At 47.5% G+C, this 71,801-nt stretch overlaps 2 protein-coding genes and 2 long non-coding RNA genes across 8 annotated transcripts; 2 read left to right on the top strand and 2 right to left on the bottom strand.

The window, feature by feature from the left end:
* Positions 1-6,824: 6,824 nt before the first annotated feature.
* On the bottom strand, positions 6,825-15,969 carry LOC140419405 (uncharacterized). Of its 4 annotated transcripts, XM_072503282.1 has the most exons (4): positions 15,847-15,958; positions 15,672-15,729; positions 15,268-15,325; positions 6,825-10,404 (listed from the first exon to the last, which is right to left on the bottom strand). In XM_072503282.1, the coding sequence occupies exon 4, from the start codon at positions 10,061-10,063 to the stop codon at positions 9,329-9,331; it is 735 nt and encodes a 244-aa protein (XP_072359383.1). In that variant the 5' UTR covers positions 10,064-10,404; positions 15,268-15,325; positions 15,672-15,729; positions 15,847-15,958; the 3' UTR covers positions 6,825-9,328. The 4 variants fall into 4 exon arrangements, with proteins under 4 accessions (XP_072359383.1, XP_072359384.1, XP_072359385.1 ...); XM_072503283.1 differs by lacking the exon at positions 15,672-15,729 and having other exon boundaries at positions 15,847-15,962; XM_072503284.1 differs by lacking the exon at positions 15,268-15,325.
* Positions 15,970-23,195: 7,226 nt separating this feature from the next.
* On the bottom strand, positions 23,196-29,430 carry LOC140419404 (uncharacterized). 2 transcript variants are annotated; one of them, XR_011945762.1, is made up of 2 exons: positions 29,234-29,430; positions 23,196-25,208 (listed from the first exon to the last, which is right to left on the bottom strand). It is a non-coding gene; the product is annotated as an uncharacterized lncRNA (long non-coding RNA). The 2 variants fall into 2 exon arrangements; XR_011945761.1 differs by having other exon boundaries at positions 29,293-29,430.
* Positions 29,431-40,251: 10,821 nt separating this feature from the next.
* On the top strand, positions 40,252-49,102 carry LOC140419403 (uncharacterized). Its single transcript, XR_011945760.1, has 3 exons — positions 40,252-40,448; positions 42,347-42,517; positions 43,455-49,102. It is a non-coding gene; the product is annotated as an uncharacterized lncRNA (long non-coding RNA).
* A 17,184-nt stretch (positions 49,103-66,286) lies between these two features.
* Positions 66,287-70,535, top strand: LOC140419400 (uncharacterized). Its single transcript, XM_072503279.1, has 2 exons — positions 66,287-66,377; positions 68,117-70,535. Exon 2 carries the CDS (start codon positions 68,233-68,235, stop codon positions 69,100-69,102), a length of 870 nt encoding a protein of 289 aa, XP_072359380.1. The 5' UTR covers positions 66,287-66,377; positions 68,117-68,232; the 3' UTR covers positions 69,103-70,535.
* Positions 70,536-71,801: the final 1,266 nt, after the last annotated feature.

Genomic DNA, 71,801 nt, shown 5'->3' with positions numbered 1-71,801 from the left:
TCAATTTAAAACTTTCACTTCTGTTGTGCCTTTCATAACCACAACATGTCCCAAAGAGCTTCAGAAGTGTTGTCACTGTTATAGGAAATGCAGCAGTCAATTTGCACAAAGTAAGATCCCTCAAACAGCAATGTGGCAATGAGCAGATGATCTGATTTTGGTGATGCTGATTGAGGGATAAATATTTGTCAGGACACCTGGGATAACTCCCCAACTCTTCTTCACAATAGTGACCACGGGAACTTTTACAGGACCTGAGAGGGGCAGAGAGGGCTTCAGTTGAACATTTTGAAAGAAGGAAACTCCGACAGTGCAGCGCTCCCTCAGTGCTGACCCTCTGACAGTGCAGCACTCCCTCAGTGCTGACCCTCTGACAGTGCAGCACTCCCTCAGTGCTGACCCTCTGACAGTGCAGCACTCCCTCAGTGCTGACCCTCTGACAGTGCAGCACTCCCTCAGTGCTGACCCTCTGACAGTGCAGCACTCCCTCAGTGCTGACCCTCTGACAGTGCAGCACTCCCTCAGTGCTGATCCTCTGACAGTGCAGCACTCTCTCAGTGCTGACCCTCTGACAGTGCAGCATTCCCTCAGTGCTGACCCTCTGACAGTGCAGCACTCCCTCAGTGCTGACCCTCTGACAGTGCAGCATTCCCTCAGTGCTGACCCTCTGACAGTGCAGCATTCCCTCAGTGCTGATCCTCTGACAGTGCAGCACTCCCTCAGTGCTGACCCTCTGACAGTGCAGCACTCCCTCAGTGCCGGGACGAGGAATATTGGATGCGATTTTGGCCTCAGGTCCCTGGACTGAGACTTGATTAAATTGATTTGATTGGGACTTTAATGGGGATGGTTGGGAGGGGTTGGTTTGAGAGGGGTTGCAGTTTGTGACTGTTGTATGTTTGGGATTGAGGTGGCTGTGGTTGGCGGGGGGCGGGCGGTGGGGGTGGGTGGTTAGGGCAACGGAATGGGGAATGGATGGTCCCCTGGGGGAGTTTAAGTGTTGTCTGGGTTTTGGTTGCTCATCCGCAGCCGGTATGGGCTGGGAGGCGTAGTTTGTTTTTGTTCTTTGAGCATACACCGTGGGTGGGGGGTTACCTTTGCAAGCTGAAAAGTTTCAGCGAGTGAACAGAATGAGGTGGGGAGAGGGGACCTGCTTGAACAAGGTTCAGTGAGCCAAGCTTATTTGTTTGGCGGGGGGGGGGGGGGGGTGGAGAAACGCAAGGCTGAAGCGGGTATTGAGCCTTTGGCCCATCAATAGTTCCGCCGGTGCTGTGCTGGTCATGGTACACAGCGTGGTCAGATAGCAGAGCAAAAATCTTGCTAGTCGCATCTCTATGGATCCTGTGGTCTGTTTCTTCATCATTCTCTTGAAGGTCTGCGCCGCTCGCTCAGCCAGCGCATTTGAGAAAGGGGGTGGGGGGGGGGGGGGGGGAGGGTCCATGCGGATGTTCTGCACCCGGCTGCCTTCATAAAACACTCAAACTTGTCGCTAGTGAACAGGGTGACATTGTATGTGGCTCGCACGTCTGGGATTCCGTGTGTGCTGAAAGAGAGCAATGACTCTCAACCATGGCCTTTGACATGGTGGATGACATCCGATGAACTTCCAGCCACTTGGAGTGGATGTCCACAATGAGTAAAAACATTGACCCTTGGATGGGTCTGGCAAAATTGGCATGTTGGCACAGCCAAGGTCAGCCTGGCCATTCCCATGGATGTATCAGGGCGGCTGGTGGGAGCTTCTGCTGCTCCTGAGTGTGGCGCATTGTTGGGCCTGTGGATCATTCACACCATCCAGACCTGGCCACCACACCTAGCTTCTGGCCAGCATCTTCATCTTCAACATTCCCGGGTGTCCATTGTGTGGTCCTGGAGAATTGCGTGTTTGTCCTGGCTTGGGACCATGACTAAAACTCCCCACAGGAGGATACCGACTTCCACATTGAGCTCCTGCATCTCGGCATCAAAGATCCTCGGGCAGCTTCCCTCGCTGATATCTGTGCAATACAGCGTGGCGTACTTTCGCCAATATTGGGTCTTTATGCATCCAGTCACATATCTGGGTGGTGGTGACTGGTAGGGTGTCCATGAGGTTGAGCGTTGAAACAACTTGGTCTGCCCTGGGTGGGGATGGAGGACATGTCAACAGTGGGAGCATATTCAGCACACCACATTCACAATCTGCGAACCTGGGTGATGCTTGAAGGTGTACTCCGACGCTGCTAGCAACAGAGCCCATCGCTGGTTCCGGGCAGATGCCATTGGCGGGATTGCCTTGTCCTCTTTAAAAAGCCTTAGCAATGGATTGTGGTCCATCACAATGGTGAATCGACGCCCATACACATATTGATGCAATTTCTTCACCGCAAATACGACCAAACCTTCTTTTTCGACCATTCCCGGCCATTAGCCATATGGTGGGACAACACAGCTCCGATTCTGCATGGCGAGGTGTCGCATTTCATCAAAAGGGGCTTGGAGCTGTTGTTATGAGTCAATAACCCCGACGACGTTAGTTGCTGTTTCACCCTGGCAAGGCTGCCTCCTGAGGCGCTCTGCGTGCCCATTCTTGATGCTTCTTCAGCAATGCGTATAGTGGGACAAGGATGGTTACTAGCCAGAAATACATTTCCTATAGTAGTTTATGAGAAGCAAGACCACAACTCTGTCGCGTTTGCCAGAGTGGAGCTTGCTTTATCGCTCGCACTTACTCCTCAATCAGGTGTAGTCCATCCCGATCCATGCGATGCCCCAAGTAACTTCCTTGGCGTAGAACATGCACTTTCCCTTCTTGAGGCAGCAGCCTGTCTCGGAAAACTAACAGAGGACTTCCTCTAGGTTGCTAAGGTGCTCCCTTTCCATGGTTCTGGTGACCAGGATGTGATCAAGGTGGACCACCACGCGTGGGAGCCCTCTCAGGACGTTCTCCATAAATAATGCTCTGAAATATTGCGCAAGCCGACAATACTCCACAGGGCAATCTTGTGTGCTCATCGAGGCCCCTGTGTATTAATGTTTTTCTGGAAAGCTTTTTTTCAGGGTTATGGGGAGGGGGCTGGGGGGAGGGGTCTGACTGGGACTAAAGACTTGTAAGTGCCGCTTCCTTGGGGAAGTGCTGGGGGCTGTCTTGGGTGGGTCCTGGCCACGGGTCGGCCAGAGGTGCGAACATTGTCTTTTATCTTTAGGAATTGGTCACAGTCAGTGAGTGGGGGCTCTCGAGTTGTTTTTTTTCTCTTCAAGGGAAGGAGAATGTAAGTGGTATTTTGTTTGTATGGATGTTTTTGTGTTTTATAAAATGAAAAATGTAATTAAAATATTTTCGGAAAAAAACCTTTCCTTTCAGACCTTAAAACTGTGGACTCCTCGGTTCATGTGTGGGCTTCACTGCCTTTTGCTGAGGGATTTAAACACGAGGAACATCCCCGGCTCCTCCAGTCTTATAAGAACAAGGTAAATTACAGCACAGGAACAGGCCCTTCGGCCCTCCAAGCCATGCTGCCCGTCTGAACTAAAAACCCCTATGCTTCCGGGGACCTCTATTCCCACCCTAATCATGTATTTTTCAAGACTATGGTGGACTGCTTCCACTACCTCCCCCAGCAGCGAGTTCCAGGCTCCCATACCCTCTGTTTAAAAAGCTTGTCTTGTACATCTCCTTTAAACCTAGCGCCTTAAACCTATGCCCCCTCGTAATTAACTCTTGCACCCGAGGAAAAAGCTTCCATCCACTCTGTCCATGCCCCTTATAACCTTGTAGACTTCTATCAGGTCGCCCCCTCATTCCAATGAGAACAAACCAAGTTTCTCCAACCTATCCTGATAGCTAACGCCGTCCATACCAGGCAACATCCTGGTAAATCCTTTCTGTACTGTCTCCAAAGCCTGCTTTGATTTGATTTGATTCATTGTCACATGTACCAAAGTACAGTGAAATGTATTTTTCTGCAGCCAAGGGAACGTACAGTACATATATAGTAGACAATAAAAGAATAATCAACAAAGTATGTTGACAAATAGTACATCAACAGTGATTGTTTACAGTGTGGAACAAGGGCCAAACAGAGCAAATACATGAGCAAGAGCAGTATAGGATGCCGTGAATAGTGTTCTTACAGGGAACAGATCAGTACGAGAAAAATCATTGAGGAGTCTAGTAGTTGTGGGGAAGTTGTTCCTATATCTGGCTGTGCGGGTCTTCAGACTTCTGTATCTTTTGCCTGATGGCAGGGTCTGGAAGCCAAAGCCTGGGTGGGAGGGGTCTCTGATAATGCTGTCTGCCTTCCTGAGGCAGCGGGATGTGTAGACAGAATCAATGTGCGGGTGGCAAGCTTATGTGATGTGTTGGGCTGAGTTCACCACCGTGCAGTTTCTTGCTATCTTGGGCCGAGTAGTTGCCATACCAAGCTGTGATGCAGCTGGATAGGATGCTCTCTGTGGCACATCTGGAGAAGTTTGTGAGAGTCAATGCAGACATGCCAAATTTCTTTCGTTCTGTAGGAAGTAGAGACGTTGTTGGGCTTTCTTGACTGTTGCGTCAACGTTAGTGGACCAGGACAGACTATTGGTGATGGTGACCCCCAGGAACTTAAAGCTCTGGTAATGTGGCAACCAGAATTGAACAAGATATTCCAAGTGAAGCCTACGGTTATATAAAGGTGCAACATGACTTGCCAATTTTTAAATTCATGGCCACGGCTGTTGAAGGCAAGCACGCCCTATGTCTTCTTGACTACCTTCTCCTGCATTGCCACTTTCAGTGACCTGAGCACCTGTACACTCAGATTCCTCTGCTTATCAATACTCTTAAGGGTTCTGCCATTTACTGTATATTTCCCATCTGCATTAAACCTTCCAAAATGCATTACCTCACATTTGTCTGGAATAAACTCCATCTGCCATTTCTCCGCCCAAGTCTCCAACTGATCTATATCCTACTGTATCCACCGACAGTCCGCATCGCTTTCTGCAATTATACCAACCTTTGTGTCGTCCGCAAACGTCCCAATCAAATGTTATTTTCTTCCAAATCATTTGTACATATTACAAACAGCAACGGTCCCAGCACTGATCCCTGAGGAACACAAGTCACAGTCCTCCATTCAGAAACACACCCTCCACTGCTGCCCTGTCTTCTATGACAGAGCCATTTCTGGATCCATCTGATTCTGTATAACTTCACCTCCTGAACCAGTCTGCCATGAGAGACCTCGTCAAAGGCCTTACTGAAGTCCATGAAGACAACACCCACCGACCTACCCTCATCAATCATCTTCGTCACTTTCTTGAATAATTCGATCACGTTAGTGAGACACAACCGCCCCTTCACAAAACCATGTTGCCTCTCACTAATACGTCCACTTATTTCCAAGTGGGAGTAAATTGTGTCTCGATGAATCCTCTCGAAATATTTCCCTCCCACTGATGTAAGGCTCACCAGCCTGTAATTCCATGGATTATCCTTGCTACCCTTCTTAAACAAAGGAACAACATTGGCTATTCTCCAATCCCCTGTAGCCAGTGAGGATACAAAGATTTATCTCAAGGCCACAGAAATTTCCTCCCTTGCCTCTCATAGTATTCTGGGGTATATCCCATCAGGCCCTGGGGACTTGTCTACCTTCATGTTTTTCAAGATCCCTAGTACCTCCTCCTTTTTGATCTCAACATGACCCAAACTATTTACACATCCTTCCCCAGACTCATTATCCACCAAATCCTTCTCTTTGGTGAATACAAGCAAAGTACTGATTTAATACCTTGTCCATTTCCTCTGGCTCCACGCATAGATTCCCTCCCCTGATCACGAGTGGGCCAACCCCCACCCTGAATACCCACTTGCTCTTTATATACGTATAAAAAGCCTTGAGATTTTCCGTAATCCTGCTGGCCAATGACTTTTCATGACCCCTTTTAGCCCTCCAGACTCCTTGCTTAAGTTTCTTTCTACTTTCCTTGTATTCCACACTTGTTTTGTGTGTTCCCAATGGTAGAGTGAGGAATATGCCGGCCTATGATGTTACAGATTGTGATTGAATATCAGGCTGCTGCTGGCCCACAGCACCTCATGGACACCCTGCTTTTAGCGAAATGTGTTCTGAATCTACCCCATTTAGTACAGTCACACAGGACAATGGAGGGTATCCTCAGTGTGAAGATGGGACTTTGTCTCATAAGATCACAAGAATATTATTCTTTCTATTCTTCCTGTCAAAGTGAACAAGTGAAATACATCCCATGGCCCGAGACCAGGACAAAGTTACACTTTAATGGTTTAATTACAGAACTGCTGCAAATCCCATAAAGGTTGGGTGAGCTAAGGTCTGGAACCGTTAACTCCCCAGTCATTGATAATTACCAGGGTTAATTTTAGAAGGTCTAATACAGATGGGAAATATACAGTAAATGGCAGAACCCTTAAGAGTTATACTTCGGTTCGAGGCCCTGTTGTGTGAAGAAAACTGTGAGGTTTCAATCCTTCAACCCTGTGTCTGAAATGAGTTTAACCTTTAACTTGAGAAGCAGTCACTTTCTGTCACAGTATAGAACCACCTTTGGTTTGTGAACTTAAAGAATTTAAGTTCCCCAGTCAGTTTTCATAGTTCTAGTTATTTTAACTCCTATTACTTACAAACATGTATTCGTTGAATGTCATGCTGTATTTTACAGTGTATTTTGCTCTCTCAACATTTACACACTGATCACCTTTATGTACTGATTTTATACACACTTGGTATAAATTTTATATCTGAAATGACTTTGTAATTTCTGTATTAGGTTAAGGCCGTGTGTCAGTTTGTACCCTTTTCATTAACTGAGTTCCAAGCTTTTGAAGCCACGACAAAAACATAACACAAATAGTTTATTTTTCAAAACATATTGATAGGTGCCTGTCCCAGTGTGAACTCTACAGAATTTCTATACATCGATTGGACATTTGGGACAATGAGCCCTGTGATTAATGTATTTCAGATACATTGTATTGTAGGTATTTGGTGCAGTAAGGGTTAAAATCCTGGGTTAGTGTTGTAATGATATGTAAGGAGTGTAAAGGGTTAACAAGATGATGTTCATGTATCTCAACACTAGATGGCAGCAGAGTAGTCATATATAAGCCGGTATCTCCAGTTCTGGGAGAAGGTTAGTGAAAGGTTGAGATGTGTTAGTTGTATTAGAAAGATATTATAGATTTCTGTAGCATAGAATTAATACTGTTGGTTGATTAGCTGTTACTTAGTAAAGTGTGCAAATCATTTGAATAGTGTAAAATAAACTAGTTTTGTTTCAAATACATAGCTTGATGTTCTTTGTCAACACTACGACTTTTAGCCATCTTGGAGAACTACACAAGGAACATCACAGTAGAGTGGGGGCTGTGCCGGGCCATGAGGTTGCAGATTGTGGTTGAATACAACTCTGCTGCTGCTGATGGCCCACAACGCCTCCTGGATGCCCAGTCTTGAGTTTCTAGATCTGTTCAAAGTCCATCCCATTCAGCACAGTGGTAGTGCCACACAACACGATGGAGAGTATCCTCAATGTGAAGACGGGACTTTGTCTCCACAAGGACTGTGCGGTGGTCACTTCTACCGATACTGTCACGGACAGATGCATCTGCAGCAGGCAGATTGGTGAGGACGAGGTCAAGTATGCTTTTCCCACTTGTTGGTTCCCTCGCCACCTGCCGCAGCCTAGCGGCTATGACGCGTGGGGCCCGGCCAGCTTGGTCTGTGGTGGTACTACCGAGCCACTCTTGGTGATGGACATTGAAGTCCCCCACCCAGAGCATATTCTGCGCTCTTGCCACCCTCAGTGCTTCCTCCAAGTGGTGTTCAACATAGAGGAGTACTGATACATCAGCTGATGGTGGCCGGTACGTGGTAATCAGCAGGAGGTTTTCTTGCCCATGTTCAACCTTACGCCATGCGACTTCTGCCAGGTCGCCCAACCATGCTGAGACCCTGGGCGGTATCGCCGACCTCCATCCAAGCAGGACTCGCCTCTGAGCAACGAACAAGGAAATGGCCAACACGTCAGCCCTCCTCCCTCAAGGAGTTCTGGGCAGTCTGACACCCCAAAGATCGGCTCCAGTGGACACGGCTCCAGCTCAACCACAACGATCTCCAACATGGTCTCAAAGAATGAGACCCAGAACCCAACTAGCTTGGGGCAGGACCAGAACACGTGTGAGTGATTAACTGGCCCCCCTGAACAAAGCTCACACCTGTCCTACACCCCAGGGAAGAACCCCCTCATGTGTGTCTTAGTTTGTTACTCTCTAACTATTTTAAAACGTATCAGGCTCCGGGCGGCACAGAGGTTAGCACTTTTTTCTCAGGTCGCCGAGGACCCGGATTCAATCCCGGCCCCTGTCCGTGTGGAGTTTGTACATTCTCCCCGTGTCTGCGTGGGTTTCACCCCCACAACCTAAAGATGTGCAGGGTAGGTGGATTGGCCACACTAAATTGCCAATAATTGGGGAAAAAATTGGGCACTTTAAATTTAAAGCAGCACAGTGGTTAGCACTGTTGCTTCACAGCCCCAGGGACCTGGGTTCGATTCCCGGCTTGGGACACTGTCTGTGTGGAGTCTGCACGTTCTCCCCGTGTCTGCGTGGGTTTCCTCTGGGTGCTCCGGTTTCCTCAAAGACATGCTGTTAGGTGAATTGGACATTCTGAATTCTCCCACAGTGCACCCGAACAGATGCCGGGGTGTACCCATAAGACATAGGAGCAGAATTAGGCCACTCGGTCCATTGAGTCTGCTCTGTCATTCAATCATGGCTGATATTTTCTCATCCCCATTCTTCTGCCTTTTCTCCAGAACCCCTGAACCCCTTATTAATCAAGAACCTATCTATCTCTGTCTTAAACACACTCAGTGAATTGGCCTCCATGGCCTTCTGTGGATAGAGTTCCAGTGGATTTCCAGTGGAAACAGTGACCCGGAGTCAGGATAGAACCCGGGTCCTTGGCACCATGATCCAGGTAAATTAAACAAAAAAAAAGGTAACCACCAGGGCCCATCTTCATGGCACCATGGCATTCTTTGGGAGGTTCCAAACAGAAATAGGAACTAAATACCTTCAAAATTCCAAACACCCTTTCACTCTGTGATCCTTGTGAAATTTGGAGCCAGGTATTAGCAACAAGGCTCAAAGAGCATCAGCCCACTGGAGGCAAAGTTGTGAGACCGGCCAGTCCAGCAGAAAGAAACCCTCCGACCATCCCCACTGACCACCTGTCAGAATGAACAAAATGCAGTCCTGGATGTAGGGCAGAAACAATAACAGCAGAATCCAACCCCTGTAATCAATGTGAAATTGTTGGTGTCAAAGTAGGTGCAATGAAACATGCAATCCTGTCTCACATTGAGAAGTGGACGGCCTCTCCGCAGTGTGAACTCGCTGGTGTCTCCGCAGGTTGGATACTTGACTAAATCCTTTCCCACACTGAGAGCAGATGAATGGTCTCTCTCCAGTGTGAACCCGGTGGTGTGACTGCAGGTTGGTTGCTTGAGTAAACCCCTTCCCACACTGAGAGCAGGTGAATGGCTTCTCCCCAGTGTGAACTCGCCGATGTTTCCGCAGGTGGGATAACTGACTGAATCCCTCCCCACACCGAGAGCAGATGAACGACATCTCCCCAGTGTGAAGTCGCTGGTGTTTCCGTAGGTTGGATAGTTCAGTAAATCCTTTCCCACACTGAGAGCAGGTGAACGGCCTCTCTCCGGTGTGAACTCGCTGGTGTGACTGCAGGTTGGATCCTTGAGTAAATCCTTTCCCACACTGAGAGCAGGTGAATGGCCTCTCCCCAGTGTGAACTCGCTGGTGTTTCCGCAGGTTGGATACTTGAATAAATCCTTTCCCACACTGAGAGCAGGTGAATGGCTTCTCCCCAGTGTGAATTCGCTGGTGTGACTGCAGGTTGGATACTTGACTAAATCCTTTCCCACACTGAGAGCAGGTGAATGGCCTCACCCCAGTGTGAATGCGTCGATGAATCTCCAGCTTAGATGGGAATCTGAATCCCTTCCCACAGTCCCCACATTTCCACTGTTTCTCCATGTTTTGGGTCTTCTCGTGACTCTCCAGGTTGGACAATCAGTTCAGAACACGGGTATGGTCTCTCCCTCTGTGAATGTTATGTTTTTCAGGCTGTGTAACTGGTTAAAGCTCTTTCCACAGTCAGTTCACTGGAACACTCTCACTCGGGTGTGTGTTGTGTGGGTCTCAGTGCTTTCCAGTCACACAGATGTTAGAAATCTTTAGAAGCTGACAGTTTGAGCAACCATTTCTCCTTCTAGATTCAAAAGCCAATGATATTCAGGTTAAAGCGAGTCGAGTGACTGTCAGATCGAGACGTAACATTTGAGATTTCTGTCTGTAATTCCTCCTCGTCTAATGTCCTGTAAAAACAATTTACAAAATTCATCAGTCAGTACAGGATAGAAACTCAGAACAGACAATTCTAGTTTCTATGTCCCATTGTTTCCTCTCTCTTATTCTCAGAAAGCTGTAAATCTCCATCCCACACACTCCCTCCATTCTCACTCTGCTGAATTTAATATTCACCCTCTCCATTCTCCTGAAGGTGCTGATTCAGGCTGATTGACAGACCCAAGCTCACAGCTTCCTGTCCAGGAGATCACAACAGTGAAAAGCTGCAGTCGGCCATTCGGCCCATCGAGCCTGCTGAACCATTCAATGGGATCATCGGTCGATCTACCTGAGCGCCGTTTTCCCACACTATCCCTCATATCCCTTGACATCTTCAATATCTACAGGAGGGACATAGAGAACCTAGTGGAGTGGCATAACAACAACAATCTCTCCCTTAATGTCAGAAAAACTAAGGAGCTGGGTATTGACTTCAGGAAGCAATCGTACACACCCCTGTCAGCATCGATGGTGCCGAGGTGGACATGGTTAACAGCTTCAAATTCCTAAGTGTGCACATCACCAACAATCTGTCCTGGTCCACCCACGTCGACCATACGACCAAGAAAGCACAACAGTGTCTATACTTTCTCAGGAACTAAGGAAATTCAGCATGTCCACATTTACTCTTACCAACTTTTACAGATGCACCATAGAAAGCATCCCATCTGGCTATATCACAGCCTGGTACGGCAACTGCTTGGTCCAAGAGTGTAAGAACCTATAGAGCGTCATGAACACAGCCCAGTCCATCACACAAACCTGCCTCCCATCCACTGACTCCATCTACACCTCCCTCTGCCTTGGGAAAGCGGGCAGCATAATCAAAGACCCCTCCCATCCGGGGTATTCTCTCTTCCAACTTCTCCCATCAGAGAAAAGTCTGAGAACACGCACTAACAGGTTCAACAACAGTTTCTTCCCCGCTGTTACCAGACTCCTGAATGATCCTCTTATGGACTGAACTGATCTCTTCACACATCTTCTCTACTGAGTAGTAATGCATTCTGTATGCTCACCCCTTACCTGTGTATTTATGTAGGTCCTATGGGTTTTCTTTCATGTATGGAACGATCTTTATGGACTGTACGCAGAACAATGCTTTTCACTGTACCTCGGCACACGTGACAATAAATAAAACCAATCAATCAATAATCTCTCATCGTAACCTAACCCCCGTAGTCCAGGTATCGTGGCGTATCGTTTTAGTAAACCTATATTGCACTCCCTCCAAGGCCACAATATCCTCCCGAAGGTGTGGTGCCCAGAATGGCTCACAGTTCTCCAAGTTGGGTCTTACCAGGGTTTTGTATAACTGCAGCATAACCTCTGTGACTTTATACTCCAATCCTCCAGATATAATTGCTAGCATTCCTTTTTGATTATTTTCTGCACTTGTTTGTGGCATTTTAAGGATCTGTGCACCTTCGACATCCACTGTACTCAATCTCTTTCCATTTAGAAAGTCCTCTGTTTTATTCTTTTTTGGTTCAAAACGGATAACCTCACACTTGATTACATTGAATTCCATCTGCCGCAAATTTGCCCATTCACCTCGTCTGTCAATATCTCCGTGCAATTTAATACCAACATCTAGGCTGTCTACAATGCCACCTAACATTGTATCAATAGCAGCAGTGAAGAGGCCCATCAAATCTGCACCGACACACGAAAAACACCTGACCTGCCGACCTAACCCCATTTGCCAGCACGTGGCCCATTGCCTTGAATGCTACGACATGCCAAATGTTCATCCAGGTACTTTTTAATGGATGTGAGGCAACCCGCCTCTACCACCCTCCCAGGCAGTGCATTCCAGACGGCCACCATCCTCTGGGTAAAAAGGTTTTTCCTCAAAACCCCCCTGAACATCTTGCCCCTCACCATGAACTTGTGTCCCCTTGTGACTGACCCTTCAACTGAGGGTCCTTGTCCACCCTGACCATGGCCCTCATAACCTTGTGCACCTCGATCAGGTCGCCTCTCAGTCTTCTCTGCTCCAATGAAAACAACCCAAGCCTATCCAACCTCGCTTCGGAACTGAAACATTCTATTCCAGGCAACATCCTGGTGAATCTCCTCTTCACCCCCTCCAGTGCAATCACATCCTTCCTATAATGTGGCGACCAGAACTGCACACAGTGCTCCAGCTAATAATAATGATAATCTTTATTAGTGTAACAAATAGGATTACATTAACACTGCAATGAAGTTACTCTGAAAATCTCCTTGTTGCCAGTCTGGCGCCTATTCGGGTACACAGAGGGAGAATTCAGAATGTCCGATTCACCTAACAAGAAGTCGTTCCCCATTTAGAAAATAGTCTGTCTCTATTCTTCCTTCCAAAGTGCATAACCTCACACTTTACCATATTCTATTACATCTGCCACTTCTTTGCCCACTCTCCTAACCTGTCCAAGTCCTTCTGCAGCCTCCCCGCTTCCTCAACACTACCTGTCCCTCTACACATCTTTCTATCATCTGCAAGCTTAGCAACAGTGCTCTCTGTTCCTTCTTCCAGATCGTTAATGTATTGAATAGTTGTGGCCCCTGTGGAACACCAATAATCACCGGCTGCCGTCCTGAAATAGACCCCTTTGTCCCCACTCTCCGCCTTCTGCCAGTCAGCTAATCCTCTAACCATTCCAGTACCTTGCCCCGAACACCATGGGCTCTTATCTTTATTTAGCAGCCTGTTGTACGGCACCTTGTCGAAAGTTCTGGAAACCAAATGTATCACATCCACTGGCTCTCCATTGTCTAACTTTCTTTTTACCTCTTCAAAGAATTCTAACAGATTTGTCAGGCATGACCTCCCCTTGATGAAGCCATGCTGACTCAGTCCTATTTTACCATGCACGTCCAAGAACTCCGTAATCTGATCTTTAATAATGGACTCTAAAATCTTATCAACAACCAAAGTCAGACTAACCGGCCTATAATTTCCCATCTTCTACCTCTTGCCTTTCTTAAACTGGGGTATTACATTAGTCATTTCCCTGTCGTCTGTGAACCCCTTCACTTCAGTGATCCCTGAAGGATCACCACCAATGTCTCCACAACCTCTGCAGTTATCTCCTTCGGTACCCTGGGGTGTAGTCCATCCGGTCTGGGTGATTTATCCACCTTCAGACCTTTCAGCGTCCGCATCACCTTCTCCTTAGTGATGGCCACTACACTCACCTCTGCCCCCGACTTTCTTTGCCCCACTCCCAGTTTTCCCTTTCCCTCTCCTCTGTGGGACCGCCCTCCTTGCCCCTGGATTTGGAGCATCTTGTGAAGGCACTGCTGGTAGTACTGCTCCAGTGCCTTTGAGGTGCCTGCTCTAAGTTTTCCAAGTTTCTGAAGCCTTTAGAGGGTAGAAAGAGTGAGGGATAGCCCACAGCTCATGGAAAGCAATGGCATGCACGGTTTCACCAGCGCTGCCAATACAATTGATGACCTAAGCAGTCAATGGCCCACCCCACTGAGAGCAAAGTGTGGAGGGGAACTCATCAAGGACAGAGAGTCAGTCAGTGCTCACTGGAGGGAACATTCTGAAGATTCCCTCGACCGAGACTCTGTCTTTGGCTTTAACGTCCTTAAATCCATTCCCCAATATCGTGTCCGGCTCAGTCCCTGTGGTACCCCGATCTGGAGCGGAGTGAAAAAGCCATTCAACAGCTGAAAAACAACACGGCCTCTGGAGCAGAATTAATCCCTGCTGAAATTCTGAAGCATGGCGGGGTTACACTCCTGGCATAGCTACACAGTCTCATATTCCTCACCTGGGCAGATGGATGCATGCCGGAGATCTCAGAGACACTGTGACTATATTCAAGAAGAGAGACAAGTCTGATTGTGGTAACTGCACAGGCGACTCCCTGCTGTCTGCCACAGAGAAGATCACTGCCAGGATCCTCCTCAATGGTCTCCTCTTCGTGGCCAAAGAGCTCCTTCCAGAGTCACAGTTAGGTTTTCTCCCTTCATGAGGCACCAAAGACATGATCTACACTACTTGACAAACCCAAGCAAAATACAAGGAACAGCACCAATCGCAGTTCTTGGTGTTTTCTGACCTCACAAAAATGCTTTACACCGTCAAAGTGATGTTTTATTCAGTAAGTTTTTCAAAATTGGCTGTCCTCAGAAATTGGCCACCATCCTCCGCCTGCACAATGATGACACACAAGTCATGATCCTCATCAATGGAAACACCCCAGACACTATCTCAATGAAGACTGGGATCAGACAAGGCTGTGCCACTGCACCAACCCTCTGCCCCTTCACGGTAGCACAGTTGCTTCACAGCACCAGGGACCTGGGTTCGATTCCCACTTGGGTCATGGTGCGGAGTCCACACGTTCTCCCCGTGTCTGCATGGGTCTCCCACAAGTCCCAAAAGACGTGAGCTGAATTGTAAGTTGAACTGGACATTCTGAATTTTCCCTCAGTTTACCCGGACAGGCGCCAGAGTGTGGCAACTAGGGGATTTTCACAGTAACTTCATTGCAGTGTTAATATAAGCCAAATGTGACAATAATAAAGATTGTTATTATTATTATGGTGTTCATAAACTCCAACCTTGTTATAAGAAATTAAATTCTGAATAAAAATCAAGTGATATCAATTTGTGTTAATCATAGTTAATCACGATGTGGAGATGCCGGTGTTGGACTGGGGTGAGCACAGTTCGAAGTCTTTTCACACCAGGTTAAAGTCCAACAGGTTTGTTTCAATGTCACTAGCTTTCGGAGCGCTGCTCCTTCCTCAGGTGAATGGTTAATGGTACATAGTTAATCACTGCAGTGTTAATGAAATCCTACTCATGACACAAATAAAAATTATCTCACCTCCGGTAAATTACCAGCAGGTGTGGAGATAATCGACAGGACAGGAAACCGACACCACCTTCAAAACAAAACCAGAATCAGTTCAACCTCAGACATTAAGCTCCAGTTTGCAAATGTCAGATCTGTTTGTTAACTACATTCATCTCCCTTGATTCTATAACCATTAATACTCTCGAATCTATGAATCTCAGTTTTTAGTTTCTATTGACAGAATCTGAACAGAATTCCAGATTTCACTATATTTTGTGAAGTGATTTCTGACATTGCTCCTGAACAGCCCAGTCTCAGTTAAACAAATAAATATCACTGATTTGGACATTTAAATGGTGACAATTATTTTACTCTTAACTGGTTATGTAACAAAATTTCAAAAACATAATAATTTGAGTAAAACTCTGCGGAACCTGGAAATGTGAAGTGAAAACAGAACGTTGTGGAAATCCTCAGCAGGTTTGGCAGCTTCTGTGAAGAGAAAGAGAGTTAACATTTCCAATCGAATCTGATTCTTCAGAACTGAGTGTTTGCAGCATTGTGATTTCATTTGCCAAACATACTGAATGTGAACTTTGTGGTTCTTACAGATATCTGGCTGTAAATCTGATTTCAGACCTTCCTCTGAACACTTTCCAACCTCAGCTTCAGCTCAGTGTCCTTCACTAAAGACCCGGATAGAGAATCCCCGCCAAAAGATGGCGGCGGCCGCCGGGTGACCCGGGAGTTGTCACCGGGCAGGAAGTCCCGCCCACTCCCTCTTCCCTAACCAAGATGGCCGCCCAAGCGCTCCGCTCCAAGGACAAAAGACTCGACTTCCATTCCCAAGATGGAGGCGGTTGCCCCGGGCTGTCATCGGGGTGAAGCCCCGCCCACTCACTCTTCCCTAACCAAGATGGCTGTCCCAGCGCTCCACGCCAGGAACAAAAAACCCGACTTCCATTCCCAAGGTGGTGGTGGTCGCCGGTTGCCCGGGCCTGTCACAGGGGAGGAAGTCCCGCCCACTACTTCTTCCCATACTAAGATGGCCGTCCCAGCGCTCCGTTCCAACAACAAAAGACCCAACTTCCTTTCCCAAGATGGTGGCCGTTTGCAGGGAAAATCCAGACCCAGATTACCTTCTTCTTATTGGTCGGGACCCGCCGTCAATCACTCCCCAGCCATTGTGAGCTGGAGCATGCGCAGTGCAAGTTGAAGCTGGACTCAGGCGGGTGAGTGGAGGCCCCAATCCCCCAATAAGACCCATTGGTTTTACTGTCAATCTGCAGACAGGAGCTGGAGAACTGAACCCAGGCAGAGGAGAGGGAGGGAGAAAACTGGGAGTGGAGGAAAGAAATGGTGCAGATGGTGAGATGGGTTTGCATTTCAGCCCAGGGAGGAGGGAGAGTGTGTGGGACAGGGATTTACAGCTTTGGGGGAACAAGAGAGGGAAAAATGTTCCAGAGGAACTAGAATTGCCTGTTCAGAATTTCTATCCTGGACTGACAGTGATGACTTTTGTAAACTCCTTTTACAGGATATTAGAAGCGGAAGATTGGCTGACAGAAAACTCAAACCAAACATCAAGATCTGACAGAGTCACTCAATTCTTTAGAACCTGAATATCACAGTCTTTGAATGTGGAAGGAGTAATGTTTGTCTGTTCAGTTTGTGGGAAAAGATTTCAAACATCCATGTGATTGGAAAAGCACAGAGACCCACACAGACAGTGAGTGTTCCAGTGAACAGACTGGAAAGAGTTTTAACCAATTACATAGACAGAAAAACCATCACACCATTCACAGTGGGGAGAAACCGTCCATGTGTTCTGTGTGTGGACGAGAGTTCAACTTGTCATTCAACCTGGAGAGACACAAGGGCACCGGCAGCATGGAGAAACCGTGGAAATGTGGGGACTGTTGGAAGGGATTCAGTTACCCTTCTGAACTGGAAATGCATCGACGCAGTCACACTGGGGAGAGGCCATTCACCTGCTCCACCTGTGGGAAGGGATTCACTCAGTCATCCAGCCTGCTGACACACCAGTATGTTCACACTGATCAGACACCTTTCAAATGTTCTGACTGTGAGAAGAAATTTAAAAGTAAAAAGTATCTGTTGAGACACCAACTCATTCACAGTGAGGAGAAGCCATTCACCTGCTCCTTGTGTGGAAAGGGATTCCCTGCTACATCTAACCTGCAGAAACATCAGCGAGTTCACACCGACAAAAGACCTTTTAAATGTCCAGACTGTGGGAAGTGCTTTAAAACATCCGGGGAAGTGACCTGTCATCAACGTGTTCACACTGACGAGAGACCGTTCAGGTGCTCTCACTGCAGGACTGGCTTCAGGCGATCATCTGAGCTTACTGTACATCAGCGAATTCACACTGGGGAGAGACCGTTTACCTGCCCCAAGTGTGGGAAGGGATTCATTCAGTCTTATCACCTACTGAAACACCAACAAATTCACTCTGATATAAAACCTTTTAAATGTTTTGCCTGTGAGCAGAGCTTTCGAAGCAGCAATGGCCTAGTGATGCATCAGCGAATTCACACTGGGGAGAGACCGTTCACCTGCTCTGTGTGTGGGAAGGGATTCACTCAGTCATACAACCTGCTGAAACACCAACAAATTCACTCTGATATAAAACCTTTTAAATGTTTTGCCAGTGAGCAGAGCTTTAGAAGCAGCAATGAGCTGATGATACACCAGTGAGTTCACACTGGAGAGAGATCGTTCACCTGCCCCGAGTGCGGGAATGGATTCACTGACTTACAACTTATGCTGAGACACCAGCGACTTCATGAGTGTCTCCAGGGATTGGATTTGGCTGTTTTTGCTGCTGTCAATCAGATCCAGGACTGAATGTGTGGGTTAACCCTGAGGTGTGTAAGAAACATGCCCCAGTCACTCTCTTCCATGGTTCAGAGCTCTGAGATACAGACAGAAGACTCCTTTACAACTGTGTTTAGAGTCAACAAGATTAATTCCCGTACCAGCCTCCCCGAAGAGGCGCCAGAATGTGGCGACTAGGGGCTTTTCACAGTAACTTCATTGAAGCCTACTTGTGACAATAAGCGATTTTCATTTCATTTCGTGATGAATGCTGGAAACTGCTAGATTTTAGTCCAGGAGTCAAGAGTTTACCCCAAAAGGGAATCCAAGTCATTGGTGATTTTAAAGCAATTGGACTTCCGGTTGCGGCGATGCCTTGCTAGCCGCACGTTTCGGCGGCTCCAGCTCCGACGGACCTTCGGGCTCTTTTAAGAGCCCCAACGGGAAATTTTTGGGCGACGCAACCCGGTGTGGGGTGAGTGAGTAGGGAGTCCCCCCCCCAACGAAGGAGGAAAATATCGGCGGCGGCGGCTGCAGCGCGAGGAATCCTCGACGATAGGGACAGAAAGGGAGAAGACACAAGATGGCAGCGGAGAAAGCCCAGGCGACATGGGGGCCCGAGCAAGACGAATTCTTGAGACGGTGTGTGGAGCTACTAAAGAGGCAGGTGCTGACCCCGATGCTACAGGCAATTGAGGGGCTCAAGGAGGCACAAAGGACCCAGGAGACAGAGCTCCGTGTGGTGGAGCAGAAGGTGACGGATAATGAGGACGAGATCCTGGGCCTGGCGGTCAAAACACAGACGCACGAGGCACTCCATAAAAAGTGTATTGAAAGGATCGAGGCCCTAGAAAACAGAGCGCGAAGGAAGAACCTTCGGATACTGGGTCTCCCTGAGGGAATGGAAGGAGCGGACTGTGGAGCTTATGTAAGTACGATGCTAAGCTCATTGATGGGTGCTGAGGCCCCTGCGGGCACCTTGGAGGTGGAGTGGGCACATCGGATCCCGGCGAGAAGACCAAAAGCGGGAGAACCACCCAGGGCGACAATCGTGCAATTTCACCGCCTTAAAGATAGAGAAGAGGTCCTGAGATGGGCTAAAAAGGTGCGGAGTAGCAGATGGGAGAATGCAGTGATACGGGTGTACCAGGATTGGAGTGCGGAGGTGGCGAGAAGGAGGGCGAGTTTTAACCGAGCCAAGGAGGTGTTACACAAAAAGAAGGTGAAGTTCGGGATGCTGCAGCCGGCACGACTATGGGTCACGTACCAGGAGAGACACCATTATTTCGATACGGTGGAAGAAGCATGGACCTTTATTAAAGAGGAGAAATTGGATCGGAACTGAGGGACTGATACTGCAGGGAATGTTATTGTTATTGTTATGGTTGATGTAAATCGAGAAGTAAATTGGGATGGGGGGAGACATAGGAAATGTGGGCGCCGGTGAGGGGGGAAAGAAGGGACATAGGCGGAGAATGAGGAATGGGAGGGGGAGAGGAAAGGGAGCTGCGCCACAAGGGGCGGGTCAGATAAAGGGATGTTCCCGCGCCAGAAAGATTACGGCTGGAAGACAGGTGCAAGGCAGATGGGAGTTCCCCACACGGGGGGGTCAAGGAGTGAGCAGGAGTAGCCGGGGTCAGTTGAAGTCAGCTGACTTGCGGAAGTAATATGGGGGGAGCAATCCCGTTAGAAAGGGATCTAGCATGGGGGGGGGGGGGACACAACTGGGTTGCTGCTGCGGAAATCAAAAAGGAAATGGCTAAAGAGTGGGTGGACGGGGATGGTATGCGACGCCTGGGGCGCGAGTGGGAGCGCGGAGGCGGGACACGGGACTGGCCTAGAGAAGGTGATGGCTAGTCGACACGGGAGGGGGGCAGGTAGCCCCCTAGTGAGGCTGGTCACGTGGAACGTGAGAGGCCTGAACGGACCGATTAAAAGGGCCCGAGCGCTCGCGCATTTGAAAGGACTAAGGGCAGACGTGGCTATGCTCCAAGAGACGCACCTGAAGGTGGCGGACCAAGTTAGGTTAAGGAAAGGATGGGTGGGACAGGTGTTCCACTCAGGACTAGATGCAAAGAATAGAGGGGTGGCCATATTGGTGGGGAAACGGGTAGCATTTGAAGCAAAGAACATCATAGCAGATAGCGGAGGTAGATATGTAATGGTGAGTGTCAGGCTGGAGGGAATGGAGGTCGTGTTGGTTAATGTATATGCCCCGAATTGGGACGATGCGGGATTTATGAGACGGATGCTGGGTCGTATACCGGACCTGGAGGTAGGAAACTTGATATTGGGAGAGGACTTCAATACCGTGCTGGACCCAGGGCTAGATAGATCCAGCTCAAAGACCGGAAGAAGGCCGGCAGCGGCCAAGGTGCTCAAGGGGTTTATGGACCAAATGGGGGGAGTGGATCCATGGCGATTTCTTAGACCGAGGGCCAGGGAGTTCTCCCTCTTCTCCCATGTCCATAAAGTGTACTCCCGGATAGATTTTTTTGTTTTGGGAAGGTCGTTGATCTCAAGGGTGGATGAAGCTGAGTATTCAGCCATAGCGGTTTCGGACCATGCCCCACACTGGGTGGACCTGGAACTAGGAGAGGAAAGGGAGCAGCGAGCACTCTGGCGATTAGATGTGGGATTGATGGCGGACGAGGGAGTGTGTGGAAGAGTGCGGGGGTGTATTGAGAGATACCTGGAGGTCAATGACGACGGGGAGGTCCGTGTGGGAGTGGTATGGGAAGCACTAAAAGCGGTGGTCAGAGGAGAGCTGATCTCCATTGGGGCCCACAAAGGGAAAACAGAGGCCAAGGAAAGGGAAAGATTACCAGGGGAGATTTTAAGGGTGGATAGGGAATTTGCAGAGACCCCGGAGGAGGGACTGTACAGGGAGAGGGGACGACTCTAGACGGAGTTTGACCTCCTGACCACCAGAAAGGCGGAGGTGGACCAGACAGGGTTTGTAAAAGGGAGACAACTGAATGTTAACGTGCGACGACTATTAGGGGTGATAATGATGCCCCCAGTGGAGGGGGAGGCAGAGATAGTGGTGGCAATGGATGCAGAGAAGGCATTTGATAGGGTGGAGTGGGAGTATTTATGGGAGGTGTTAAGGAGGTTTGGGTTCGAGAACGGGTTTATTAGCTGGGTCAAACTTCTCTATGGGGCCCCAACGGCAAGTGTAGTCACGGGTCGGCAAAGATCGGAGTATTTCCGATTATATAGGGGAACAAGACAGGGATGCCCGCTGTCTCCACTGCTGTTCGCGTTGGCAATTGAACCTCTGGCCATGGCGTTGAGAGACTCCAGGAAATGGAGAGGGGTGATTAGAGGGGGAGAAGAACACCGAGTCTCGCTATACGCGGATGACCTACTGTTGTATGTGTCGGACCCAGCGGGGGGGATGATAGAGGTTATGCGGATGTTGAGGAAGTTCGGAGATTTCTCGGGATATAGGCTTAACATGGGGAAGAGTGAACTATTTGTGATACACCCAGGGGACCAGAGTAGAGAGATAGAAGGCCTGCCTCTAAGGAAAGTGGAAAGAAACATCCGATACCTGGGGATTCAGATCGCTAGGAGCTGGGGAACCTTGCACAGACTTAATCTGACACGATTGGTAGAACAAATGGAGGAGGACTTCAAGAGGTGGGACATGCAGCCTCTGTCGTTGGCGGGCAGAGTGCAGGCAATTAAGATGATGGTCCTCCCGAGGTTCTTATTTGTATTTCAATGTCTCCCTATACTAATCACTAAGACCTTTTTCAAAAAAATAGACAGGAGCATCACGAGCTTCGTGTGGGCAGGGAATGTCCCGAGGGTAAGGAGGGGGGTTCCTACAACGTAGCAGGGACAGAGGAGGATTGGCGCTACCGAAATTGGGCGACTACTATTGGGCCGCCAATGTGGCGATGATTCGTAAATGGATGATGGAGGGAGAGGGAGCGGCGTGGAAAAGACTGGAGAGAAAGTCCTGTAAAGGGACGAGCTTAGAGGCGCTGGTGACGGCGCCGCTACCGTTCTCACCAAAAAGGTTTACCACGAACTCGGTGGTGGCGGCAACATTGAATATCTGGGGACAATGGAGGCGACAGAGAGGTGTGCGGGGAGCACTGGTGGGGTCCCCAATCAGGAACAACCATAGGTTTGCCCCAGGAAGAATGGATGGAGGAGTTCTGAGCTGGCACCAGTTGGGAATTAGGAGGGTGGGAGATTTATTTATAGATGGGACGTTTGGGAGCATTGGAGGAAAAGTATAAGTTGCCCCGGGGAAACTTCCTTAGATATATGCAGGTGAGGGCGTTCACTAGACAACAGGTGAGGGAATTTCCGCTGCTCCCGGTACAGGGGATTCAGGACAGAGTGCTTTCGGGGGTGTGGGTCGGAGATGGCAAGGTGTCAGAGATATACCGAGAGATGAGGGAAGAGGGGGAGGAGTTGGTGGGCGAACTAAAAGGAAAGTGGGAAGAAGAGCTAGGGGAGGAGATAGAGGAGGGTATGTGGGCTGATGCCCTAAGCAGGGTAAATTCCTCTTCCTCATGCGCCAGGCTTAGCCTGATTCAATTTAATGTGCTACATAGAGCACACATAACGGGAGCAAGACTGAGCAGATTCTTTGGAGTGGAGGACAAGTGTGGGAGGTGCGGCGGAAGCCCGGCAAACCACGCACATTTGTTTTGGTCGTGCCCGGCACTGGAGGGGTATTGGAAGGGAGTGACGGGAGTGATTTCTAAGGTGGTGAAGGCCCGGGTCAAACCAGGCTGGGGGCTAGCTCTATTTGGAGTTGCGGAAGAGCCGGGAGTGCAGGAGGCGAAAGAGGCCGACGTTGTGGCCTTTGCGTCCCTAGTAGCCCGGTGTAGGATTCTACTCGTGTGGAAGGAGGCAAAACCCCCCGGACTGGAGGCCTGGGTAAACGATATGGCGGGGTTCATAAAATTGGAGCGGATAAAGTTTGCCCTGAGAGGATCGGCTCAAGGGTTCACCAGGCGGTGGCAGCCATTCCTCGACTACCTAGGGGAACGTTAGAGGGAAGACAGATGACCAGCAGCAGCAACCCAGGGGGGAGGGGGTGGGGTGGGGGGTGGAAGTTTTAGTTTATGTTAAATGATTAGATTACCATGTTGATTAGCCATTTGTTTATTGTTAAACTTTCTTTACTGTTATGTTTGTTCTGTAAGGGGAAAAAATGTTTGATCGAAGAAATTTCAATAAAACATATTTTTTTTTAAAAAAGGAGTCTGACATAGGTGCCTTTGTTATCTAGGTGTTCCAGGGTAGAGTGCAGGGCCATGGAGATGGCGTCTGCTGTGGACCTGTTGTAGCGGTAGGCGAACTGTCGTGGATCAAGACAATCCGGGAGGCTGGAGTTGATTCGTGCCATGACTAACCTTTCGAAGCACTTCATCATGATGGATGTCAGAGCCACTGGACAATAGTCATTTCGGCACGCTGCTTTGCTTTGTTGTGGTACAGGGATGATGCTCGTCTTCTTGAAGCAGATAGGGACCTCAGATTATTGTAAAGAGAGGTTGAAGTGCTCATCCAGGTACCCCATCCGGGCCAGTGGCTTTCCGTGGGTTGACCTTCGAGACGGCTGCTCTGAGTGTGAACTCCCTGCTGTCTCCGCAGGTGAGGTAATTGAGTAAATCCTTTCCCACACTAAGAGCACATGGATGGCCTCTCCCCAGTGTGAACTCGCTGATGTTTCCGCAGGTTGGATGAATCAATAAATCCCTTCCCACATTGGGAGCATGTGAATGGCCTCTCCCCAGTGTGAACTCGCTGGTGTCTCTGCATGGTGGATAATTGAGTAAATCCCTTCCCACACTGAGAGCAGGTGAATGGCCTCTCCCCAGTGTGAACCCGGTGGTGTGACTGCAGGTTGGATGAATCACTGAATCCCTTCCCACACTGAGAGCAGGTGAATGGCCTCTCCCCAGTGTGAACCCGGTGGTGTGACTGCAGGTTGGGTAATTGAGTAAATCCCTTCCCACACAGAGCAGGTGAATGGCCTCTCCCCAGTGTGAACCCGGTGGTGTGACTGCAGGTTGGATGAATCACTGAATCCCTTCCCACACTGAGAGCAGGTGAATGGCCTCTCCCCAGTGTGAACTCGCTGATGTGTCTGTAGTTTGGATACTCGAGTAAATCCTTTCCCACACTGAGAGCAGGTGAATGGCGTCTCCCCAGTGTGAACTCGCTGGTGTGTCCGCAGGTTGGATGAATCACTGAATCCTTTCCCACACTGAGAGCAGGTGAATGGCCTCTCCCCAGTGTGAACTCGCTGATGTGTCTGTAGTTTGGATACTCGAGTAAATCCTTTCCCACACTGAGAGCAGGTGAATGGCGTCTCCCCAGTGTGAACTCGCTGGTGTGTCCGCAGGTTGGATGAATCACTGAATCCTTTCCCACACTGAGAGCAGATGAATGGCCTCTCCCCAGTGTGAACTCGCTGGTGTCTCCGCAGGGTGGATAACTGAGTGAATCCCTTCCCACACTGAGAGCAGGAGAACGGCCTCACCCCAGTGTGAACTCGCTGGTGTCTCCGCAGGGTGGATAACTGAGTGAATCCCTTCCCACACTGAGAGCAGGTGAATGGCCTCTCTCCAGTGTGACTACGTCGATGAGTTTCCACCTTTGACGGGGCTTTGAATCCCTTCCCACAGTCCCCACATTTCCACGGTTTCTCCATGTTTTGGGTCTCTTCGTGTCTCTCTAGGCGGGACAATCAGTTGAAGCCTCGTCCAGAGACACAACACGTGTACGGTCTCTCCCCACTCTGAATATTGTTATGTTTTTCAGGCTGTGTAACTGGTTGAAGCTCTTTCCACAGTCAGTTCACTGGAACACTCTCACTCGGGTGTGTGTTGTGTGGGTCTCGGTGCTTTTCCAGTCACACTGATGTTTCCACAGTCAGTTCACTGGAACACTCTCACTCGGGTGTGTGTTGTGTGGGTCTCGGGGCTTTTCCAGTCACACTGATGTTTGATATCTTTAGCTGACAGTTCGGGCAAACATTTCTCCTTCTAGGTTCAAAGGCTGATGATATTCAGGATCCAGGGAATCGAGTGACTCTGTCAGAGTGAGACGTAACGCCTGAGATATCGGTCTGTAATTCCTCCTCGTCTAATATCCTGTAAAAACAATTTACAAAATTCATCACTGTCAGTACAGGATAGAAACTCAGAACAGACAATTCTAGTTTCTATGTCACATCTTTTCCTCTCTCTTATTCCCCAAAAGCTGTAAATCTCCATCCCACACACTCTCCCTCTATTCTCACTCTGCTGTATCTAATATTCACCCTCCCTATTCTCCTGAAGGTGCTGATTCAGGCTGATTGACAGATCCAAGCTCACAGCTTCCTGTCCAGGAGATCACAACAAATATGAGCTGCAGTCGGCCATTCGGCCCATTGAGCCTGAACCATTCAATGGGATCATTGGCTGATCTACCTCAGCACCGTTTTCCCACATTATCCCTCATTTCACAATGGTTAGCACAGTTGGGTAGCACAGTGGTTGGCACAATTGCTTCACAGCTCCAGGGTCCCAGGTTCGATTCCCAGCTTGGTTCACTGTCTGTGCGGAGTCTGCACGTTCTCCCCGTGTGTGCGTGGGTTTCCTCCAGGTGCTCCGGTTTCCTCCCACAGTCCAAAGATGTGCAGGTTAGGTCGATTGGCCATGCTAAATTGCCCTTAGTGTCCAAAAAGGTTAGGTGGTGTTACTGGGTTACGGGGATCGGGTGGAAGCTTGGGCTTAAGTAGGGTGCTCTTTCCAAGGGCGGTGCAGACTCGACGGGCCGAATGGACTCCTTCTGCACTGTAAATCTTCTGGGGTACAGAATTTCAAAGCTTCACCACATCCTCGAGAAAATAAATCCCTCCTCATCTCAGCTTTCTCTCCATGCACCTGCCAGTTCCCCATAACCCTCGGCACGTTCATCGATCAGAAATCTGTCTCTGCCAGGGCATCGGGCATGTGGTGCGGGAGGAGCTGCTTTTCCGCAGGTTTTGGTGCCACTCACCTATAATCTGATCTTTGAATTAATATTGTTATCATGTCCCTGGAAGACGTCAGGGTTCAGTTTGGTAGGATTATGCCAAATGAAGTGAAGAAATCTGTTGACAAAACAGCGCAGGTGGATTCGGTGGGGGTGGGGCCACCTTTTCAACATAGCGGCCTGACCCTCGGGAGGTCTCTCGACCCCGCGCTCTCCGGGGCTCTCATGGAGGCGGCGAAAATGATGACTGCCGGCATTATCCATGGTACTGACCAGAGGCGGAGTGTGCTGACTCAATATCTGTGAGCTCATGAGGACCAGCGGCAAAACACCATGAAGAGGCTCGATGATCTGGGCGGCGCAGTGGATAGCACTGCTGCCTCACGGCGCCGAGGTCCCAGGTTCTATCCCAGCTCTGGGTCACTGTCCGTGTGGAGTTTGCACATTCTCCCCGTGTTTGCGTGGATTTCGCATCCACAACCCAAAGATGTGCAGGCGAGGTGGATTGGCCACACTAAATTGCCCCTTAATTGGAAAAAATGAATTGGGTATTCAAAATTTTTTTTTTTAAAAGAAAAATAAAGAGACTTGATGAAGCGGAGGAGAGAATCCTGAACGTTCAGCAAGATGCCTCTGTCAAAATGCAATCCTTTGAAGACCAACCAAGTGGCTTTCGGAGGTCCTGGAGGACTTGGAGGACCGAGGGTCGGAGAAAGAACATACGAGTCGTCGGCCTGTCAGAAGGTGTGGAGGCTAAGGCTCCCGTTAGGTTATTCGAGGACTGGCTGCCATGTTGGGTGCCACGGTAGCACAGTGGCTAACACTGTTGCTTCACAGCGTAAGGGACCCAGGTTCAATTCCCAGTCTGTCTGTGCAGAGTCTGCACATTCTCCCTGTGACTATGTGGGTTTCCTCCGGGTGCTCCGGTCTCCTCCCAGTGGTTGGAGGACTTCCACAAGTCCCAAAAGACGTGTTTGTGGGAGGAATTGGACATTCAGTGTGCCCGAACAGGCGCCGGAGTGTGGTGACTCGGGGATTTTCACAATAACTTAATTGCAGTGTTAATGTCAGCCCACTTGTGACAATAATAAAGATTATTATGAATGGGCTGAAGGGCCTCTTTCCGTGCTGTAAAACTCTCTGACTCTAAAGATAGAAGTGGTAGAGGGAGGGAGGGAATGACATTATAGAGAAACTGCCAAATCCACAACATTCATAAGAACATAAGAACTAGGAGCAGGAGTAGGCCATCTGGCCCCTCGAGCCTGCTCCACCATTCAATGAGATCATGGCTGATCTTTTGTGGACTCAGCCCCACTTTCCGGCCCGAACACCAGAACCCTTAATCACTTTATTCTTCAAAAAAACTATCTATCTTTATCTTAAAAACATTGAATGAAGGAGCCTCTACTGCTTCACTGGGCAAGGAATTCCATAGATTCACAACCCTTTGGGTGAAGAAGGTCCTCCTAAACTCAGTCCTAAATCTACTTCCCCTTATTTTGAGGATATACCCCCTAGTTCTGCTTTCACCCACCAGTGGAAACAACCTGCCCGCATCTATCCTATCTCATAATCTTATATGTTTCTATAAGATCCCCCCTCATCCTTCTAAATTCCAACGAGTACAGTCCCAGTCTACTCAACCTCTCCTCGTAATCCAACCCCTTCAGCTCTGGGATTAACCTAGTGAATCTCCTTTGCACACCCTCCAGTGCCAGTACGTCCTTTCTCAACTAAGGAGACCAAAACTAAACACAATACTCCAGGTGTGGCCACACTAACACCTTATACAATTGCAGCAGCACCTTCCTAGTCTTAAACTCCATCCCTCTAGCAATGAAGGACAAAATTCCATTTGCCTTCTTAATCACCTGTTGCACCTGAAAACCAACTTTTTGCGACTCATGCACTAGCACACCCAGGTCTCTCTGCACAGCAGCATGTTTTAATATTTTATCATTTAAATAATAATCCCTTTTGCTGTTATTCCTACCAAAATGGATAACCTCACATTTGTCAACATTGTAATCCATCTGCCAGACCCTAGCCCATTCACTTAGCCTATCCAAATCCCTCTGCAGACTTCCAGTATCCTCTGCACTTTTTGCTTTACCACTTATCCTAGTGTCGTCTGCAAACTTGGACACATTGCCGTTGGTCCCCAACTCCAAATCATCTATGTAAATTGTGAACAGTTGTGGGCCCAACACTGATCCCTGAGGGACACCACTAGCTACTGATTGCCAACCAGAGAAACACCCATTAATCCCCACTCTTTGCTTTCTATTAATTAACCAATCCTCTATCCATGCTACTACTTTCCCCTTAATGCCATGCATCTTTATCTTGTGCAACAACCTTTTGTGTGGCACCTTGTCAAAGGCTTTCTGGAAATCCAGATATACCACATCCATTGGCTCCCCATTATCTACCGCGCTGTTAATGTCCTCAAACAATTCAACTAAATTAGTTAGGCACGACCTGCCCTTTATGAACCCATGCTGCGTCTGCCCAATGGGACAATTTCCATCCAGGTGCCTCGCCATTTCTTCCTTGATGATAGATTCCAGCATCTTCCCTACTACCGAAGTTAAGCTCACTGACCTATAATTACCTGCTTTCTGCCTACCTCCTTTTTAAGCAGTGGTGTCACGTTTGCTAATTTCGAATCTGCCGGGACCACCCCAGAGTCTAGTGAATTTGGTAAATTATCACTAGTGCATTTGCAATTTCCCTAGCCATCTCTTTTAGCACTCTGGGATGCATTCCATCAGGTCCAGGAGACTTGGCTACCTTTAGCCGCATTAGCTTGCCCATCACGACCTCCTTGGTGAAAACAATCCTCTCAAGGTCCACACCTGTCATAACCTCATTTCCATCAGTCACTGGCATGTTATTTGTCTCTTCCACTGTGAAGACCGACCCAAAAAACCTGTTTAGTTCCTCAGCCATTTCCTCATCTCCCATTATTAAATCTCCCTTCTCATCCTCTAAAGGACCAATATTTACCTTAGCCACTCTTTCACCAGCTGCAGCTTTCACCACCAGCTCTGAGGACACACCTTAGCTCCTTTTCCAATCTGAAAGCAGCCTGAGCTGGATTTACATTCCCCTTAATTGATGATTGCTGGGTGATAATCCTGTACTTCCTCACCTCACACCACTGTGACAGCACCTTCACTACACAGACTGCAGCAACTGACCAAACATCACCTTCCCAGTTATTCCTGAAGGCACCACCTTCCCAACCTGGCCCCTTGCCTGAGGTGTGGTGATCCTCAGGTCACATCACCGCCGGTCAGCTCTCTCCCGGGACCAGGCCCTGGTTCACAGCCGCCATCTTGGGGAAGCAGAGCGCATGCGCTGGCTTCTTGGTGACGCAACAGCTTATTGGGGGTGGGTGGCGGGGTGGGGGGGACACAAGGTTTCTGATCCCAACTGGGTCCTAGTGCCGGGAGAATTGTTTATAAAAAGTTTCACCCACGCCTGGGCTGAAGCTGATGTTTGTGGCCTGGGGGTCCCGTGGAGCATGTAGACATTCAGTGTGAGAGACTGCAGCCTCTCTATAGCTACCTGAAGGGGTTATACAGCGTTTGATTATAATTCGTGCTCCTTTCCACTCCATTATCAGGATGTTTGTGTGATATTTTCTTACCCTCTGGGTGATCTTTCTTTATTTAAAATACATTTCAGCAGCAGGCTTACTGGTGACTTTTAAACTGAAGGTGGTTATTTATTGTCACACAATTTCCCTGGATGTTTGAACATCTCAGTCTCTCGTCTCTTTCACACTCACTGACACATACACAGAAATTAGGTACAGATCAAGTTGAAGCTGTAATGATGAAAATGGAATGGAGACTGCAGTCTTTATATCTCTGCAGGCCAGTCGTCTTCTTGTTGAGCAGGTCCTTTAGTTGGAGTGAAGCGTTTTTAGAAACAAATAATTCTCATGAGTCTCTGAAGCTTCTTGTAGGTGATAGCCAGGAGGTTGGTTCTCAGGTGGCCTTGGAAGCTGGAATAAGTACAGTACTGTGGCTGCAGTGGGAGACATTCAGCTCTGCTGGTTCAGCTGGTTCCTGATGCTTCTCACACACACATTTGCTTTGTTCAGGGTTTATTATACTGCATCCCTGACTATTAACTGCAGGGTTAAAACTCAGACCCAGAACACCGCGACACAATAGCAGTTTACGATGCTCACTCACGCTTATCTCTGCCACAATTCGAGCTCATTCTCCTGTGTTCAATATGACACTTGGAGACCAACAGTCCCGAGATTTCATATTCCTCAAATGCTGGTTCATCCTGACACAACGAGACATTTAAGCTTCACAGGTGGCTGCAAAGTTTCCTGACTCAGATCCGTGTTAACTAAATATTGGTCACAGAATCGAATGTTGCCCACAGTTTAATGTCCATAATAACCTGTTAAGTTGCAGCCATCTTGGCAGAGTTTGTGGATCTTACAGTCTGTACTATCTAGTATCCTTGTGTCGAGCGTGACATCTTGAATCTACTCTTGGGTCTGATTAAAACAGTGCATTGTCGCTGGGTGGGATCGGAGGCATGGTAGCACAGTGTATAGCACTGTTGCTTCACAGCTCCAGGGTCCCAGGTTCGATTCCCAGCTTGGGTCACTGTCTGTGGAGTCTGCATGTTCTCCCCGTGTCTGCGTGGGTTTTCCTCTGGGTGCTCCGGTTTCCTCCCACAAGTCCCGAAACGTGCTGTTAGGTAATATGGACATTCTGAATTCTCCCTCTGCGTACCCAAACAGGCACCGGAATGTAGCGTCTAGGGGTTTTTCACAGTCACTGGCACTGTTTGTTAAAAACATTTAAAATATTTTTTTTATTCTCCTCCTTTTTCACATTTTCTCCCAAACTTACACCCACCAACAATAAACAATAATCAGTAACAAATATGTCAATCCCCATATCAATAACAACGATCCCATCCTCCCACCAAACCCCGAACATTAGCCCGCATGTTCACACAAACAAATGACAAAAAGGATTCAGGAATCACCCATAGTCGCCATTAACACACACACACACACTCACCCCAACCCTCCCACCCACCCACCCCAACTAATGTTCGATGTTATCTGCTTCTTGAAAGTGCATAATGAATAATGCCCATGAATTGTAGAACCCCTCCATCCTTCCCCTCACTTCAAACTTAACCTTCTCAAGAGTCAAGAATTCCAATAGGTCCCCCCGTCACGCCAGGGCACAGGGTGGAGCGGTTGCTCTCCAACCTATCAGGATCCGCCTTCGGGCGATCAACAAGGCGAAGGCTACAACATCTGCCTCCGCACGCGTTTCCAACCCTAGGTGGTCCGACACCCCGAATAGGGGCCAGTTTCACGTGCATCACTTTAGAAATTATCCTAAAATCCTCCTTCCAATACTCCTCTCGCTTTGGACAGGATCAAAACATATGAACATGATTAGCAGCCCCCCCCCCCCTCCCCCCCCCGCCCGCCCGCAACGTTCACACACATCTTCTACTCCTTCAAAGAATTGGCTCATTCTCGCCCTCGTGAGGTGTGCTCTGTATACCACCTTCAGCTGCACCAGCCCCAAACTTGCGCATGAGGTGGAGGCATTCTCTCTCCGGAGCACCTCACATCAGAACCCCTCCTCCATATGCTCGCCCAACTCTTCCTCCCACTTTGCTTTGATCCCTTCCAGTGGTGCCTTCTCCTCTTCCAAAATAGCCCTGTAAACCGCCGACACTACCCCCTTCTCCAGTCCCCCTGTCATCGGCACCTCCTCCAGCAATGTGGAGACCTGCTCCACCGGGAAGCTCTGTATCTCCTTTCTGGCAAAATCCCGAACATGCATGTATCTAAACATTTCCCCTTGCTCCAGCCCATACTTCGCTTCCAGCTCCTTCAAACTTGCAAACCGACCCTTCAGAAACAAATCTTTTAGCATCTTAATCCCCTTCTCCTCCCATTTCCGAAAATTTCCATCCCACTTCCCTGGCTCAAATCTGTGGTTTCCCTGAATCGGCATTTCCCTTGACCCTGCCCCCAACCCGAAGTGTTGGCGAAACTGCCTCCAAATTCTCAATGAAGCTATTATTACGGGACTCCCTGAGTATTTCCCCGGGGCCATCGGGAGCGGCGCTGATGCTAGTGCTTTCAATCCCGACACGCTGCACAAACTGTCCTCCATTTGTCCGTTCTGATCCACTGGGAATCAACCCCACTGACCCAGCTCCGCACCTTCTCCACATTCACCGCCCAGTAGTAATACATCAGGTTCGGAAGACCCAAACCCCCTGCCTGCCTTCCCCTCTGTAGCAGCACCTTTCTAACTCTGGCCACCTTCCCTCCCCATATGAACAAAGTAATCCTTCCCTCAATCTCTTTGAAAAAAGCTTTTGGCAGGAAAATCGGCAGGCATTGAAAAATAAACAGAAATCCCACAAGGGAAAACAACCTCCTAAGAAGCTCTCTGAGAATCTTTCATGTCTCGATTCGGCTGCCTTCATTCCTCTAAACTCCAATAAGTAAAACCCAGCCTACTTAACCTCTCCCCATAAGAAAATCCCTCCATACTCGGGATCAGCCTCGTGATCCTTCTCTGGACTGCCTTCAAAACCAATTGTCTTCCTTAGATAAGGGCACCAAAACTATTCAAAGTATACCAGGTGCAGTCTAACTAATGCCTTGTATAGTTTTAGCTCGACTTCCCCATGTTTATATTCTATTCCCTTTGAAATAAATGTCAACATTCAATTTGTCTCCATATTACCTGCAGAACTTGCTTTGTGTGGTTTCTGCACGAGGACCCCCAATTCCCCCGTTACTTTAGCTTTCTACAGTCTTTCTCCATCTAAATAATATTCCGTTATGTTCTTCCTCCTACCAAAGTGTCTAACCTCACATTTTCCTACATTATGTTCCATCTGCCAAGTTTTTACTCAGTAAGTTACGCTGTCTCTGTCCCTCTGTGGATATTCTGTAATCCTCACCACTTGCCTTTCTATTTTTGTATCTGCAGCCATGGCAATAGTACATTCACTTATTAAACACAGTTTTGAAATTCATGTATATCACATCTACTGGTCCCCCTCTCTCCAGCCTTCTCGTTATCACCTCAAAGAATTGCAATAAATTTGTCAGGCATGATTTACCCTTCACGAAGCCGGGCAGACCCAGCTTGATTACACTCTGTATGCTTAAATGCTCAGCTATTGTTGTCCCTGGCCTATAGTTACCTGTTTTTGATTCCCTCCCTTTTGAATAAGGGTGTTACATTGGCAGTTTCCCAATCCTCTTGGGGTAAGGTGGGAGGAGCCTGGAGTGGAGTTCATACACCAGCACAGAACAGGCGGGCCGAATGGCCTGTTTCCCTGCTGTACACTTTCTGAAACTTTCGAATCCAATAACCGTAAATTCTCAGGGTAAAGGCTTGTGTCCACCTCAGCTCCGAGCTGGGAAACCGGACAGATCCCAAACAAATGGAAACCTTTAAAATCCAACAAAAAACACATTTCTCCCACATCTAACCCGCGGTTCCATTGTCTCCGGAATTCCCCATTTTATTTACATTTATTGTACATTTTCTGCAGATCCCAACCCGCGGGAACCGTCCGTCTCTGTCCTCCTGCCCTCGGCTGAAGACGTCTCCGCTCAGAGATTCGTCTCCCTCAGCTGCTTAGTGAGAGGTTTCTCCCCCCGAGAGATCTTCGTCAAGTGGACCGTCAATGACAAGCAGGTGAATCCCGGGAACTACAAGAACACCGAGGTGATGGCGGAGAACGGCAATAGCTCCTTCTTCATGTACAGCCTGTAATCCATTGCAGCGGAGGAGTGGGCCAGCGGCGCTTCTTACTCCTGTGTGGTGGGACATGAAGCCATCCCCTTGAAGATCATCAACAGAACGGTTGATAAATCCAGCGGTAAACCCAGTTTTGTGAACATTTCCCTCGCTCTGATGGACACCGTTAATTCATGTCAATGAGTATCTATTGGTTATATTTGCAACTAAAATAAAAATAATAAAGGTTTTTTCCTCCAATTGTGATTTAAATGCACAGCCACTTAATTAATGGAGCTTCCACTTTGCTAAGGTCAGATCTGTTCAATGAGACCCGGATTTCTACAGGTCTGGTCCCCAAGTCTCATACAACCAGTGCTGCCAGCTCAGATACACCCTGGGTTAGAGACAGAGCAAAACTCATTCATTCCAGGATTCAGCAAAATATCTTCATTGACTTTCCTCCCGCTGAGGAGAAATCGGATACTTTCCCATTTCAGACAAACAAACACATCATATTTAGATCTCGGTGTTCCTGCTTCTCTCATTGTCCATCCCATTAAAATTAATGTCAGCTTTAAGTTGCTGCATCACACCCACTGGGAACTGAATTGAGGGTCACACAGAAACACAGACCAATAATCCCTAGTCAAAGAGAGGGGAAAGGGAAATTGATAATCCACTGTCTCCCCACTTCCCCAACAAAGAGAGGTGGGTGGGCATTATTTAATCCACTGTACCCACACTTCCCCAACAAAGAGAGCAAAGGGGCAATACTGACCCATTTTACCTCCACTTTCCCGACCAAAAGAGGAGGAAGGTGATGAGTGAACTTTCTGTATCTCCACCTCCAGCAGGGAGAACCCAAAGGCAATTTGCTGAGCTGACCAGAGAGAGGGAGATTATTAACTCAATATCTTCCCAGTCCCCAAGCAGGGAGTTTGGAAGTAAACGGTTCTCTAGACTAAGAACTCAGTTACTGACATTACAAGACGGCATGTAGCTTACTGGCTGAAGGGTTTAAAAGACCATAATGATAAAGATGTCTGAAAGTATCTATTTGTGCAACATAATTGTTTTAGCACTCTTGTTCGTCTTATCAGTATGCTAAAACCGATTCCCCATAATCCAAATCCAGACTGGTGATTGAATTCGCCCTGGGTTTTCACTGTTCTCTCCTGAGGCACCTCCTTGTATTTTTGCATTCGGTCACCTGATGTCAGCTTGCAACTCACAGAAAACACATTTATAAGCAGAAAGTTCAACATATTCTACATCGGTATCAATAATACCCACAAATGGCAACGCTACAGGCATCTGATACAAATACACAGACAGATTAAGACACAAACACTACACATACATGCACACAGACCCACACACGCTCACACGTAGACACAAACACACACATAGACACACATAGAAACACATGCATAAACATACACCCAGGCATAACGAACCACACATATTTTGACACAAAAACACACGCAAAAATTCACAAACATGCACCTAAACACAAGAAAGCACATGTTTATACACACAGACACACGTGCACATACACACACACATCCACACACACAAGCGGGTACACAAATGTACACAGACACATACAACCACATGTCCACACAGATACACAAACATATGAAACGAGACAAGCAGATTGACAGAAGAATATGGAACACAAATATAACCAATAACATGTACATTAGCAGAATTTCACGATGACAGAAATATTTCCATTCAAACAGAGACAATAATCCACGTTAGCACACTAATCAGGTGGACACATATTAGCATACACTTACACTCATTAACACGAACACACATGAATACACAGAGAGTCATCAATACACATCAATAGATAGTTATAAACAACCATCAACGCACAAATAGCACTGCTGCCTCACAGCGCCAGAAACCCGGGTTCAATTCCAGCCTTGGGGGATTGTCGGTGTGGAGTTTCCACATTGTCCCGTGTCCGTGTTTCCTCCGCGTGCTCCGGTTTCCTCCCACAGTCCAAGGATGTGCAGGTTAGGTGGATTGGCCATGCTATATTACCCCTTAGTGCCCACAACGTTAGGTGGGGTTACGAGGTTCTGGAGATAGGGCAGGGGCAGGCGTCCAGGTAGAGTGCTCTTTCGGAGGGTCGGTGCAGACTGAATGGGCCGAATGGCCTCGTTCGGAACAGTAGGGATTTTACGATAATGATTCTATGATGAAACACACGCATCAACAAACACACAAACGCATTTATCCAGACACAAACATTAAGACACTGACATGCATGTTGAACGTATAAAGACACATTAACACTTTCATTACTGGGCAGTGAAGTATAAACTTATATACAGTAGGGATTAATATATAAACATAGACTTCAACACACAAACACACACAATAAAACACTCATACATACAGATTAACAGAAGATAAACAAAGTTCACAGACAGGCGCTGACACACAAATACACAGATCAATACTCATTGACACATGAACACACAATGACACTTACAAAGACAGGGACACACAAAAGAAGAGTAAAGCAAAACACGAATTTCGCATCTACACAGACACAAAAGATAAAGAACAAACACAAACGGCAGGCAATGGCGGCACGGTGGCATAGTGGTTAGCACTGCTGCCTCACGCCACCATGGACCTGGGGTTGATCCCGCTCCTGGGTCTCTGTCCCAGTGGAGTTTCTCCGTGACCCGTGGGCCTCACCCCACAACCCAAAGATGTGCAGGGGAGGTGGATTGGTCACGCTACCTTGCCCCTTACTTGGAAGAAACAAGTCACAGAGATCGATTTCTGAGTGTCACAAACTCAACAGTAGATATGCAATGACAAATATATTAAAGAATGAATTAGCAGCGGGAGAAAATGAAGCGAGAATATTAAAAATATATCCTGGATTAATAAACAATCTGATTATATTTATTTGCTCTATCCTCGTAGATACCACAGACCACACCTGGACTGAAGACTATGAGGATGATAACGGGAACATCTGGACAACCGCTTCCACATTCATCACCCTGTTCTTCCTGAGCATGTCCTACAGCGCTGCAGTCACTCTGGTGAAGGTGAGAAGATTCAATCCACTCACACTTCAGACTGACAGAAGCCCGTTTCAAAAATCTCTAAATGTTTGATTGATTAAAAACTCTAACATCAATGTCCCAGATTATAAACATCTGCTTCGTCATTTTCTCTCTCTTTTACAGATCAAATGATCGGTTGACTTTCGGACGCTGTAGATTTTCCTCAACTGTTTATTGTGATGTGCGTGTGACAGAAATACAATATCTCCTCTTGGTGACTCTCACAGTAAAATTCTCTCAGTTTATTATTCTGCATCTGTAACTGAGACAATCATGGACAGTATTTCTGTTTTTCAGTTTGAAATGTACGAGGTAATTTTGGCTGTAATGTAATTGTAGCTAATAATTTCTCTCAATGTCATGTCTAAATAAGTAACTTATCTCGTACCTTATTTACAACAGTTGCCTTCCCTTTATGTTGAGCTCCTGTTCTCTCTTTCTGATGTCTGTTACAGTTGTACATACATTTGGCAGCTCAGAGGGCATGTGTTCTGTTCTCAGTGTGACCCTCAATCGTTATGTTCCCTTTTGTTAATTCAAAATAAGCTTTTCTGTAATATTTTCTCTGAAATTGCAATAAATATTGAATGAAAAATTAAGAAAATAAGACTTTGCCGAACTCCTTTCTCTCAGGTCCTTCGGGAGCGCTCCATTTCCCCGATTATATAGTTTTCTCCCCTTTCCCAGACAGATATTTCTCACCAGTCCCGTCTGGGATGTTACTGAACTCATGGCCCCTCAGTGAAAGCGCCACTGCGCCACCAAGCGGCCCATCCGGGTAAAGCCAACTTCACCTTTGCCTTATTTTGGTAAACTCCAGAGACAGAATGCCAGCTAAAGAATTCCAGATTCACTGCCCTCTGAGAGAAGAAATGTCTCCTCATCTCTGTCCTAAATTTGAGATCCCTTACTCTGAGATTATGCCCTTTGGTCTTAGACTCTCCCACAAGAGGAAACAAGATGATTTTTCAGGCTGTGTAACTGGTTAAAGCTCTTTCCACAGTCAGTTCACTGGATCACTCCCACTCAGGTGTGTGTGTGTCTCGGGGCTTTTCCAGTCACACTGATGTTTGAAATCTCTTCCCACAGTCAGAACAGACAAGCACATTGACAGTTTGTGATATTTAGATCCTAATGAATTGAGTGACTGTCAGATCTCGATGTTATATTTGGTTCGAGTTGCCAGGCTGCCAATCCTCCCGTTCTAATGCCTGAAAAAGAAGTTTACAAAAATTATCATTTTAAGAATAGGATAGAAATTCACAACAGATCATTCTAGTTTCTATCGAACCTTCTTTCCTCTCTTGTTTTTCCCAAGCATGTGGTCCAGTCAAAATAAAAGACCCAAATCAGCTAGAAGTCCCAACAAAAGTGTTGGGAACCTTCCTAACTGAACCAGAATATTGTTCCCAGTGTCTCTGAAACACTCTGTCCGCTGAGGTGTCCACTGGTTGTGGAAGGTGTCAAACATTCTGGTGGATAGCGCATGCTCCCTCTGCAGGGCCACTGGGAATAGACAAGACCACAGAACAGCGGTCGGCAGCCAGAGTAACCACCCATCCGCCTCCATAATAATATTAATAATAATCTTTATTGTCACAAGTAGCCTTACATTAACACTGCAATGAAGTTACTGTGAAAAGTCCCTAGTCACCACACTCCGGCGCATATTTGGGTACATAGAGGGGGAATTCAGAATGTCCAATTCACCCAACAGCATGTCTTTCGGGACTTGTGGAAGGAAACCGGAGCACCCGGAGGAAACCCACAGGGAGAACTTGCAGACTCCACACAGACAGTGATCCAAGCTTGGCATCGAACCTGGGACCTTGGAGTTGTGAAGCAACAGTGCTAACAGTGCAGGGGCTGTTTAGCACAGGGCTAAATCACTGGCTTTGAAAGCAGATCAAGGCAGGCCAGCAGCGCGGTTCAATTCCAGTACCAGCCTCCCCGAACAGGTACTGGAATGTGGCGACTAGGGGCTTTTCACAGTAACTTCATTTGAAGCCTACTTGTGACAATAAGTGATTTTCATTTTAATTTCATTACCACTGTGCTACCGTGCCGCCCACACCACCCAGCTACAATGCACTGTTTTAATAAGACCCAAGAGTAGATTCAGGATGTCACGCTCAGCACAAGGATACTAGATATTATAGACTGTAAGATCCACAAACTTTGTCATGATGGCTGCAACTTAACAGGTTATTATGGACATTAAACTGTGGGTAATATTCGATTCTGTGACCAATATTTAATTAAACACGGTCCCGAATAAGGAAACTTTGCAGCCACCTGCGAAGTTTAAATGTCTCGTTGTGTCAGGATGAACCAGCATTTGAGGAGCATGAAATCTCTGGACTGTCGGTCTCCAAGAGCCATATTGAACACCGGAGAATGAGCTCGAATTTGGACAGAGATAAGCGTGAGTGAGCATCGTAAACTGCTATTGTATCGGGTGTTCTGGGTCTCAGAGTTTTAACCCTGCAGTTAATTGTCAGGGATGCAGTATAATAAACCCTGAACAAAGCAAATGTGTGTGTGAGAAGCACCTGAAGCACCAGGAACCAGCTGAACCAGCAGAGCTGAATGTTTTCCAGTGCAGCCACAGTACTGTACTTATTCCAGCTTCCACGTCCACCTGAGAACCAACCTCCGAGCTATTCATCTACAAGAAGCTTCAGAGACTCATGAAAATTATTTGTTTCTAAAAACGCTTCACTCCAACTAAAGGATTAGCTCAATAACAAGACAACAGACCTGCAGCAATATAAAGACTGCAGTCTACATTCCATTTTTATCATTACAGCTTCAACTTGATCTGTATCTAATTTCTGTGTATGTGTCAGTGAGTGTGAAAGAGACGAGAGACTGAGATGTTCAAACATCCAGGGAAATTGTGTGACAATAAATAACCATCTTCGGTTTAAAAATCACCAGTCAGCCTGCTGCTGAAATGTATTTTAAATAAAGAAAGATCACTCTGAGGGTAAGAAAATATCACACAAACATCCCGATAATGAACTGGAAAGGATCATGAAATGTAATCAAACGCTGTATAACCGCCTTCAGGTAACTATACAGAGGCTGCAGCCTCTCACACTGAATGTCTACGTGATCCACAGACACCTCCAGGCCACAAACATCAACTTCAGTTTGGGAGTGGGTGAAATTTTTTGGAACCTGTTTACCAAAGACTAACTCTGCGGGCGCTAGGACCCGGCTGGAGAACAGAAACCTTCAGGCCCCGCCTACTAACTGTTGCATCGCCAAGACGCTAGCGCATGCGCTCTGCTTCCCCAAGATGGCGGCTGTGAACCAGGGCCTGGTCCCGGGAGAGAGCTGACCGGCGGTGATGTGACCTGAGGATCACCGCACCTCAGGCAAGGGGCCAGGTTGGGAAGGTGGTGCCTTCAGGAATAACTGGGAAGGTGATGTTTGGTCAGTTGCTGCAGTCTGTGTAGTGAAGGTGCTGTCACAGTGGTGTGAGGTGAGGAAGTACAGGATTATCACCCAGCAATGATCAATTAAGGGGAATGTAAATCCAGCTCAGGCTGCTTTCAGATTGGAAAGGGAGCTAAGGTGTGTCCTCAGAGCTGGTGAGTGTTGAGGCTTTGGCAGTTTCTCTATAAAGTCCCTCTCTTTACAGCACGGAAAGAGGCCCTTCGACCCATTCATAATAATCTTTATTATTGTCACAAGTAGGCATACATTAACACTGCAATGAAGTTACTGTGAAAATCCCCCAGTCGCCACACTCCGGCGCCTGTTCGGGCACACAGAGGGAGAATTCAGAATGTCCAATTCACCTACTAAGCTCATCGTTCGGGACTTGTGGGAGGAAACCGGAGCACCCAGAGGAAACACACGCAGACACAGGGAGAATGAGCAGACTCCACACAGACAGAGAACCAAGCTCGGAATCGAACCTGGATCCCTGGTGCTGTGAAGCAGCAGTGCTAACCACTATGCTACCGTGCCGCCCAGTAAGTTTATTAGATTACTAGCTCTGGATGAATTGTGTCCCAGGATGCTGTTGGAGGCGAGTGAGAGATTGCAGAGACTCGGACCCAAAGTTTTAACCACAAATTAGGCCTGTTTTTGCTGGAATTTAGACATTTAAGGTGTGATCTAATTGATGTATTTAAGATATTAACAGGGAAAGACAGGGTAGATAAAGATCAACTATTTCCACTGGTTGGAGATTCTATAATTAGGGATCATTGTCTAAAAATTAGGGCTAGACCGTTCTGGAGAGTTGTTCGGAAGAACATCTTCACACACAGGGTGGGAGAGGTTTGGAACTCTCTCCCACACACAGCAGGTGAAGCTGGATCAGTTGTTAAGTTTAAATCGGAGGTAGAGTTTTGTTAAGCAAAGATATTCAGGGATATGGAGTTAGGTCACAGATCAGCCATGATCTCACTAAATGGCAGGACAGATGCGAGGGGATGAATGGCCTACTCCTGTCCCTGTGTGTATTTCTGTGATTCTGAAATTCAGACAACGATACCATGATAGGGCGAAGAGTCCTGATTAGCACCTGAGTTAGTTAGAGCTGCAAACCATCCCTTCAGATCCTTGCCCTTCATGGATTTCATGAAGGCCAAGGTAATAGTTGGATTATTGAAAGACTTGACGGAGTTGTTGGATACCATTTTTCGGGTCTCAGGATAACGCACAACGTAATTCACGCCGCACAGCCTTGCGTTGCCTTTGAACCTCATCGAGGCCTCGACGCTTCGTTTGTGTTGCTGCCGAAATTCCTGGAAGAAGTAAATCCTCACTCCTTCCTGCAGCCAGGTTCCACCTCATCGTTCCCTCTCCAGGACATTCTCTCAAGTTGTGGAAGCGAATGATTACAGGCCTGGGATGAAAACTATCCCTCGGCCTCAAAGACCGATGCTCCCTTTCTAATTTGGAACGCCCAGGCTTCACATCCAGCTCGAGAAAACGTGGCAGTCGATCCTCTAAGAACCTAACGGGAGTCTTACTCTCCACACTAAATGGACAGAAAATATCATAATTTATGGGCAGCACAGTAGCACAGTGGTAGATCCAGGGTCCCAGGTTCGATTCCCAGCTTGGGTCACTATCTGTGCGGAGTCTGCACATTCTCCCCGTGTCTGCATGGGTTTCCGCCGGGTGCTCAAGTTTCCTCGCACAGTCCAAAGATGTGCAGGTTCGGTGGATTGGCCACGATAAATTGCCCTTCGTGCTCAAATAAAAGGTTAGGTGGGGTTACGGGGATGGGGTGGAGGTATGGGCTTGGGTGGGGTGCTGTTTCCAAGGCGCAGACTCGATGGGCTGAGTGGCCTCCTTCACTGTAAATTCTATGATGACCATCTGACAGGCCAATGACTCAGATGTTCTTTTTCCGAACCTCAGTTCTCCAGGACCTCCGCCAGCCACTTGACTGGTTTTCAAAGGATTGAATTCGACGGAAGCATCTTGCTGAATGTTCAGGATTCTCTCCTCCGGACCATCGAGCCTCTCCATGGCGTTTTGGAGCTGGGCCTCATGAGCTCACAGATATTGAGTCAGCACACTCCGCCTCTGGTCAGTAACACGGATAATGTTGACAGTCATCATTTTCGCCGCCTCCCAGAGAGCCCCAGAGAGCGTGGGGTCGAGAGACCTCCTAGCGGTCGAGAGACCTCCTGAGGGTCAGGCCGCCATGTTGAAAAGGCGGCTCCATTCCCACTGAATCCACCTGTGCTGTTTTATCAATGCATTTCTTCACGTTTTCCAGCATAATCCTACCAATCCGAACCCTGAAATCTTCCAGGGACACGATAACAAATATGAATTCAAGGATTAGGTAGATGAGTGCCAGGCAATCAGGATAAGTGTCAGATTGTAGGTTAGTGGCACCAGAACCTGTGGAAAAGCAGCTACTCCCGCACCTGTATCGCATGCCTGACACCACCCCACTCCCAGTCTGAAATCTGATTGATGAGGATGTTGAGTGTTATGCGGAACTTGCAGGTAAATGGAGAGAAAGCTGAGATGAGAAGGGATTTCTTTACTCGACGATGTGGTGAAGATTTGGTATTCTCTATCCTCGAGGATTCTGGAGCTTCAGTCATCAAATATTTTCAAGACACAGACTGATCGGTTTCGAGATATTGAAGATGTCGAGGGATATGAGGGATAGTGTGGGAAAACGGTGCTGAGGTAGATTAGCCAATGGTCCCATTGAATGGATAAGGCTCGATGGGCCGAATGGCCGACTGCAGCTCATATTTGTTATGATCTCCTGGACAGGAAGCTGTGCGCTTGGATTTGTCAATCAACCTGAATCAGCACCTTCAGGAGAATTAGGAGGGTCAATATGAGATACAGCAGAGTGAGAATGGAGGGAATGTGTGGGATGGACATGTACAGCTTTCGGGGAATAAGAGAGAGGAAAAAAAGTGACATAGAAACTAGAATTGTCTGTTCTGAGTTTCTATCCTGTACTGACAGTGATGAATTTTGGAAATTGTTTTTACAGGATATTAGACGAGGAGGAATTACAGACAGAAATCTCAAACGTTACGTCTCGATCTGACAGTCACTTATTTCCTTAGAACCTGGATATCATCGGGCTTTGAATCTAGAAGGAGAAATGTTTCCCCGAACAGTCAGCTAAATATTTCAACCATCAGTGTGACAGGAAAAGCACCGAGACCCACACAACACACACCCGGGTGAGAGTGTTCCAGTGAACTGACTGTGGAAACATCAGTGTGACTGGAAAAACACCGAGACCCACACAACACACACCCGAGTGGGGGTGTTCCAGTGAACTGACTGAGGAAAGAGCTTTAACCAGTGACACAATCTGAAAAACATCACAATATTCAGAGCGGGGAGGGACCGTACTCGTGTTGTGGACGAGGCTTCAACTGATTGTCCTGCCTGGAGAGACATCAGGAGACCCAAAACATGGAGAAACCGTGGAAATGTGGGGACTGTGGGAAGGGATTCAAAGCCCCATCTCTGCTGGAGCTTCATCGACGCAGTCACACTGGAGAGAGGCCATTCACCTGCTCTCAGTGTGGGAAGGGATTCACTCAGTTATCTCACCTGCAGACACACCAGCGAGTTCACACTGGGGAGAGGCCATTCACCTGCTCTCAGTGTGGGAAAGGATTTGCACATTTATCCACCCTGCAGACACACCAGCGAGTTCACACTGGGGAGAAGCCATTCACCTGCTCTCAGTGTGGGAAGGGATTCACTCGGTTATCTCACCTGCAGACACACCAGCGAGTTCACACTGGGGAGAGGCCATTCACCTGCTCTCAGTGTGGGAAGGGATTCACTCAGTTATCTCACCTGCAGACACACCAGCGAGTTCACACTGGGGAGAGGCCATTCACCTGCTCTCAGTGTGGGAAAGGATTTACTCTATTATCCAACCGGCGGAGACACCAGCGAGTTCACACTGGGGAGACGCCGTCCACTTCTCAATGTGAGACGTGATTGCATGTTTCATTGGACTTGCTGTGACACCAACAATTTCATAATCGATTACAGGGCTTGGATTCTGCTGTTATTGTTTCTGCTCTACACCCAGGACTGCATTTTGTTAATTCTGACAGGTGGTCAGTGGGATGGTCGGAGGGTTTCTTTCTGCTGGACTGGCCGGTCTCACCACCTTGCCTCCAGTGGGCTGATTCTCTTTGAGCCTGGTTGCTAAAACCTGGCTTCAAAATTGCACAAGGATCACAGAGTGAAAGGATGTTTGGAAGTTTGAAGATATTTAGTTTCCATTTCTGTTTCAAACCCCCCAAAGCATGCCACGTTGCCATGGAGATGGGCCCTGGTGGTTACATGGTTACTTTGTTTAAGTTATCTGGGTGTCCCTGACAGAAGGAAACTATCAGGTTATCAGCGTCAAGTTGCCTGAGGTGGACTGGGAAACTGATTGGTACAGTGAATACCTAATATTTAAGGAATTATTACATATTTATCAGGGGGTCGGTTAGCTCAGTTGTCTGCACGGCTGGTTTGTGTTGCAGAGCAAGGTCAACAGTGAGGATTCAACTCCCATACTGGCTGAGTTTATTCATGAAGGCCTCGCCTTCGCAACCAGGCCCCTTGCCTGAGGTGTGCTGACCCTCGGGTTAAATCACCTCCAGTCAGCTCTCTCTCTGTCAAAGGGGAGAGCAGCCTATGGTCCTCTGGGATTTTTGCAACTTTTATTTCACATATACACAACAAATATAGATTCCTTTCAGGAACAAAAATCCAACAGGAAAAGTGATGCAACCGTGACTAACAAGAAAAGTTAAAAATTCCATGAGATCCATTAGAATTCAGCAAAGGAGGACCAAGAAACTGATGAGAGCAAACTGGCGAGAAACATAAAAAACGACTGGAAAAGCTTCTGCAGGAATGTGAAAAGGAAAAGATTAGCAAAGACCAATGTGGGTCCATTTCAGGCAGAGACAGGAGAGTTTAGAATGGGGAATGAGGAAATGCAGAGAAACTAAACAATGTCTGTCTTCACAGAGGAAGATACAGAAATTGTCCCCAAAACACCAGAGAACCAAGGGACTGGTGGAGATTAGTATTGGTGAAGAAGTTGTACTGGAGAAATGAATGGGGTTATAGAACAATACAGCGCAGTACAGGCCCTTCGGTCCACGATGTTGCACCGAAACAAAAGCCATCTAACCTACACTATACCTTTATCATCCATATGTTTATCCAATAAACTTTTAAATGCCCTCAATGTTGGCGAGTTCACTACTGTAGCAGGTAGGGCATTCCACGGCCTCACTACTCTTTGCGTAAAGAACCTACCTCTGACCTCTGTCCTATATCTATTACCCCTCAGCTTTAAAGCTATGTCCCCTCGTGCCAGCCATTTCCATCCGCGGGAGAAGGCTCTCACTGTCCACCCTATCCAACCCCCTGATCATTTTGTATGCCTCTATTAAGTCTCCTCTTAACCTTCTTCTCTCCAACGAAAACAACCTCAAGTCCATCAGCCTTTCCTCATAAGATTTTCCCTCCATACCAGGCAACATCCTGGTAAATCTCCTCTGCACCCACTCCAAAGCCTCCACGTCCTTCCTATAATGCGGTGACCAGAACTGTACGCAATACTCCAAATGCGGCCGTACCAGAGTTCTGTACAGCTGCAACTTGACCGCCTGACTCCGGAACTCAATCCCTCTACCAATAAAGGCCAACACTCCATAGGCCTTCTTCACAACCCTATCAACCTGGGTGGCAACTTTCAGGGATCTATGCACATGGACACCTAGATCCCTCTGCTCATCCACACTTTCAAGAACTTTACCATTAGCCAAATATTCCACATTCCTGTTATTCCTTCCAAAGTGAATCACCTCACACTTCTCTACATTAAACTCCATTTGCCACCTCTCAGCCCAGCTCTGCAGCTTATCTATATCCCTCTGTAACCTGCTACATCCTTCCACACTATCGACAACACCACCGACTTTAGTATCGTCTGCAAATTTACTCACCCACCCTTCTGCGCCTTCCTCTAGGTCATTGATAAAAATGACAAACAGCAACGGCCCCAGAACAGATCCTTGTGGTACTCCACTTGTGACTGAACTCCATTCTGAACATTTCCCATCAACCACCACCCTCTGTCTTCTTTCAGCTAGCCAATTTCTGATCCACATCTCTAAATCACCCTCAATCCCCAGCCTCCGTATTTTCTGCAATAGCCTACCGTGGGGAACCTTATCAAACGCTTTGCTGAAATCCATATACACCACATCAACTGCTCGACCCTCGTCTACCTGTTCAGTCACCTTCTCAAAGAACTCGATAAGGTTTGTGAGGCATGACCTACCCTTCACAAAGCCATGCTGACTATCCCTGATCATATTATTCCTATCTAAATGATTATAAATCTTGTCTCTTATAATCCCCTCCAAGACTTTACCCACTACAGACGTGAGGCTCACCGGTCTATAGTTGCCGGGGTTGTCTCTGCTCCCCTTTTTGAACAAAGGGACCACATTTGCTATCCTCCAGTCCTCTGGCACTATTCCTGTAGCCAATGATGACATAAAAATCAAAGCCAATGGTCCAGCAATCTCTTCCCTGGCCTCCCAGAGAATCCTAGGATAAATCCCATCAGGTCCCGGGGACTTATCTATTTTCAGCCTGTCCAGAATTGCCAACACCTCTTCCCTACGTACCTCAATGCCATCTAATCTATTTACCTGGAGCTCAGCATTCTCTTCCACAACATTATCTTTTTCCTGAGTGAATACTGACGAAAAATATTCATTTAGTATCTCGCCTATCTCTTCAGACTCTACACACAACTTCCCATCCCTGTCCTTGACTGGTCCTACTCTTTCCCTAGTCATTCGCTTATCCCTGACATACCGATAGAAAGCTTTTGGGTTTTCCTTGATCCTTCCTGCCAAATACTTCTCATGTCCCCTCCTTGCTCGTCTTAGCTCTCTCTTTAGATCCTTCCTAGCTACCTTGTAACTATCCATCGCCCCAACTGAAACTTCACACCTCATCTTCACATAGGCCTCCTTCTTCCTCTTAACAAGAGATTCCACTTCTTTGTTAAACCACGGTTCGCTCGCTCGGCACCTTCCTCCCTGTCTGACCGGTACATACTTATCAAGAACACGCAGTAGCTGATCCTTGAACAAGCTCCACTTATCCAGTGTGTCCAACACTTGCAGCCTACTTCTCCACCTTATCCCCCCCAAGTCACGTCTAATGGCATCATAATTTCCCTTCCCCCAGCTATAACTCTTGCCCTGCGGTGTCTACTTATCCCTTTCCATCCTTAACGTAAACGTCACCGAATTGTGGTCACTGTCCCCAAAGTGCTCTCCTACCTCCAAATCCAACACCTGGCCTGGTTCATTACCCAAAACCAAATCCAACGTGGCCTCGCCTCTTGTTGGCCTGTCAACAAACTGTGTCAGGAAACCCTCCTGCACACACTGTACAAAAAACGACCCAATTAATGTACTCAAACTATATCTTTTCCAGTCAATATTTGGAAAGTTAAAGTCTCCCATAATAACTACCCTGTTACTTTCGCTCTTATCCAGGATCATCCTCGCCACCCTTTCCTCTACATCCCTAGAACTATTTGGAGGCCTATAGAAGACTCCCAACAGTGTGACCTCTCCTTTCCTGTTTCTAACCTCAGCCCATACTACCTCGGAAGATGAGTCCCCATCTAGCATCCTCTCCGCCACCGTAATACTGCTCTTGACTAGCAGCGCCACACCTCCCCCTCTTTTGCCTCCTTCTCTGAGCTTACTAAAACACCTAAACCCCGGAACCTGCAACATCCATTCCTGTCCCTGCTCTATCCATGTCTCCGAAATGGCCACAACATCGAAGTCCCAGGTACCAACCCATGCTGCCAGTTCCCCTACCTTATTTCGTATACTCCTGGCATTGAAGTAGACACACTTCAAACCACCTACCTGAACACTGGCCCCCTCCTGCAACGTCAAATCTGAGCTCCTGACCTCTATACTCTCATTCTCCCTTACCCTAAAACTACAATCCAGGTTCCCATGCCCCTGCTGCATTAGTTTAAACCCCCCCATAGAGCACTAACAAATCTCCCCCCCCAGGATATTTGTGCCCCTCAGGTTTAGATGTAGACCATCCTGTCTGTAGAGGTCCCACCTTCCCCAGAAAGAGCCCCAGTTATCCAGGGGTTGAAAGTGAATAAATCCCCAAAAGCTGATGATCTACATCCCAGAGTGTTCAACGAGGTGGCTGGAGAGATCTCTATTTCTCATTCTAAATTCTCCTGACTCTATCTGGAACAGACAAACCTTTGTCTGAGCCAAACGTTTCCTTTTTATGTAGCCACAGAAGCTTTAACAGTCAATCTTTATGTATTTTGCCAATTCACATTCTATTCTATTCTCCCTTTGTTTCTCAGTGTCTTGGTTGAAGAACTGAAGTAAATCCTCGGGAATGAATCATCACTTTGGACAGGTTCTGAGACAATTAAATTTCGACTTCCAAGACAGATTAACTATAATCGTGGAGTGTGATTGTCGGTTATGTAAAAGGGGAAAGTTCTATTTTATAGTTTATGTGTAGGTTTCCAAGTTAAAGTAGCTTCTAGTTTGTTTGTTTGTTGTATTAAAAGTCATAAAACTTGAAGTCCCGTCGTGTGATCCTTTAATTTGTTGACTGGGGATTTGAATTTTTTATAAGAAGTTGCTGAAGTTTATGGGGGTCCAAATCCACAAGTTTTGTCTTCCTATTTGACCCTCTGGCACCTTTCTGTCTCTATTGCTCATGTCACTGACAGCCAGTTGATGGAGCTGAGGGCTGAATTTAGCTGAGAATTACGGGACCTGTGCCACATTGGGAAACTGCCATGGGCGTCGCTAATAGAGACAGGAAGGTGCTGGAGGACCGGCTGGGAACTGCACCAACAACCAATCGGGGTTCAGGGGCGAGGGTGACCGGTGCTGATGGTGATGTTACCCCCAGGGTTCAGTGCCCCCTTGTCCAAAGTGGGGAGTCATGGGAACAGGGTACAGAGGAGTCGAAGGGAAACCATTTGGGACCAGAATATTGTGAACATTCTGTTACTCTGGTTATCTTTGATCCTCAAGTAATTTTCTGTTAGTTTTTTTTAACCATGTTCTGTTTCGTCAATAATCTTTTAACAGGAAAATATTTGAATTTGTTGGACATTTCCTGATTAAATCTGTTCACTTTCAGGAAAGTGGGTGAGAGGTTAACAGAAAATGAGTCCCTCTAAGGTAATTGGCAAAGGAGCCGGAGGGGTAGAGGGGATTTGAATTTTCTTTTGACAGTGTTTGAAAATGGGTTCAGGGAATCAATCGTGACTGACTAATTTATCAATGTTCTCTGAGGAAGTAACAAGGGATGTCAATAAAGGAGAACCTGTAGATGTGCTTTGTCTGGATTTGCAGAAGGTATTTCCCAAGGAGCCACATCAAAGATTATTACACAAAATATGAGCTCATGGTGTGGGGGCAACATATCAGCATGGTTAGAGGATTGGTTAGCGAACAGGAAGCAGCCAGTCGGTATAAATGGGTCATTTCTGGGTGGGTAAGATGTGACAAGCGGAATGTCACCAGGATCAGTGCTGGGCTCTCACCCATTTACAATCTGTATGAATGTGGTGGATGACGGGATTGAATGGCGGCTAAATTTTCTGATGCTTAAAGACGGGTAGGAAAGTAATTTGTGAAGTGGATTGAAGGAGTCTGCAAAGGACTACAAATATGTTAAGTGAGTGGGCAAATGACAAATGGAGCATAACTTTGGAAAATGTGAATTGTCCACCTTGTCAGGAAGTGTTAAATAAAACTATTATTTAAATGGAGGGAGATTGCAGAACTCTGAGGTACAGAGGGATCCCGGTGCCCGATCCCAAGTTAGTCTGCAGGTGCAGCAAGTGATTAGGAAGGTCAGTGGAATATTGTTTATTGCAAAGAAAATCTAATATAAATGTAGGGATGTTTTGCTGCAGTTGTATAGAGTCAGAGAGGTTTACAGCATGAAAACTGGCCCTTCGGCCCAACTTGTCCATGCCGCCCAGTTTTTACCACTGAGCTCGTCTAAATTGCCCGCATTTGGCCCATAACCCTCTATACCCAGCTTTCCCATAGAACTGTCTGATACTCGCAAGCCTCTGTGTGAAAAAAATTCCCCTCTGTACTCTTTTATATCTCTCCCCTCTCATCTTAAACCTATGCCCTCTAGTTCTAGACGCCTCTACCTTTGGGAAAAGATGTTGACTATCTACCTTATCTATGCCCCTCATTATTTTGCAGACCTCTGTAAGATCACCCTTAAGCCTTCTATTCTCCAGGGAAAAAATTCCTAGTCTATCCAGCCTCTCCTAACTCAAACCATCAAGTCCTGGTCGCATCCGAGTAAATCTTTTCCGCGCTCTTTCTAGTTTAATAATATCCTTTCTATAATAGGACCAGAAATGTACACAGTGCTCTAAGTGTGGCCATACCAATGTCTTGTACAAGTTCAGCCAGACGTCCCAACTCCTGTATTCAATGTTCTCACCAATGAAACCAAGTATGCCGAATGCGTTCTTCATCACCCTGTCCACATCTGACTCCACTTTCAAGGAGCTATGAACCTGTACTCCTAGATCTCTTTGTTCTTTCACTCTCCCCAACTCCCTCCCATTAACTGAGTAGGTCCTGCCCCGATTCAATCAACCAAAATGTATCACCTCACATTTATCTAAATTTAATTCCCATCTGCCATTGATCGGCCCACTGGTCCAATTGATCAAGTTCTGATGCAATCCTAAATAACATTCTTCACTGAATCTTGGTGTCATTTGCAAACTTACTAACCATGCCTCCTACATTCTCCTCCAAATCATTAATTTCAATAACAAATAACATTGGACCCAGCACTGATCCCTGAGGCACATCGCTGGTCACAGGCCTCCAGTTGGAAAAACAACCTTCTACAACTACCCTTTGGCTTCTGTCGCCAAGCCAATTTTGTATCCAATTGACTACCTCATCCTGGATCCCGTGAGATTTAACCTTGTGCAACAACCTACCATGCAGTACCTTGTCAAAGGCCTTGCTAAGGTCCATGTAGACAAGGTCAACTGCACTGCTCTCATCTACCTTGTTGGATACCCCTTTAAAAAACTCAACCAAATTTGTGAGGCATGATTTTCCACTCACAAAGCCATGCTGGCTGTCCCTAATCAGTCCTTGCCTCTCTAAATGCCGGTAGATCCTGTCTCTCAGAATACCTTCCAACAATTTACCCACCACAGACGTGAGGCTCACCAGTCTGTAGTTCCCAGGCTTTTCCCTCTGGCCTTTCTGAAACAAAGGCACAATATTTGCTACCCTCCAATCTTCAGGCACCTCACCTGTGGCTGTCGACGATTCAAATATCTCTGCTCGGGGACCCGCAATTTCCCCCCCCCCCCCCCCCAGCCTTCCACAACGTCCTGGGATACATTTCATCAGTTTCCAGGGATTTACCTACCTGGATGTGCTTTAAGCTTGATCTAACCCCATTCCCCCACTCCACTTTGTGGGTAATCTGCGATCCCAAAACCAAATTTTAACAGTCCCAGCTCGCCATACCTTCCATACTGTCTCTCCTATACTTGGCATCCAGGAATGGTTTTGAAAATGAAATGAAAATGAAAATCGCTTATTGTCACGAGTAGGCTTCAATGAAGTTACTGTGAAAAGCCCCTAGTCGCCACATTCCGGCGCCTGTTCGGGGAGGCTGGTACGGTAATTGAGCCTTGCTGCTGGCCCGCCTTGGTCTGCTTTAAAAGCCAGCGATTTAGCCCAGCGTGCTAAACCAGCCCCTTGGTTTTGCTAACCTGCCTGTGTATCTGCACCTGGCAGTGTTTGAGGATAAAGGGGAACTGGAGCTTTACTCCGTATCTAACCCCGTGTTGTACCTGTCCTGGGAGTGGTTGATGGGGGTCAGTGGAGAGGCAGCTTTACTCTGTATCTAACTCTTGTGTTGTACCTATGCTGGGAGTGTTTGATGGGGTCAGTCTATAAGGAGATTTTTTCTGAATCTAACCTCGTGCTGCACCTGGCCTGGGAGTGTTTGATGATAGAGTGTAACTGGAGCTTGACTCTGTATCAAACTCTGTGTTGTACCTGTCCTGGGAGTGTTTGGTGGGGACAGTGCAGAGGAGGATATACATTGTATCTAACATTGTGTTATACCTATTGGAGTGTTTGATGGGGACAGCATCGAGGGAGATTTACTCTGTATCTAACACCATTTTGTGTCTGCCTTGGGAGTGTTTCATGGGGCAATGTAGAGGGAGCTGTGCTATAACTGATTGGAGAATGGTTCAAGCTGGCGCTTGGTACTCAGCTTTTCCAGTACAGGCACCCTTCACTTTAAAAATAACATTTCATTCAGAGCTAAGAGAAACCATCACCGGTGCGTCCACTGTCCCCCCCGTCCGTCCGTCCGTCCCGTCCCCCCTTCCCACAAACACACACACCCCGCAGGCCCAGAGGGACAGTGAGGGTCTTGAACATTGTTGTACAGTCTGATTGATATTTCATATGAGACTTTTTCAGTTCCATAGAATCACTATGGTGCAGAAGGAGGCCATTTGGCCCATCAAGTCTGCACCAACCCTCCAATGCGGCACCCCACTCGGGACCACTCCTCCACCCTATTCCCAGAACCTCACCTAACCTTTGGCCACTCAGGGGAAATCTTTTAGAATGGCCAATCCACCTAACCTGTGCATCGTTGGACTGTGGGAGGAAACCGGAGCACCTGGAAGGAACCCACGCAGACAAGGGAGGAAGTGTAAACTTTACACAGTCACCCAAGGCTGGAATCGAACCCCCCACCCTCTGATCTACAGTCAGCCTTTGTTCGAATGAAAAGAGCCCCAGTTTCTCTAATCTCTCCTGGTAACTAAAGCCTCTCTTCCCTGGGATCTTAGAGTCTTAGAAAATACAGCACAGAACAGGCCCTTCGGCCCACGATGTTGTGCCGAACCTTTGTCCAAGATTAATCATAGATTATCATTGAATTTACAGTGCAGGAGGAGGCCATTCGGCCCTTTGAGTCTGCACCGGCTCCTGGAAAGAGCAGACTACCCAAACTCAACACCTCCACCCAACACCAAGGGCAATTTTGGACATTAAGGGCAATTTATCATTGGCCAATTCACCTAACCTGCACATCTTCGGACTGTGGAAGGAAACCGGAGCACCCGGAGGAAACCCACGCAGACATGGGGAGGACGTGCAGACTCCGCACAGACAGTGACCCAAGCCGGAATCGAACCTGGGACCCTGGAGCTGTGAAGCATTGTGCTATCCACAATGCTACCGTGCTGCCCTTGAGAACAAATAAATCTAAACTATATCATTTTACTGTAATCCATGTACCTATCCAATAGCTGCTTGAGGGTCCCTAATGTTTCCGACTCAACTACTTCCACAGGCAGTGCATTCCATGCCCCCACTACTCTCTGGGTAAAGAACCTACCTCTGATATCCCTCCTATATCTTCCACCTTTCACCTTAAATTTATGTCCCCTTGTAATGGTTTGTTCCACCCGGGGAAAAAGTCTCTGACTGTCTATCTGTTCCCCTGATCATCTTATAAACCTCTATCAAGTCGCCCCTCATCCTTCTCCGTTCGAATGAGAAAAGGCCTAGCACCCTCAACCTTTCCTTGTAAGACCTACTCTCCATTCCAGGCAACATCCTGGTAAATCTTCTTTGCACCTTTTCCAAAGCTTCCACATCCTTCCTAAAATGAGGCGACCAGAACTGTACACAGTACTCCAAATGTGGCCTTACCAAAGTTTTGTACAGCTGCATCATCACCTCACGGCTCTTAAATTCAATCCCTCTGTTAATGAACGCGAGCACACCATAGGCCTTCTTCACAGCTCTATCCACTTGAGTGGCAACTTTCAAAGATGTATGAACATAGACCCCAAGATTTCTCTGCTCCTCCACATTGCCAAGAACTCTACCGTTAACCCTGTATTCCGCATTCATATTTGTCCTTCCAAAATGGACAACCTCACACTTTTCAGGGTTAAACTCCATCTGCCACTTCTCAGCCCAGCTCTGCATCCAATCTATGTCTCTTTGCAGCCGACAACAGCCCTCCTCACCATCCACAACTCCACCAATCTTCGTATCGTCTGCAAATTTACTGACCCACCCGTCAACTCCCTCATCCAAGTCATTAATGAAAATCACAAACAGCAGAGGACCCAGAACTGATCCCTGCGGTACGCCACTGGTAACTGGGATCCAGGCTGAATATTCACCATCCACCACCACTCTCTGACTTCTATCGGTTAGCCAGTTCGTTATCCAACTGGCCAAACTTCCCACTATCCCATGCCTCCTTACTTTCTGCAGAAGCCTACCATGGGGAACCTTATCAAATGCCTTACTAAAATCCATGTACACTACATCCACTGCTTTACCTTCATCCACATGCTTGGTCACCTCCTCAAAGAATTCAATAAGACTTGTAAGGCAAGACCTACCCCTCACAAATCCGTGCTGACTATCCCTAATCAAGCAGTGTCTTTCCAGATGCTCAGAAATCCTATCCTTCAGTACCCTTTCCATTACTTTGCCTACCACCGAAGTAAGACTAGCTGGCCTGTAATTCCCAGGGTTATCCCTAGTCCCTTTTTTGAACAGGGGCACGACATTCGCCACTCTCCAATCCCCTGGTACCACCCCTGTTGACAGTGAGGACGAAAAGATCATTGCCAACGGCTCTGCAATTTCATCTCTTGCTTCCCATAGAATCCTTGGATATATCCTGTCAGGCCCGGGGGACTTGTCTATCCTCAGGTTTTTCAAAATGCCCAACACATCTTCCTTCCGAACAAGTATTTCCTCGAGCTTACCAATCTGTTTCACACTGTCCTCTCCAACAATATCGCCCCTCTCATTTGTAAATACAGAAGAAAAGTACTCGTTCAAGACCTCTCCTATCTCTTCAGACTCAATACACAATCTCCCGCTACTGTCCTTGATCGGACCTACCCTCGCTCTAATCATTCTCATATTTCTCATATATGTGTAAAAGGCCTTGGGGTTTTACTTGATCCTAACCGCCAAAGATTGTTCATGCCATCTCTGAGCTCTCCTAATCCCTTTCTTCAGTTCCCTCCTGGCTATCTTGTATCCCTCCAATGCCCTGACTGAACCTTGTTTCCTCAGCCTTACATAAGTCTCCTTTTTCCTCTTAACAAGACATTCAACCTCTCTTGTCAACCATGGTTCCCTCACTCGACCATCTCTTCCCTGCCTGACAGGGACATACATATCAAGGACACGTAGCACCTGTTCCTTGAACAAGTTCCACATTTCACTTGTGTCCTTCCCTGACAGCCTATGTTCCCAACTTATGCACTTCAATTTTTGTCTGACAACATCGTATTTACCCTTCCCCCAATTGTAAACCTTGCCCTGTTGCACGTACCTATCCCTCTCCATTACTAAAGTGAAAGTCACAGAATTGTGGTCACTATCTCCAAAATGCTCCCCCACTAACAAATCTATCACTTGCCCTGGTTCATTACCCAGTACTAAATCCAATATTGCCCCTCCTCTGGTCGGACAATCTACATACTGTGTTAGAAAAGCTTCCTGGACACACTGCACAAACACCACCCCATCCAAACTATTTGATCTAAAGAGTTTCCACTCAATATTTGGGAAGTTAAAGTCGCCCATGACTACTACCCTATGACTTCTGCACCTTTCCAAAATCTGTTTCCCAATCTGTTCCTCCACATCTCTGCTACTATTGGGGGGCCTATAGAAAACTCCTAACAAGGTGACTGCTCCTTTCCTATTTCTGACTTCAACCCATACTACCTCAATCGGGTGATACTCCTCGAACTGCCTTTCTGCAGCTGTTATACTATCTCTAATTAATAATGCCACCCCCCACCTCTTTTACCACCCTCCCTAATCTTATTGAAACATCTATAACCAGGGATCTCCAACAACCATTTCTGCCCCTCTTCTATCCAAGTTTCCGTGATGGCCACCACATCGTAGTCCCAAGTACCGATCCATGCCTTAGGTTCACCCACCTTATTCCTGATGTTTCTTGCGTTGAAGTATACACACTTCAACCCATCTCCGTGCCTGCAAGTACTCTCCTTTGTCAGTGTTCCCTTCCCCACTGCCTCACTACATGCTTTGGCGTCCTGAATATCGGCTACCTTAGTTGCTGGACTACAAATCCGGTTCCCATTCCCCTGCCAAATTAGTTTAAACCCTCCCGAAGAGTACTAGAAAACCTCTCTCCCAGGATATTGGTGCCCCTCTGGTTCAGATGCAACCCGTCCTGCTTGTACAGGTCCCACCTTCCCCAGAATGCGCTCCAATTATCCAAATACCTGAAGCCCTCCCTCCTACACCATTCCTGCAGCCACGTGTTCAACTGCACTCTCTCCCTATTCCTAGCCTCGCTATCACGTGGCACTGGCAACAAACCAGAGATGACAACTCTGTCTGTCCTGGCTTTTAACTTCCAGCCTAACTCCCTAAACTTGTTTATTACCTCCACACCCCTTTTCCTACCTATGTCGTTGGTACCAATGTGCACCACGACTTCTGGCTGCTCCCCCTCCCCCTTAAGGATCCTGAAGACACGATCCGAGACATCCCTGGCCCTGGCACCCGGGAGGCAACATACCTTCCGGGAGTCTCGCTCGCGACCACAGAATCTCCTATCTATTCCCCTAACCATTGAATCTCCTACAACTATTGCTTTTCTATTCTCCCCCCCCCCCTTCCCTTCTGAGCCCCAGAGCCAGACTCAGTGCCAGAGACCTGGCCGCTAGGGCCTTCCCCCGGTAGGTCATCCCCCCCCCAACAGCATCCAAAACGGTATACTTGTTTTGAAGGGGAACGGCCACGAGGGATCCCTGCACTGTCTGCCTGTTTGTTTTTTTCCCCCTGACTATAACCCAGCTATTCTTGTCCTGTACCTTGGGTGTGGTTACCTCCTTGTAACTCTTCTCAATCACCCCCTCTGCCTCCCGGATGATCCGAAGTTCATCCAGCTTCAGCTCCAGTTCCCTAACACGGTCTTTGAGGAGCTGAAGTTGGGTGCACTTCCCGCAGGTATAGTCAGCGGGGACACCGGTGGTATCCCTCACCACCCACATCCTACAGGAGGAGCATGCAACTGGCCTAGCCTCCATCCCTTCTTACCTGACAGAATATAGCTGCCCTGTGGACTAACTAGATCTCCGCCCTCCGACTCTGCTCCCAGTCAGCTACACTTTCTGTAAACTCCTGGCTCTCTTCGCACTCTTGGCGGAAATGTCGGAAAGAAAATGAAAGGAGCACCTTACTCCCTCCTCACCTAACTCCCTCGGTCACCAAACTCTTACTATAGCACTCAAAAAGCACCAAATTCAGCACTCAGTGCAAACCTATCATCTCAGTGAATCTCTTCTACACCCTCTCCATGGCCTTGACATCCTTCCTGGTGTAAGATCCCCAAAACCTGATCTAATATTCCAACTGCAGCCGAACCAATGATTTGTCCAGGTTTACATGACCTCTGTCCTTTTGAACCCCACACCCAGAATTATAAAACCTTGGATCCCATGTGTTTTTTAAACACTTTATCAACTTGTCCTCCCACATTTAAAAGTTTATGTATCTGAAACTCCTTTTAGGGTTTGGGAGATATTAACATAACATGGCTGAAATACATTGACATCCAATGTCTGATATAATGTGTGTTCTAGGAGAGAGAAGTTTAGTCTGAATTATAAACTCAAGCAGGCGCTTCACTGCAGAAAGGTCACCGTGGAAACGCTGATGAGACATTCCATTCCACAGAATCGACTCATTGGAAACTAATTGGATCGGGGAGAGGACAGAGTTTGTCTGTTATCAAGTCAAAAGGTAACAGGGGCATGGATGAGGTTTCAGCAGCAGTTGGGGTGGGGATGGACACAGGTGACATTATGGAGATTGAAATATCTGGTATTAGTCATGGTGTGGATATGGGGTCAGAATCTCAACTTGGGGTCAGATCTGACCCGGAGATTATGCAGAGTGTGGTTCAGCCTCAGACAGTTCCCAGGGAGAGGGATGGACTCGGGAGTTAGGAAACGGAATTTGTAATGGTGACTGAAGACAATGGCTTTGATCTTCCCAATTTTTAATTGGAGGAAATTTCTGCTCATCCAGTACTGGATGTGGGACAAGCAGTTTGATAATTGAGTGACAGTGGAGGAATGGATAGGGATGGGGGTGAGGTAGAGCTGGGTCTCGTCAGTGTACATGTGAAAACTAACACGGTGCTTTTGGATGATGTCACCTACTGGAAGCGTGTTGATGAGAAAATGGAGGGGCCGAGGATAGATCCTTGGGGGACACCGAGTACAAGGAGTTGGAGAGGAAAGGGAGGTTTTGATGTGGTAGTTGCAATGATGGTGGGGTTAAATATTGTTTTAGGATGGGTGATGATGGTGCATTTAAAGATGAGCGACAGGACGAAGAGAGAGAACTATGAACAATATCACACAACATGGAGAAGGTGAATGGTCAGCAGTTTTGTGAGAATGTGGTGAAATAGTAATAATCAAACACCTTTATTTGTGTCACAAGTAGGCTCACATTAACACTGCAATGAAGTTACTGTGAAAAGCCCCTAGTCACCACACTCCAGTGCCTGTTCGGGTACACAGAGGGAGAATTCAGAATGTCCAATTCACCTAACAAACACGTCTTTCGGGACTTGTGGGAGGAAACAGGAACACCCTGGGAGCAGACACGGGGAGAACGTGCAGACTCCGCACCGACAATGACCCAAGCCGGGAATCGAACCCAGGACCCTGGCGCAGGAGGCAGGTCTAATGGAGAAGATGAGCTCTGATGAAGATAGGAGGTAGGAGAGAAACTGGAGAAAGAGGAGTTCAGAGCTCAGACCAGGTGGAATTTTCGAGACAATTTGGCCCATTGGTAGAGAGGAAAGCAGCAGAGGCAGCTCATCAAATTGTCTCAATCTCAGTGAGAAAGAAGCTTCATGAACTCCACACACTTGAGGTGAGGATGGAGGAGACAGGGGCGAGGGAGACCTTCAAACAGAACTAACTTGTGATGGGATGTTAAAAGATTCGACACACTTGTGTTAAATAATTGACTTTTATCCAGAATATTATCCCTTATAACTGGATTAGCGTTTATAAATATGAGTCCAACCCGAGTCCAACGAACATGCTTCAGTCCTGGATGTGATTAACAGCAAAATCCAATCACATCAGTTACTTGTGAACTCACTGGTGTCTCAGCAGGTTGCCTGAGTGAATGAATCCCTTTCCACACTGGGAGCAGGTGAATGGCCTCTCCCCAGTGTGAATCCGCTGGTGTAGAGTGAGTTGAGATAATCGTCTGAACCCAGTCCCAGTCAGAGCACCTGAATAGTTTCTCGTCAGTGTGAACATGCTGGTGGGACACCAGTTCCCGAGAACTATTAAAGCGCTTCCCGCATTTTCTGCATTTAAAAGGTCTCTCATCATTGTGAATCGGCTGGTGTGTCAGCAGTTGGGATGACTGAGTGAATCCATGCCCACACTCTGGACAAGTGAAAGGCCTTTCCCCAGTTTGAACTCACTGGTGCATCAACAGGCTGTATGACTGAGTGAATCCACGCCCACACTCGGGGCAGGTGAAAGGCTTCTCCCCAGTGTGAATGTGTCGATGGGGTGCCAGGTCAGATGGGTAATTGAACGCTTTGCCACAGTCCCCACATTTCCATGGTTTCTCCCGACTGTGAACTGTGCTTTTTCCTTCCATGTTCAAAATCTGATGATATTTAGGTTACGATCAGTTACACGACTGTCAGATTTTGATGTGGTGCTTGGTTGGAGTTTCCCAATTGCACATCCTTCCCTGCTGATACCCTGTGAAATTGAGTTAAAACAAACAAAAGGGAGAGAGAGATCCCACAAAAACACAAAGGCAGGTTGTGAAATTGTGCTGAATCAATCTGGTAACTTGTGGGGCTGGCACTGGGAAAAAGTGACCACGAAAACTGTTGAACCTTTTGTGAAAAGTGAACTAGTTTGTTAATGTCCTTCAGGGAAGGGAACCTGCCACCCGGTCTGAGCCCACACAAGATTTGGGCCTCTGCAAGAACACAAGAAATAGGAGCAGAAGTAGACCATTCGGCCCATCAAACCTGCTCTGCCATTGAACACATTTGTGGCTGATCTCAGTCTTCAATTCCACTTTCCCGTTAGCTCTCTATGTCCTTTGACTTCCTGAGAGACCAAAAATCTCACCATCTCAGCCTTATATATATTCACTGATGGTCACAGTAACTTCATTGCAATGTTAATGTAAGCTTACTTGTGACAATAATGATTATTATTAACATCCACAACCCTCTGGGCTAGAGAATTTAATATGAGAAACAGAGTGAGAGAAAGAGAGCGAGTAGTGGGGGAGAGAGAAAATCAAAAAGATTGATGGAAAGGGAGAGAGTGAGAAAGGAGTGAGGGTAACAGCAAGCAATGGACCAACGACTGAATCACAATTTCACAGAATCTCCTGAACACTTAACCTCCACCACCTGGATGGAGCAGGACAGCAGATGTATGTGAACATCACCACCTGCAAGTTCCTTTCCAAGACACACACTGTTGAACTTGTCTGACATCCAGGGCTCGATGAGCAGAACTTTCCTCCATTTAAATATTGACAAGACTGAACCCATTCCCTTTCATCCCTGCTACAAACTCCAGTCACTTGCCACCAATTCCATCCCTGTCCAATGTCTGAGGCTGAAGCGGACTGTTCACAACCATGGTGAAATATTTCACCCCTCGATGAGTTCTTGACCACATATCCACACTGTCACCAAGATTGCCGATTTCCACCTCAGGAACACAGCTCGACTCCACCTTTGTCTCTGTTCATCTGCTGCAGAAACCATCATCCATTCTTCTGTTACCACTTAACCAAATTATTCCAACGCACTCGCAGCCGGACTGCAACATTAAACAACCCCCTCCATCCCATCCCAAACTCTGCTACCCATGTGCTTACTCACACCAGCCCCTGTGCCCACTGATCTGCAAATGCTTCCTTTTAAAAGGCACACAGAAGTTTACATTTCTCATTCTTTTCCTCCATGATAATGATCATCCTGATCACTGTAATCTCCTCCACACACACCCCTTTGAGATCGCTGCACTCATTTAATTCCAGCCACTTGAGAATTCTTGATTTTAATCTCTCCACCATTACTGAGTTGCCAAGGCCTCAATTTCAGGAATTTCCTCCTTAAAACTCTCCGACTCTCTGACTCAATTTCTTCCATTAAGATTCTCCTTCAAATCTAATATCTCCTCATGCGGCTCAGTGTCAATTGTTATTTTGTAACGTTTCTCTGAAAGTCTTAAAAGTTATATTCTGTTCAAGTCACAATATAAATTCGAGTTATTGTCACTGCCCTCGGCATATATTCTGCCCCATAAATAAGAATTTGTAACTCCGAGTGAAAGTCTGTCATGAAGACACATTACAAAAATGTTGCCCCCAACAATGATGGCGACTGAGCCTGCGCTCTGCTGCTCGTGCCGCAATAAAGATGGTGGGTGCGGGTGCGCGTGCGCACTTCTGCCAGTGAGCCAAATAACGAGGGCGCATGCGCACCGCTGCCAGTACCAAATAAAGATGGCGGGTGCACAGGCTCGTCTGTAACAAAGCTGCAGCCTCCGCTTAGATCCCCAGGTACCGGTGGTTTATTTTGTCAGATGTTCAGTTCATATAACATGTTTACGAAGCGTGCCTAACAACCCGCATGATCCAGCTCTCCCTCCGTCCCGCCATTCCCACCTTCACGGATTGTGGATCCGAGAAAGAAACTTTTCTGCGTCGCCATTAATCACACTGCGCATGCTTCATTCGGCCCAGTCCCGCCCCTGATTCACTCCGATTGGCTGGAGGACCAGTCACGTCCAACCCCCCCCCCTTCCAGTTGTCTCACATCCTCTAAAAAAGTACCTGGATGAAGACTGGCACGTCCTAACATTAAAGGCTATGAGCCAAGTGCTGGCAAATGGGATTAGGTAGGTGGGTCAAGTTTATCATGTGTTAGTGCAAACTCGATGGACCGAAGGGCCTCTCCTGTACTGGGAAATAAATGAAATGAAAATTGCTGATTGTCACAAGTAGGCTTCAAATGAAGTTACTGTGAAAAGCCCCTATTAGCCACATTCTGGCGCTTGTTCGGGGAGGCTGGTACGGGAATTGAACCATGCTGCTGGCCTGCCCAGTGTGCTAAACCAGCCCCTCTGTGTTGCTGATGATACAAAGTTCGGTGGCATCATAGACAGCATAGATGATTGCATTATATTGCAAGAAGATATTGACAGACAAGGTCAATGGGCAAGATTGTGGTAATGTAAACATGTGTGAGGTTCATATAACATGTTTACGAAGCGTGCCTAACAACCCGCATGATCCAGCTCTCCCTCCGTCCCGCCATTCCCACCTTCACGGATTGTGGATCCGAGAAAGAAACTTTTCTGCGTCGCCATTAATCACACTGCGCATGCTTCATTCGGCCCAGTCCCGCCCCTGATTCACTCCGATTGGCTGGAGGACCAGTCACGTCCAACCCCCCCCCCTTCCAGGACCGTCCACTCTTCTATTGGTCGCGCGATGCCGTCAATCATTGTCCGGGAATTATGAGGGGTCAGGTGAGAGGTCAGTGTTGGGGGCGGGGTTTACAAATCCCGAGTGCGGCCCCAGAGCTGAACAATGAACATTCTCCACTCTCACTGTCCACCACTTCCGGCTTCTCTCCACAAACAACCTCACAGAGACCAGGGGGGAGACACTGACCCAGTGACAATGTCACTGCATTAGTCACCCAGAGAGACAAGAGAATGTTCTGGGGACATTACATTAATAAAATCTGGAATTTAAAGTTCGTTTCAGTGATGGTGACTGAGGGTTACTGAGAAAATCTCCAATGTAATTGGATTAGGTCAAAAAGGCAGAACGGAGGAAACTAGTTATTTTAAAGCCTGTTGTTGGGAAACTGTTGGAATCCATGATTGAGGAAGTAATAACTGGACATTTGGAAAGTCAAACTGCAATCCATCAGAGTCAGCGTGGTTTTGTGAAGGGTAAATCGTGTTTGACTCATTTCTTGCAGTTCTTGGAAGATGTAACAAGCCAAGTGGATAATGGGGTCCTGTCGATGTATTTTGACTCCCAGAATACATTTGATAAAGTGTCACATAAAAGGTAATAATAAAGGTAAAATCCCACGGGGTGGAGAGATATTAGCTTGGATAGAGGATTGGCTAACCAACAGACAACAGAGAGTGGGGTTAGATTTATTGACACATGTACTGAAGAAAAATGTTTTTACCCAGAGGGTGGCGAGGGTCTGGAATGCACTGCCGAGGAGGGTGGGAGAGACGGTTGTCTCACATCCTCTAAAAAAGTACCTGGATGAAGACTGGCACGTCCTAACATTAAAGGCTATGAGCCAAGTGCTGGCAAATGGGATTAGGTAGGTGGGTCAAGTTTATCATGTGTTAGTGCAAACTCGATGGACCGAAGGGCCTCTCCTGTACTGGGAAATAAATGAAATGAAAATTGCTGATTGTCACAAGTAGGCTTCAAATGAAGTTACTGTGAAAAGCCCCTATTAGCCACATTCTGGCGCTTGTTCGGGGAGGCTGGTACGGGAATTGAACCATGCTGCTGGCCTGCCCAGTGTGCTAAACCAGCCCCTCTGTGTTGCTGATGATACAAAGTTCGGTGGCATCATAGACAGCATAGATGATTGCATTATATTGCAAGAAGATATTGACAGACAAGGTCAATGGGCAAGATTGTGGTAATGTAAACATGTGTGAGGTTATCTGTTTGGAACCAAAAAAGGATAGAACTGAGTACTTTCTAAATGGAAAGAGGTTAAGTACAGTGGATGTCCAAAGAGATTTGGGGTTCATAGAATCTATGGCACGGAGACCGGCCCTTCAGCCCAAACCGGTCCATGCCAACCAAAAAGCTCATCTAGGTCAATCCCATTTGCCTGCATTTGGCCCATATCCCTCTGAACCTTTCCTAACCATGTATCTGTCCAAATGCTTTTCAATGTTGTCAATGTCCCTGCCTCAACTACTTCCTCCGGCAGCTCATTCCGTACCATCCTCTGTGTAAAACCATTGCTCCTTAGGTTCCCATTAATTCTTTCCTCTCTGAACTTAAACCAAAGCCCTCTAGTTCTCGATTCCCCAACCCTGAGAAAAAGACTGAGTGTATTCACCCTGTCCACGCCTCTCATGATCTTATACATCTCGATAAGATCACCCCTCAGTCTCCTACGCTCCAAAGATAAAGGTCCTGGCCTGTCCAATCTCTCCCTTTCACTCAGTCTCTTGAGTCCTGGCAACATCCTTGTAAATCTCTTCTTCACTCTCTCCAGTTTAATAACATCTTTCCCATAGCAAAGCAGCCAAAACTGAACACAATACTCCAGGTGCGACCTCACCAACGTCCTGTACAACTGCAACATAACTTCCCAACTTGTATACTCAGTGCCCTGACTGATGAAGGTCAGCACGCCAAAAGCCTTCTTCAGAGAATTTATAGTGCAGAAGGAGGCTATTCGGCCCATCGAGCCTGCACCGGCCCTTACAAAAAGCACCCTACTCAAGCCCACTTATCTACCCTATCCCCGTAACCCAGTAACTCCCACTTAACCTTTTTTTTGGACACTAAGGGCAATTTAGCATGGCCAGTCCACCGAACCCGCACATCTTTAGACTGTGGGAGGAAACCAGGGAACACACGCAGACACGGGGAGAACGTGCATACTCTGCACAGACAGTGACCCAGCTGGGAATCGAACGGGGGTCCCTGGAGCTGTGAAGCAACTGTGGTAACCACTGTGCTACCGTGCTGCCCTATCGACCTGTGACTCCACCTTTACAGAACCGTGCACCTGAACTCCAAGATCCTTCTGTTCCATGATACACCCTCAGGCCTTACCATTCACTGTGAAAGTCCTACCTTGATTTCTGAAATGCAACTCCTCACACTGATCTGTATTGAATTCCATTTGCCATTTCTCGGCCCACTTCCCCAGCTGATCAAGTGCCTGCTGCAATTTTTGATAACCTTCCTCACTGCCGACAATACCACCTATTTTAGTGTCATCTGCAAACTTACTGATCATGTCTTGTACATTCTCATCCAAATCGTTGATTATAGATATAAACAGCAATCTCCTAGTTACTGATCTCCGAGTTACTCCCTACTTAGTTAATTACTCCAGTTTCTCAAATTTAGAACAGATTCCCAATCAGCCAATCAGCTTTACTCTGAGGTAAGTTATTTATATTTACTGTTCAAAGCTTCTCCTCCCCGGATTCGGGCCAAATCCGCTCCCTGCTGAATAGGCCGTGAATCCCTGAGGTAAGTTATTTATATTTACTGTTCCAAAGCTGCTCCTGCCTGAGTTCGCACCAACTCCGCTCCCTGCGTTGGTGAGATTCATCCCTGGGTGTCTGGAAAATCATTAGGACAGTAACTGTCCTGTGAGGTAATGAGTCATTTTGCTTCCTAATTGGCCGAGGAAGGCAGTGTGTCACAAGGATGGATGTGTTGACCGATTAATGGCTGGAGGATGGGGGCTGGGTCATGTGATCAAACCTCCAGGAATACATTTAATCAAAGTTGGCGAGGAGAGAATGTTCTGAATTTCTATCCTAAACTGACAGTGAGGTTTCTGTAAATTTACAGGATACTGGAAGTAGAGGTTTAACAGGCGGGAACTGCAAACCAAACGTCACATCGCGATCTGACAGAGTCACTTGATTCATTAGAAACTGAATTTCAGCAGCATCTGGGTGTGGAAGGTAAAAGGTTTGTCTGTTCTGACTGTGAGGGAAGATTTCAGGTCTCAGTGTGACTGGAAAAGCCCCAAGATTCACAAACCCTGGTTCGACCAAACCTGGAGAACTGTGTTCAGTCCTGGGCAATAAACCTGAGGAAGGATAGAATGGCCTCGGAGGGAGTGTAGCACAGATTTACCTGAGTGATATCTGAACCCCCTGGGGTTAAATTACAAAACTAGATTACACAAAGGAGTCAGAGACATGATGGCACAAAGGGCATTCGGCCCATTGAGACCATGCTAGCTCACTGGGGCAATCCAGTCAGTGCCATTCTCCTGCTCTATCCCTGTATCATCGCAGGTTTATTTCCCTCAGATGTCTATCCAATTTCCTTTTGAAATCAAATCATTCATTGTTTCTATTTTCAAACTCCCTCATAGGCTGCAAGTTTCAGGTCATTGCCACTCGCTGTGTAAAAACATAAATCTCATATCACCTCATATCTCCTGTACCTTTGACATACAAACTCGGAACAGGCCACTCGGCCCCTCGAGCCTGCTCAGTATTAAATAAGATTGCAGCTGATCTCATTCTAACGTTAACTCCACATTCCTGCCTACCCCTGATGACCTTTCACCCCCTTGCTCATCAAGAATCTATCCAGCTCTGCCTCAAAAATATTCAAGGTCTCTGCTTCCACTGCCTTTTAAGGACGCGAGTTCCAAATTCTTACAGCCCTCAAGAGAATACAAAATCCTCATCTCCATCTGAAATGGGTGACCCCTTATTTTGCAACAGTGATGCCCTCGTTCTCGATTCCCCCACAAGAGGAAACATCCTCTCCACATCCACCCTGTCAAAACCCCTCAGGATCTTATCTGGATCAATCCGGGTTTTACCCAAAACTTTACATCTTTGTCCCTAGTTCTTGGACGATCAGTGAATGGAAACAGAGTTTCTTTGTACACCTGATAGAAATCTGGCATAATCTTGAGTTCCTGAATCAAATCTCCCCTCAACCTCCTTTGCTGGAACTATTCTGGTAAATCTCCTCTGCACCTTCTCCAAGAACCTTCAGATCCTTCCTGAAAAGTGGTGACCAGAGCTTTATAAAGATTCATCGAATAGAATTGGAATCATAGAATTCCTACAGTGCAGGAGGCCACTCGGCCCATCGAGTCTGCACTGATTCTCTGAAAGGGCACCCTGCCTCGGCCCACACTCCTACCCTGTCCCTGTAACCCCATAGCCCCACCTAACCTGCACATCCCTGGACACTAAGGGGCAATTTATCAAGGCCAATCCACCTAACTTTCCCTTCATTGGACTGTTAGAGGAAACCTGAGCACCGGGTGGAAACCCACGCAGATACTGGGAGGAAGTGCAGACCCCACACAGACAGTCACCAAGGCCGGAATTGAACCCGGGTCCCTGGCGCTGAGAGGCAGCAGTGCTAATCACCATGCCACCAGAAGCATAGTTTTGGTGTCAAGATTACTCTTTATGAAGCTCAAGGTCGAATTTGCATTGCCAACTATTCTCTTTAGTATGACTTGTAGATATACTAAATCCCTCTTCACCTCTTTCTCTCTCCTCCCAAAGAGGCCAGTTGGGTTTTTATGACAATCCAGCAGTTTTCATGGTCACTTTTTCCCAGTGCCGGCCCCACAAATGACCAGCTCAATCATTCAGCTCAATTTCACAACCTGCCTTTGTGTTTTTGTGGGTTCTCTCACTCCCTATTTTCTGTTTTAAATCAGTTTCACAGGGTGTTCGAAGGGGAGACTTCAAAGTCCGGAAACTCAAACTAAGCATCACATCAGGATCTGACAGAATCCTCAACTTATCATATCCTGAATATCAGCAGATTTTGAACATGGAAGGAAAAAGCATCATTCACACTGCGGGGAAACCGTACACGTGTTGTGTGTGTTGTCGAGGATTCAGTCAATCATCAGGCCTCACAAGCCACAAATGCAATCACACTGAGGAGAAACCGTGGAAATGTGCGGACTGTGGGAAAGGATTCACTTCCCCATCCCAGCTGGAAACTCATCGACGCAGTCACACTGGGGAGAGACCATTCCCCTGCTCCAAATGTGGGAAGAGATTCACTCAGTCATCCGCTCTGTCCACACACCAGCAAGTTCACACTGGGGAGAGACCATTCACCTGCTCCAAGTGTGGGAAGGGATTCACTCGGTCATCCGCTCTGTCCAGACACCAGCAAATTCACACTGGGGAGAGACCATTCACCTGCTCAGAGTGTGAGAAGGGATTCAGTGATTCATCCAACCTGCAGAATCACCAGCGAGTTCACACTGGGGAGAGGCCGTTCACCTGCTCAGAGTGTGGGAAGGGATTTGCTATTTCAGCCCACTTGCTGAGACACCAGCGAGTTCACACTGATGAGAGACCGTTTAAATGTCCAGACTGCGGGAAGCGCTGTAAAAGTTCTGGGGATCTGATGTACCATCAACGTGTTCACACTGACGAGAGACCGTTCAGGTGCTCTCACTGCGGGACTGGGTTTAGACGATCATGTGACCTCACTGTACATCAGCGAATTCACACTGAGGAGAGGCCATTCACCTGCGCCGAGTGTGGGAAGGGATTCATTCGGTCATCCGCTCTGTCCACACACCAGCGAGTTCACACAGGGGAGAGACCATTCACCTGCTCCGAGTGTGGGAAGGGATTCACTACTTCACCCAACCTGCTGAAACACAAACGAGGCCACAAGTAACCATAGTGATTGGATTTTGCTGATCCTCACATTCAGGACTGAACCATATTCATTTGGGTCTCTTTCTGCTGATGAGAAACTCCGGCCCATTTACAGGGGCTAATATTCTGGCTTATAAAGTCAAATAAATTGACTGAAGACCATAAGACATAGGAGTGGAAGTAAGGCCATTCGGCCCATCGAGTCCACTCCACCATTCAATCATGGCTGATTTCAACTCCATTTACCCGCTCTCTCTCCATCGCCCTTAATTCCTTGAGAAATCAAGAATTTATCAACTTCTGTCTTAAAGACGCTCAATGTCCCGGCCTCCACCGCCCTCTGTGGCAATGAATTCCATAGCCCCACCACTCTCTGGCTGAAGAAATTTCTCCTCATCTCTGTTCTAAAGTGACTCCCTTTTATTCTGAGGCTGTGCCCCCGGGTCCTAGTCTCCCCTGCTATTGGAAACAACTTCCCTACGTCCACCCTATCTAAGCCATTCATTATCTTGTAAGTTTCTATTAGATCTCCCCTCAACCTCCTAAACTCCAATGAATATAATCCCAGGATCCTCAGACGTTCATCGTATGTTAGGCCTACCATTCCTGGGATCATCCGTGTGAATCTCTGCTGTACCCGCTCCAGTGCCAGTATGTCCTTCGGAGATGTGGGGCCCAAAATTGCTCACAGTATTCTAAATGGGGCCTAACTAATGCTTTATAAAGCTTCAGAAGTACATCCCTGCTTTTATATTCCAAGCCTCTTGAGATAAATGACAACATTGCATTTGCTTTCTTAATTACGGACTCAACCTGCAAGTTTACCTTTAGAGAATCCTGGACTAGGACTCCCAAGTCCCTTTGCACTTCAGCATTATGAATTTTGTCACCGTTTAGAAAATAGTCCATGCCTCTATTCTTTTTTCCAAAGTGCAAGACCTCACACTTGCCCACGTTGAATTTCATCAGCCATTTCTCCATCCCAGCTGGAAACTCATCGACGCTGTCACACTGGGCAGAGACCATTCACCTGCTCCAAGTGTGGGAAGGATTCACTCAGTTATCTACTCTGCCCACACACCAGCGAGTTCACACAGGGGAGAGACCATTCACCTGCCCCAAGTGTGGGAAGGGATTCGCTGAGTTATCCGCTCTGTCCACACACCAGTGAATTCACACTGGGGAGAGACCATTCACCTGCTCAGAGTGTGAGAAGGGATTCAGTGATTCATCCAACCTGCGGAAACACCAGCGAATTCACACAGGGAGAGACGGTGGCGTTCGCGAGCGGAGCGGCCGCGATGAGCAGAAGCTCCTGCTGGTCCACGATATTGCGGTCTTTTTCGGGGGACTCCCCGCTGTTTAAAATAAAATGAAACTTCTCCGGGGTCGGCCCTGCCTCCCTCGCCCGTCAAAGCTCCATTTCAGGGAGCCGGAGGGTTGGAAGGGTGAGGGGGGGTGGGGGGGGGGAGACTGGTCTCGGTAGGTTCGGCGGAGCGGCTGCACGTGGAGGAGGAGCGGGACAACCTGAAAGCCGGACCTGAAAATTTGAAAGGAGCAGCGGGGGCGGAGCCAAACGGAGGCTGAGGCAGCAGGCCCAAAGCCAGGGCGTGATGTAGGTGAGATGTCCCACATCGGATGTCCCGCCTAGAATGTAATAAGAGGACTGAAGCCCGGTCCCAGGGAAATTCTGGAGGAATACAAAAAAGAAGAGAAAGATGTTTTAAAGAAATTTGGTTGAAAAAAATGTTTTCTCCCTTTTTTTATGAAGGAAGAAATGTTTTTTGTTTTTTCGATTTATAAAAAAAAAGGATTGAAGAAGGAAAGAAGGTGGGAAAAAAAAGGAAAAATAATAAGCCGTTAAAGGATGCGAAAAGCAGCGTTGAGAAAGGTTGGAAACACGGGCTCGCCGTTGAATGAGAAGATGAGCAAAAGTGCTGACAAGATGGCGGATGCCGGACCGCGTGGTGGGTCAGCACTACTTACGGTGGAGAAGATGACCGAGGTGATGGTGGTGGAGCTGGAAAAGCAGTTTGTGAGGCACATGGAGGCGTTGAGGAAGGAGACGGCGATCGCATTGAAGTCATTGGTGGAGGAGGCAATCGCCCCGGTGAGGATAGCTGTGGCAAAGACACCGGCCGAGGTGAGAGAGCAGGGCGAGAAGATGGAGGAAGTGGAGGAGGGCGTGTCGCAGCACATCGACCAGCTCACCTCGATGGGGGACGAGCTGCGGAGGGTGGTGGATGTCAACGGAGGACTCCGAGCAAAGCTTGAGGACTTGGAGAACCGCTCGAGACGGCACAATCTGAGAATTGTGGGCTTGCCCGAAGGGACAGAGGGTCCAAGGCCAGCAGAGTACTTCGCTAAGAAGCTGGCGGAGTTGATGGGGGAGAGTGAGAACCCCTCCCGGTACGAGCTGGACCGAGCTCATCAGTCATTAAGGCTGAAGCCCAAAGTGAATGAGCCGCCAAGAGCAGTAATTATCTGCTTCCATAAGTACTGCATGAAGGAGAAGGTGTTAAGCTGGGCGAAGGAGAAGCGCAAGGTGCAGTGGGATGCTGCTGGAGTTCGGATCTACCAGGACTTGACGGTGGAGTTGGCAAAAAGACGAGGTTCGTTCTGGTGAGTGAAGGTGGCACTGTACAAAAAGGGGGTTCGATTTGGTATGGTATACCCAGCGAAGCTGAGGGTGACGTATGAAGCCAAAGACTTTTATTT

This window comes from Scyliorhinus torazame, chromosome 5 (genome assembly GCF_047496885.1).
Source record: "Scyliorhinus torazame isolate Kashiwa2021f chromosome 5, sScyTor2.1, whole genome shotgun sequence".
Lineage (NCBI taxonomy): Eukaryota > Metazoa > Chordata > Chondrichthyes > Carcharhiniformes > Scyliorhinidae > Scyliorhinus > Scyliorhinus torazame.
Note: the sequence above shows the minus strand (reverse complement) of the source record. Positions and strands in the feature narration are given on the sequence as shown.

What these genes read in the sequence shown, in the direction of transcription:
- LOC140419405 (XM_072503285.1), bottom strand. Translation starts at nt 10,063, where the DNA reads ATGGAGAAACAGTGGAAATGTGGGGACTGTGGGAAGGGATTCAGATTC.
- LOC140419400 (XM_072503279.1), top strand. Translation starts at nt 68,233, where the DNA reads ATGGAAGGAAAAAGCATCATTCACACTGCGGGGAAACCGTACACGTGT.